Here is a 72,089-nt window from a genome sequence, read left to right on the forward strand (position 1 = left end):
CTGCGTATATGTCTTTTTGCCCCAGACCCAGTGGGTGTGCCTACATCCCCCTGAGTGTGCGTACCAGGAGGTGTGCGCTTGCCCTTACTTGGTGGTGTGCTGCCTGGGTCTGGTGGGGTGCGTGCTTGGGAATGTCTGGGTGTGCATGGGACAGGTATGGGAGAGGGAAGTGTGGATGGGGCTGGGGTGGGGGGGACGAAGCGCTGCAGGAGACTCACTGCTGCCATCAGGGAAGAGTCCATGGATCGCAGAAACCTGCGTTGTTCAGACATCGTTGCTGACATGCCCTCCATGAACGACACCATCTCTGTCAGCAGTGTGGTGTGGCCATGGAGGACAGTCAGCACCGATGCCTGCCCAACCTGCAACTGCCGCAGTACGTCCACAGACTCTGCACTGAGGGCAGCAGGGGTGACAGGGGCAGGGGGTGCGGTGCCTGTCCCGAAGGAGACGTGGTGGGGCCCTGCAAGGACAGAAGGGACCGGAGCAACTGGGAGGGCGGTGATGGGAATGGAGGAGGCGGGGACAGATGTTGGGCTGCTGCCAGGTGTTGTAGCAGCCTCCGCCCCCTCGATGAGGTCAGCCTCAGACCCGTCTGCGTCGTAGTTGGAATCGCCACCAGACAGGTCCTCCGACTGACTCCCCTCGCCCTCTGTACCACTGGCTCCCGCAGACTCGCCAGCACTGTGGCACTGGTGCTGGGTCCCTCATCCAGGTCCGTGCAGGTGTCTCCCTCGGTTTCCAATGATGATGCTGTGGGCAAGGTGAAGATACAGAAAAACATCAGTCACCTGTATACATCTGACACATGAGTACAAAACCAATTGGTCACAGTGCATATCAGGCAATGCATCATGAGTAACAGCTAGATTACTCCGCACATATGTAAGCCCTGTACTCCCCAGTTGTTAGACCCACCATGCCACTTGGACACAAGGAAAAATGGGACACACCAGCCCAAAACTTGAATGAGAAATACACTGAGGAGCTAGTGTCTGGGAACAGGTGAGCACAGCAATACAATGAAGTCATGCCTCCTCTTGTTTACCCAGAAAGAAACAGTAGTGGTGCACCCAAGGCAAAGTAACACACCTCAATACCAAAGGTGTCCCCACACTCCGAGACCTGTAAGTACTTAGGAAAACAAAACGTAAAAATGTTGGTCCCTTGGGAATCACAATACTTTACACAATCGACATGGTCAGAATGTGGGAATGTGCCATTTTGTGAACAGAACACACATGTGCCTCCATAAAAGATGGCTCCCAAGGAGGTACACACAAAACTAAATTTACCCAGTCATTGAAGAAGCTGGCAGCCTTCTTTAAAGAAGCCACTGTTAGAAAGAAATGGTGTTGCAGAAAGTACCTATACATGGGCCAACGGAGGTCTTGATGACTTGACACTCGTAAGTTGGTATCACCAATAGGCCTGGGCGAAAATTTTGTTCCGTTCGCGGAAATTGCGAGAATTTGACATTTTCGCGTTCCGCGGAAAGCGCGAAAATGTCATAATTTCTGCATTCCGCAGCTTAGCGATAATTTGGTTCTTGCTCGCGCTGGAAAAATAATACATTCTCGCGAGCGCGCGATCGCCTTACCTGAATCCCTGCGTTCGCCGACAAGTTTTCTTGATCCGGTCGCGTTCTCCATGAGATGTTGTATTGTTTTTAGCCATTTGCGCTGTCTCGCGACAGTTCGCACCCGCAGTGACGTCATGCGTCGCGCGATCACGTCTTTCTTCTCGCGATCATGCACCGCGAGACAACTGCAAACAAGATGGGCGCGCCCTCGAGCAACCACATGGGTAAGTTGGCGAGCCGCAACCATGCAGAAAATCTCGCGAACATGCGGGAAAAAAACTTCTGCATCTTCGCGATATTTCCGTGTGTTTGCGATAATTTTTAACATTTTAGCGATAATTTGCGAAAGTGGATTTCGCAAATTCCGCCCACCCCTAATCACCAACAACCAAGGACTTACCCAAATTCCACAACACTGGGGAAAAACAGTCTCCTTAGAACAGTGCCTTCTTTTAAAATGTAATTGTATGTTTTAAAATGTGCCAGCGTGTTCCCTGAAAGTGTAAAGGTGGTTTGTTGTGCACTTCCTTGGGAGACATCTGTCATGCAGGCACATTATTGTTCTTCACAACAAAACATCAAACTAAAGCATTTAAAACATGAAGACCTGTTGACAAGTGTTGTGAGTGCCAAAGTACAATACCTTTTGACTAACAACTTGAATTGTGTCAGTTGTCACATGGCCATCCGTTACCTGATGACACAGTTGGCAACACATCTGACCCACTGCCTGTCATGTGGAGTGGCACACATGTCCAAACCCAGGACAATGCATAAGCTAATGGGCCTGCAATTGTGTCGTAAGAAGGCATACCTGCACTGAGGAGACACCCTCATGGCAAGCCAGAATGTCCACACAGATGTAAGCACACAAACACCAAACTACGTAGCATCTGGAATGAATGAATGAATGAATGCGGATTTATAGAGCGCATAGTTACCCGAAAGCATCCCAGCGCTAAGCCGAAACAGAGAGACCAGAGGGGGTATCAGGGAAAAGGAAGGGGTCAAGGGAAAAGGTAGGTTTTTAGGAGTTTCCGAAATCGCAGATGGCAGGGTTCGATCCTGAGTTTGAAGAGAAGGGAATTCCATAGTTTGGCTGTGTTGACCGAGAATCGCCATCCTCCTGTACGTGTTTTCTTTACTCTGGGCACTGTGGCTAGGCGTTCATGATCTGAGCGGAGTGGTCTGTTGGCTTTGTAGGGCCCGACTATGTTCTTTAGGATGGGGGGGCCCTTATCCTGCAACAATTTGTGTGCCAAACATAGGGATTTAAACTTTACCCTTTCGCGTATTGGGAGCCAATGCAAAAGTTTAAGTGCTGGTTTGGCTGATGTTCTGGCTGGGGTGCACGTGAGAAGCCATGCTGCAGCATTCTGGATCTGCTGGAGTTTGTTAAACGTGGTTTCCGGTGCCCCAAGGAAGATGGCGTTGCTGTAATCCAATCTGGACAGGATAAGTCCTTGGATAAGCAGCTTCCGAGAGGGCTGTGAGAGGAGAGGCAGGACTTTCCGAGCCGATCGAAGGAGGCCGAAGCATGTTCCCGCCATTTTGTTTGCTTGGGTCTTAAATGAGAGGTCCTGTTCCATCCAGATCCCCAGACTTTTGATCTCATTTTTTGGGGAGGGGGCTCCCCCAAGCAGGTGGGCCAGATGTATGGAGGTAGGGTGGATCCTTTATGCCCTAGTAGCATAATCTCGGTCTTAGACCCGTTCAGTTTCAGGGAGGATTCACACATCCAGGTAAATATTTTTGATAGGCAGGTGTGGAGGGAGCCCGGTCCATGGTCGGGTTGGGATAGAGAGACGACCAGTTGGGTGTCGTCAGCGAAGCTCACGATTTTAACCCCAAACGGAGCGACTACCTCCTCCAGTGGGGCCATGTACACATTAAATAATGTGGGGCTTAAGGAGGAGCCTTGTGGTACCCCACACTGGAGGGGGATTGCCGCTGATCGTGAGTTATTTTCCCAAACCTGAAAGGTGCGGTTTCTCAAAAATGACGTGATCCAGGACAAAGCTGTCCCTGTTACCCCTATGTCTGTCAGTCGCTGAATGAGGACCTGGAGGTTAACCGTATCGAAGGCCGCGCTTAGATCCAGGAGGATCACTGCCACTGATCCTCCTGAATCCAAAATGCACCTGGCCTCCTCAACGACTGCCAGAAGGGCGGTGTCCGTGCCCTGTCCCGGGCGAAAGCCAGTTTGCCATTTCCAGAGAAGGCCGTTAGACTCCAGGAAATGGGAGAGTTTTTTATTGACCATCCTTTCTGTGACTTTGCTAAGTCTGGGGAGTAGGGAGATTGGCCTATAATTGGCCAGATCCGCCGGATCTAGGAGCGGCTTTTTAAGAAGGGCTTTGACAATGGCTCTATTCCAGCCAGGAGGGACTACTCCTTGCAGAAGCGAGGCATTAATTAGGTCAGTGACTGGTGTGGCGATGGTGGGTGCAATCATTTTTAGGATCCGTATGGGTACCGGGTCGCTAGGAGAGCCACTTTTGATGATGGCCAAAGTTTTGAGTACCTCGTCCACTGACACTGGACCAAAGGTATCCAGCTGAATGGCTGGTTTTGCTGGATGGCAGCTTAAGTCTATTCCATGATTGACTTGGGGCAGGGTAGTTAAGATATTCAGAATTTTTGCATCAAAGTAGTTTGCCAATTTGTTGCATTTGGCCTCAGAGGTGTCTTGAGCCAAAGGGGGGTCCGGCACCTTGAGCAATTCCTTAACGATGAGGAAAGTTTCTCTAGAGGAGTTGGAAGAGTTTTTAATTCTTTCATTGAAGAAATGCCTCTTAGTATTGCACACGGCTGTCTTGTATGTACTCATGGCGGTGCGAAATTCATCTTTCCTGGATCTCACCCAGTCTTTCCTCCAGGAGCGCTCCAGTTTTTTACATCCTTTCCTTAGTAATTTCAGCTCGGGAGTATACCAAGGGGCAGAGTAAGCTCTCTTATCCTTTTTCTGGGTGCTTCTCTTGGGAAGAATAGAGTCGAGTGAATTGGTGAGCCAGTTAACAAGGTTCGAGTCTGCAGTCACAGGGTCAAAAACAGGGGGGGGGGGTTGGACTGTTCTAGTATGGAGGTCCAGTCTTCAACAGAGAGTTTGGACCAGGCTCTGTCTATAACACGCGTCTTGGGGGGTTGGGGTGGCATGGCTCTAATTTGCCAGAAGAAGGGGACCAAAAAGTGGTCAGTCCATGGGAGAGGGTGGGGAGGTGTGGCCTTAAGCGCGTGGATGTTGGTGAAAATCGGGTCAAGCAGATGACCTTTGTTGTGTGTCGCCTCAGAATTGACAAGTCTCAAGTCATGGGAGGTGAGGTCAAGGTGGAGATCAGTCACCACCGAGTCCTGGGGGTCAGTGAAATGGAGATTGAGATCTCCCAGAATCGTGAAGTTGGAGGTAGAGGCTGCTAGTACAGTGACGGTTTCTATCAGGGCACTAACGAAGCGATTGGGGCATCCCGGTGGGCGGTATACGAGTAGGCCAGAGTGACTGTGGGTGATATTTGTATAGAAAAATGACAGCTCTCGCAGTCTTCTGTGCCGCTATCTTTTGCCCTGCATAAAAATGTATCCCTATATAATATAGCAAGACCACCTCCTCTACCAAGGGGCCTGTTCTGGAAGTGTGTAAGGAATCCTTGGGGGAGGGCACTTACGATATCGACTTCAGAATTGAGTGTTAGCCACGTTTCCGTAAGGAACAGGATATCTAGCTTGTGGTCCTGGATTAGTAGATTAATCTCTAGGGAGTGTTTCGGGAGGGATCTACAGTTCAGGAGGGCCATTTGAAGGGAGTAGTGCTTATCTGTAGGAGGGGGTGAACTGCATAGGTCGCAGTTGAGGAAGACCTTTTCCCCTTTATGAATATAGTGACAGTTAGAATGTTTAGAAGGTCTGAGTGACATGAGGTCTCTTTGAGTATAGCTGTATCGATCCGATGTGGAATCGGGCATAGGTTCTGGGCCTAGGGCCGGCTGGGCCCGGACGGGCCCAGACGGGCTTACCTTTGGCGCACCTTCGGCGCGCTGGCGGCGCGCCCACAGCGCGCGTCCGGTGCAGGCACATTTTATAGGTGGGAAGGGGAGGGCGTGGCCTCAGGACGATGGGTATGGCCTCACTTCCCTCGGTAATGGCGGCAGAAGGTTTGATAAGACCCGCGGCAGCGTTAATATCGGCAGCGCGGTAGAAAGTCGCTGATTTAAGAGGAGGGGGAGTGCTCTAGGCAAAGTGAAAAAAACACAGGTAAGATCACAGTTTTTAAAATTACAGCGCTTTGGTTTGTCGAGCGTGACTCCCGGCTTCCGCCTCAGGAGCTGTCTGTGTGGCTAATGCGTGCTGGATCAATAGCACGTCTTAAGTAGCAGTCAGGGGGGGCGTGGCCTCAGGACTGTGGGCGTGGCCTCACTTCCCTCGGTAATGGCGGCAGAAGGTTTGATAAGACCCGCAGCAGCGCTAATATCGGCTGCGCGGTAGAAAGTCGGCGATTTAAGAGGAGGGGGAGTGCTCTAGGCAAAGTGAAAAAAAACACAGGTAAGATCACAGTTTTTAAAATTACAGTGCTTTCGTTTGTCGAGCGTGACTCCCGGCTTCCGCCTCAGGAGCTGTCTGTGTGGCTAATGCGTGCTGGATCAATAGCGCGTCTTAAGTAGCAGTCAGGGGGGCGTGGCCTCAGGACGGTGGGCGTGGCCTCACTTCCCTCGGTAATGGCGGCAGAAGGTTTGATAAGACCTGCGGCAGCGTTAATATCGGCTGCGCGGTAGAAAGTCGGCGATTTAATAGGAGGGGGAGTGCTCTAGGCAAAGTGAAAAAAACACAGGTAAGATCACAGTTTTTAAAATTACAGTGCTTTGGTTTGTCGAGCGTGACTCCCGGCTTCCGCCTCAGGAGCTGTCTGTGTGGCTAATGCGTGCTGGATCAATAGCGCGTCTTAAGTAGCAGTCAGGGGGGGCATGGCCTCAGGACGGTGGGCGTGGCCTCACTTCCCTCGGTAATGGCGGCAGAAGGTTTGATAAGACCCGCGGCAGCGTTAATATCGGCTGTGCGGTAGAAAGTCGGCGATTTAAGAGGAGGGGGAGTGCTCTAGGCAAAGTGAAAAAAAACACTGGTAAGATCACAGTTTTTAAAATTATAGTGCTTTGGTTTGTCGAGCGTGACTCCCGGCTTCCGCCTCAGGAGCTGTCTGTGTGGCTAATGCGTGCTGGATCAATAGCGCGTCTTAAGTAGCAGTCATGGGGGGCGTGGCCTCAGGAAGGTGGGCGTGGCCTCACTTCCCTCGGTAATGGCGGCAGAAGGTTTGATAAGACCCGCGGCAGTGTTAATATCGGCTGCGCGGTAGAAAGTCGGCGATTTAAGAGGGGGGGGGAAGTGCTCTAGTCAAAGTGAAAAAAAACACAGGTAAGATCACAGTTTTTAAAATTACAGTGCTTTCGTTTGTCGAGCGTGACTCCCGGCTTCCGCCTCAGGAGCTGTCTGTGTGGACCACACACTGGTGCCAAAAATGTATGAGCAGGAATCATGTATTTAAACAATTGACACATGCTGCAAAGCACAAACATTAAACCCTGCACAACATCACTGGGTCACTGCACGTTGAGTCTCTGTCCAGCCAATTATCACACACAGGTCAGACCTGGCAAGGAGACATAAGGTTTGTCTATGTATGCCTCACCCGCACAAATCCCCCATACCTGAGACAAAGTGATTGAGACAGATCAAGAAGTAACACCTCTTAATCAGGCTTTACTAAAAATGTGCAGCAAGAATTCCCAAATGTACTCCACATCACCTCGTGAGGCTGCCAACACATATTTGTGACAAACAACCATCGACAGATAGTTGTGAATAGACACACAGGCACTGCCCAGTGTGAGTATGCACAAGCCAAATGGGGTCTCACTGTCCAGTGGACACATGTAGCACACTTTGGATAAATACAAATGAGGCCAGGGAACAATGCCACAGAGGCAAACATATGCTGAACACACTGAGAATGGACACAGTGTTGGATGACACACATGATTACGAGGCAAGGGTGTCTCAGGGGACTGTAGTGGGCACACTGCTCCTTGTTCCTGGAATGATCTGACTGTAACATGAGCAACCGTCCTGGCACTATGCATATCTCCCACTCATGCACATCATGTCTGAGGCACAACATTGACATGCATGCTGCAAGTCTGTTCATTTGAAACCTCACACTCCCATGTTGAGACTCATCATCAGTGCCAACAAATATGGACCCCCAACAGAGTGAACAGGACAGGGCACAGGCAAGATATTAACACATGTCACAGACCACCCTCTCACATGATGCAGAAAGCAATGTGCACTTGGATTAACTCGCAGCCTGGATGACCATGTGCAATTGTGATTACACACAGACCAGGGGACACATGTAAAGCAGGGGAAGGGACGAATAAGAGCACTGGTTGACTTTGGGGAACAGAATATGCACTGCACATATAAACCCTGGCAGTGTATCCAGGCTACAGAGCACTTCCAAAAGCTGGGGACACACAACACAACAAACAGATATGTACCTACCCCCTCCTTGCTGCTGTCTCTCCTGTAACTGCCTATCCAGGTCAGGGAAGACCACCACCAGGACACGCATCATGTGGGTGGTCAGGTGTCGGTGCCCGCCGTAGGGGCGTGGAGGTGAGAGCCCCAGCTGGACCCGGGCGATCCGCCGGGTCCAGCACCGGATGTCCTGCCATCGTTTTCTGACTTGGGGGGGCGCCAACTGCGACTCCCCCGCCATTCTCACGGCCCTGACGATCTCCTTCCAGATCTCCCCCTTCTCGTAGGCAGTTACCTGTGAGGATGACAAAGTGACACAACATCACTACACCTGCTCCATGTCACAGAGACACACATTTGAACATCTTTGATATGTTGAACAGGGCATAGGATGCTGCCAAGGATTAGCATCTTTCTCATATAGACATTGGCCTCTGTGGAAGCCCCAATGCACTACATGGTATTGAAAGTACACAGGTGGCAGGAGGGGTGCGACACACTCCCTGATCATGGCACACACTGTGCATCACATGCAACACCAGGCTGATGGACAGCACCTCAAAGCAGTTACATGCCCCAGGCCACTGACGCAACCAAAGCAGAGTACACAGGCACAGATCAATCACCTGCCATTGGCAACAGCGGATACAAACCTCACTCTGCACATGTGCCACTTGCCTGTGGGGTGTGACAGGTGTTGGGCTAGCTCAGCAAGTCACGCACACAGCACGGCTTACTTCTCACATCAGATGGGTAGAGCTGTTGCCTCCTCCATGCTGCTGTGGTGCAACACTTCACATAGACACTCACCCACATGACAAGGAACCTTCACACACATCAATTTCCAGGAGGGTGTACACATCACTTGGACACTCTCACCACAGCTCCACTCAACTCATACACATCTGTGGGTACAGTCACCTGTCACACCGGGGGGAACACTGAATCACCTCAGGACAATAGCCATAAAATGCCACCAAGGATTTGACAGGCTGAATGTGTCATGCACTATGCAGTGAATGTCACAGTAAGCACAATGCAAGTGAGGAGTGCACACAGGAACTACACCATGCTCTGCATGAGAGACATAAGCCTTTATCCCCCCTGGGACCCACTCGAAACCACATTGCATGTCTGTCACACCTGGACACAATGCCAGAAGTGACAGTCACAAAAAAGGTGCACAGTCAAAGGTAGTGGAGTCAGCACTCACTTGCACCCCTGGTCTCCCATACAGGCTGGTGTACTGTGGGAGGAGGACATTCAGCAATGCCTCATTCTCCTCAAGTGTGAATGGCTGGGCCCTCTCCACAGTCCACGACATGGTGCCAGAGGATGCACAGACCGCAGCAGTGTGGTCGACAGGACAGTAGTGCAGGCAAGTGCCCTCTCATGGGTTCTGGCTGACTTATATCTGTCTTGCTGGGGGCTTTCATTTACAGGAGTACAGAGTGGTTGGTCAAACTCATTTGCATCCTACGTTTCCTCCAATCCCTTTAAACATACACCAATGACACAAATTTGCATGGTTCAAATTTTGAGCATGATAGCAAGGCAAACACCACTTTGCAACATTGTAATTTTTGGGCCAACTGACTTTTCAAGGCCACATGATGGCCACATTGCAACTGAAATCTCTGTATCCATGACAACCAGCATGCATTTTGGGCCTAATACTTGTCCCCTATGTAATTTTTGAATCCAAAAAACATGTACGGTGCGTTTCACACATACCCGTACACGTGCGGCACCACTACAATAGTGATACGCACCGTACTCACACATCCATAGCGTGGGTACGGTGCGTATAACTATAGTAGTGGTACCGTAGGAGTACGCGTGTGTGTACGGTCCGTACCACGCGTACTCCTACGGCACCACTGCAATAGTGATACGGACCGTACACGCGCTCTAAGAGCGTGTGTACGGTCCGTACCACGCGTACTCCTACGGCACCACTACAATAGTGATACGGACCATACACACGCTCTCAGAGCCTGTGTATGGTGTGTTTCACACGCTTATACTGGTGATAGGAGGCGCACACGAAAGGAATGGAGGTCTCCGACTCACACAAGGCTGTACATCAAGTCATTGTCATTGCAGACTTTCATGTGCAGGGCCTAGGTGTGTCAGGCAGTGATATTGCACATGTCTCCTCATGTAGTTGCACAATTGATGTGTGATGACGTGTGTACACATGTCATGTGTGATGGGGCACTATGTGGCACACTTCCCCTTCACACTTTGCACATGTGTGCCTGTAGTATAAACGTGTCAAGCACAGCATCACTGGTATGGCACAGTCACCACCACCCGCAACTGTCCCCTGATGCCAGGGACAGGGACACTAACAACTGACATTTCACGATCAGCGTGCCCCGATGTGACTATGTCATGTGTGTGTCATGTGTTCCGATGAGCTTGCTGTTAGTGTTCCGTCAACTACATCTGCTGTTGCTGCATCCAACATGTGTCTGTGTGGAGATGGGCATGGCACTCATCTACGCACACCATGCAACATGTGGATTCCCACTTAAGCAGGGTCTGTATGCATCAAACATGATATTTTGACATGAGGACATATCTGCGTCATCTCAATGTCTGTGTTTTCTGTTTTCACGTGTACCCCGTCATCGCAATGTGTTTGATCTGTACATTTGACATTCCATATGACATGTGCGTCTAGCTTGCCATCAGCTGTCTGTATGAGATGACATCCTTTAAATGCAGATATGTGGATGTATGTCACTCCTGTGATGTCTCTGGCTGTTCACTCAGACTGGCCCCCAGCTCGTTTCAGGGCATGTCATGTAGACTTGCCAATCAACGGGTGTATCTGGCTTTTCGTAGAAGTATCACCAAACTGGCATACGTGTCCTGGATGTATTGCACAGACCAGACTCTGTATTTAGCAGATGTGTAGTAGCAGTTTAGCATGTGCTCTGTTCATTGACATTGATGTTGTTATGCTCTCAATCTTCGTTATTCATTACAATTTTCTGCAGGGCACTGCCTGTCCGCCGACCAATGCCAGACTTGGGTGCCATGAGGGAACGTGCCTGCATCCGACGTTACAGATTCACTCAACAGTTGATTGAGGACTTGACCGCCAAGCTGGCACCACACCTCCAACCGCGATACAGGTATCCTACTGCGCTGACCCCCAAGATGAAGGTGATGGCAGCCCTACATTTTTTGCCACAGGTACGTTTCAATTCACCATAGCTGATGTTGGTGGCATGTCACAGACAATGTTCAGCCATGTCCTGCGTGATGTTTTGGCAGCCATGTTGGAGCACCTTGATGAATTCATCCATTTTCCGACTCCTGAGGAGTTAACAGGTGTCAAGGGTGATTTCTATGCCCTGGGAGGGATGCCCCATGTCGTTGGGTCCATTGATGGGACACATGTGGCTTTGGTACCACCACAGGCACAGGAGGTAGCCTATAGCAACCGTAAACATTACCACTCTATAAATGCCCTTGTGGTGTGTCTTGCTAACATGCTGATTTCCCATGTCTGTGCACGTTTTCCAGGGTGAGCACACGATGCCTACATCATGAGACGTGGCAGAGTGCCACTAATGATGCTGCGGCTGCACAACGAATGAGCATGTCTTGTTGGTGGGTATACTCTGTTTGTCCTGTGTGTTGCGGTATCTTTGGCTCTTACGGCTTCTCCTGACCCACTTATTTACATGATGTTTCCATGTAGGGGACTCTGGCTATCCCAACATGCCATGGCTGATAGCGCCTCTCCGCAACCCAAGATCAGCTGCAGATCACCGGTACAACAATGCACACGGGCAGACCAGGTGAGTGATTGAGAGGACGTTTGGCCTCCTGAAGAGCCGATTCCGGTGCCTTCACAAGACAGGCAGGTCCCTCCCATATGCACCGGCGAAGGTCTACAAAATCTTCCTCGTGTGCTGCATGCTGCACAACATGGCAGTGGAGAAGGCAGTGCCACTCATCCTGGAGCAGGATGAGCAGGAACATCCACCCGTGGAGGATGAAGGGCTTGGTCACGAGGCAAGTGAGGAGGAGGAGGAGGAGGATATCTGGAGTCCGCTCATACGCAACTTCTTCTCATAATGGTGAGTCACTGGGTCTGAGTGTGCACGCTTGTAGCCTTGGGTGGCATGTGTTGCAATGTGTGTGTCCAGCTGACTGTATGCTAAGTGACTTAGATGTGTGTTCTGATGTGTCACTCGAGTGATGATGTCATTCTACACATTTTAGCTGAGACACTTTCTTTTAAATTAGCATGGGGACAACATTGTTCCTGTTTAGTAAATGACCATGTATGCGGAGAAAAATCTTTTAGCTGACTTCTTGTGTGTCTGTCATTCCCAGGTTCTTGCGCATGTTGTCTGCTCGTGTCATCGTTGTCCTCCTGATATTACTCATGAGTATTGCAACGTGTGCTGAATCGGCATTCCATGTACTGACATGGGGAAATGTCATTTTGGGTAAGGATTACAGCAGGGCATTCTGGCGGTGGTACGTGTTTGGAATGTGTGGGGACTGCTTCTGTGCATGTTGTGTTACCATGCATACATGTCGACTCACCATGGGGCACATAACATGTAGCATGACTCCCATGAATTGATAGTCAGCCTTCGTGACAGTCATCTGTAATGGTTTTTGGATTCTGTTGAAGGCATCAATCTGTGTAAAACTTCCCTCTGAAACATACGGGATGCTACGGGTGGACATAGTGTGGGACATCCCCATAACAGGCTCAATGGGGAATTGCAGCCTCTCCGTGTGCAGCAGGAGGGGTTTGGCTCATCCCCTTAACTTGTGTGCCAGTTCATTTGGATTTACAACATCCATGTTGTGAAGGGGGTGTCCAGCGCAGGTCCCACATGTTCAGTCAAATGACCTGTGAGTCTGTTCATATTGATGCATTTCCCTTAGTGTGAGCCTGAGTAATAAAGGTGTTCCTCACCCTCCAAAGTGCCTCATCTCTGTCAATGCAGGTCTCTTGCCACTTTGCATGCGTCATCTCTGGCATAGTTGTCAAAGATTGTGCATATGAGTGTATGTGTAGTTTGGCAACATGCATGCAGTTCTTCATGGCTTATAATCTCTATTGTGCATGAAGTCCATGGTTGTGTATGTATTTGGGCAGGTTGCTCCCCCCAACGGGCCGTCAACGCCTGCTGAGGGTGTCTCTCCTGTGCGCAGCTCGGCCTTCTGTTTCCTGATCCTGTGTCAGTCATCTTTGGTGATTGTTCATCCATTTTCTCTGGGTGAGCTATGAGTAACCTGACACCTTCCTTTACATACGCCTGTTGCAGTTGTCCTTTCTGACATCCTTGTCTTTGTGTGCTACTTTCGGCCTAGTTTCCAGTACATGCCGCCTGCTGCTGCGGCACCTGCAGCAAGGGCCCACCAAGTTCCTGGATTCTGCAACCCACACGCCTCCTAGATGCTCCTCCCTTCCTCCCTCCACCCATTCTTTAGGCTGTCATCAGCTTGTCTGTGCCACTGTTGCGGCCTCGTGGTGCCAAAGGCAGGACCGTCAGTGCATGCAACGTGCACATTGCACGACCCTCATGTCCTTGCATGATACACATCACACAACAGTCTCATGTTGCAGCCACCCTCCAAGGAATGTCCAACCGAAAATCAACCGCATTCTCTCAGGCATACCCTAAGCGCACACACGACACCTTCGCATGCTGAGTGTGCAACTCCAACTGCCTACACAGGGCTGCCCTGCCTTCCAGGCCCTGTCACACCAACCAGGTCAGGTCCCTCCTACTCCACACCGGCTCCGTCCACCAGCACGCCATTGACTCTGTTACCTCCTCAACACAACAGGCCCACACATCACCTTCATGACAGTGACCTGGATGAAAGCATCCTCAGCACACAACTTCTTCATTGCCATCTCAGACGGATACAAGAGCACCCGCAGGGACAGCACTAACAATCCCGGAGGATGAATTGATATCTATTCCCAAGTACGCACTCAGGGTCACAAATCCGGATTGGCACAAACCCTCAGAGTAACACTCATCTACAAAGCTCCAGGCCTACATCCACAATTCCGCAAAGCCATCAACACGTCCATCGTCACACATGCTGTCACATCCACAGGATACTTGTGGCTGTGGGCCAGGAACTTCTGGCTGGATGAGGACCACACCATCATCCATCATTGGTCCATCCACATTAGCATCCACGTCTCCGACGAGCAACACACTGCCACACACCCCGCTACCAAACCCCAAAGATGCTTGATGTAAGTCAACACAGACATGCTGTGTGGGACACTGGAACTAAGACCACTGCCACACCCTGCAACCTCACACACTGTATCAGCAACTGATACAACAATCTAGCCACGTTGACGAACTTTCCTGTGACGCACATCAACAATTAAGCCACCTGGGACAAGGCAGACCTGCTGCACTCATACAGGTCTAGCAGGACTCTTGTGCATAGCTTGCAACACAAATAACCATCAGTGGCCTTACAACCCTGGAAAACGGCACACACAACCATCCCCATATCATCAGCAAGGACAATTGGAGATCCTTCAGATGGGGCCGAGGACAAAAAAAACACATGACATCAAGGAGCTCATCAGCATCGTGAGTGCACTGACATCCAAAAGACACCCCACCCTTGCAAGGCTGAGCCAATCCATTCCAACTTTCTGCCACTACAAGCTCATGGACATACACGCAAGCCTTGGCACACAGAGGCAGAACGCACTATTATACGCGGGACCAACCCCCCTCAGGTTTTGGACTTCCATCATCAGCAGATACAACACCCGGCTCATGTGCAACATCCCCTGGGGGACCTCCATCAGGCCCCTTCCCACACAACATCTCAACCACATCATTCCTCATCCTTGTAGCCCCCGTCCAGCACGTCATGTATGTATCATTGGAGTTAGCCACATTCCATGGTAGATAGAGGCATGCAGTGACCCAGGCCCTTCTTAGACAATGGACGGCAGGAACGCTAGCTCTCAAGGAACATCACCGTGCTTCCCTAGCCAGCAAATGTCATCAGGAAGACAGTCAACGAGCAACTGACAAACTTCCTCCACGCAAAGAGCTCCAGGCAACCTGCACAAGACCATATTCCACAGTAATCACCCCACTGCAACCGTCATCATTGCCACCAACAACACAACTTTGCTCTGCTCAACAATGGTGAGGCCACCCCCCTTGACCTCTCCACAGCATTATACACGATGTGCTCACACACTGTCAGCTCACACATTTCCAACACTGGTATCCAGGGGATGGACCAGGATGAAATCACCACGTAGCTCACCAGCAAGGCCATGGGTGTGGGACTCAAGCCTTCAGCATGTAGTACAGTGGCATCATCTGGCACATGGCCCAGGGCTCATCTCTCAGCGTGTCAATCTTCAATGTGTCCAGGACCCCCCTCCACCATCACATGCGCACATGACCTCATCATCATCTCGTATGCCATTGACAGCCAGCTGCTCCTCACCCTCACCAAAGACACAGCCATTGCCAGTTCCAACCTTGAAGAAGGCATGAGGTCTGTTGATGAATGGCTGAACATCAGCCACCTGAGGCTGGACTTGTACAGGGCTGAGGTAATCATCTTAGGATTGTCCCCATACAGCTGGGTCAACTCCTTGTGTCCCACCCGCCCAGGGCACTGCACCAGCACCCAGTGGCCACGCACACAAGATGGTGTGCATCATGGACTCGTCGCTCACAATTGCCATGCAACTCACCAGCATCTGTACCTCATGCTGCAACACCCTCCACATGATGCACATGATCCACAGATAGATCCACTCCAAGGCAAGACAGACCGTCCCCCAGGTCCACGACACCAGCCGTGTCAACTACAGCCCCGCCCTCTATGGAGCAAGTACAACCAAACACCCGGAAAAGTTGTCCACATCCAGGGTGCATCTGCACACCTCTGCTTCAACATCCCGCGCCCCAGCCACATCACCGCCCACCTGAGATAGCTGCAATGGATCACTGTCTACTGCAGGATGACCTTCACACTCCTCACCCACACTCAGGAGGCAGTCCACAACCCCAGACCTCAAACCAACCTTGGACGTCTGTCATCCAAGACCCCATTGGGCCAACTCTGTGCATCCAACCTTGCCCTGGCCACCATTCTTCACATCCACCAAACTACAGCATGCAGAACATAGTTCTCCCACCTGGCCAAACATACCTGGGACTCCCTCCCCAGGAACCTCCACATGAGCCATGACCTCTACGCCTTAATGATACTCTTCCAAATTGGTCTGTCTGCACAGTATTGCAAGCCCCCCCTCAGCAGCTTGAGGCCATCACGGGTGAGTATTGTGTTCCATGTCTGTATTGGATGATACATTGTGACCCATGTGTGTCCTGTACCGGACTCAGATCCCAGGGTATGGCTGGCTGGAGTTAGTTCAACACTCAGGCATAGTTTGACATTTCCCCACACGTATGTTGTGTACTCATGCAAAATGACTGCAACATCTTATTAAAGAAATGTAGTTTTATTCTTGGTGGGGGGCGTGTTTTGTGGGGAAAAATAGGTGCTATACACTATGCCTAGAATCCAAAGTTCACAGGGGGAGATGGGATCCTTGGCATTTAAAGTCATCAGAGTCCAGAACACAGTGTTTGTCATCATTGGTCAGACTGTGACCAGCAAGTCCATGTGGCAGAGAATGTCAGTGAATGAGGTGATGCTGTTGTGCATGAAGGCCAGGTGCCAGGTCAGGTGACCTGGGAGATGTGGATGGTCCGCTGCCTCTCACGGTCTTTTCCGTGGACGACCCACCTTCCTCGCTGGACCCTCAGATGCAGGCCTTGACGATGTTTGGGACACTCCATCGGACGAATCCTCCTCCTCCTCCCTCCCTGTGGCTGGTGGTGGTCTTCGCCTGGTGGCACAGGAAGGGTTGCCCATGTTGTCGGCGATCCGACGGAGTGAACGGCTTATGTCCGTTTGCACCGCCAGGAGCTCAGCCAGTCTTGCCTCCATCCGTCCTTGGTGTTCTTGTTGACTGGCGTGTTGCTTGGCCTGCTGGTTCTTAATCTCTGTGAGGGTCTCCACTACCTGTCTGATGGCCCTGGTGTCACGCCGGTATGCGTCCATGATGTTGCGTATGTGTGACATACCGGTCCCTTCAGCTGGCTGGTCAGGTTCTTGCCTCCACCTGCCTCCACTCCCACCACCCCTGCCCACACGAGCCTGGCCTGCCGTTGTGGGCACATCAGGTCTACGGGACCCCTGAGGGATGGCAGTTGCGGGGTTGTCTGCCTCCTCCTGGGTGCCCGGCGAACCTTCTCCCTCCAGGTCAGACTGGCTCAGTTGTTCAGTGCGGGCAGGGCTCCTGGGTGTCTCCTGGGATGTGGCAGGAATGGAGGTGGTCGTTGGCACAGGTGTACCTGAAGCAGGTGCTGCAGGGACTTGTACACCAGAGGGTCCAGGTGGGTTGGGGTCATGCGCGGAGTGTTGAGAGGCATCGCTGCCGGTGGGATCAGGTTCCTCCCGAGCCTGGGACTGTGATTCTTCCCCCCCATTGTTGGGGGGAGATCCATGAGGTTGCCCAGTGTGTGAGAGAGAGACGATGTTAATGCTGTTTCATGTGACATCCATGTTTCATACATATTCAAGTTGGCACAGTTCCTCCAGGTAGTTGTATGTGCCTAGCATTCCCCTCAATGTTCACTTGTGGATGGGTATGTTGCGGGGGACAGATTGATATGTTCTCCTGAGTGTTTGACATGTAGATTTTTGGCTTGGATGCTTCTTTGGCTATGGATTGATCTTGTTGTGTCACATGTCCATTGTGAGAGTGGGTAAATCCATTGCCTGCCCCAGGGGTGTGTGCTTGTGTAAGGGGTGTGTGTGACAGGGCCTGCTGGTGGGTGTAGTGTGATTTGGCAGTGGGTCTCCCAGGTGATGTTTCTGTCCCCTCATGGAGCATGCTGCCATGACAGTGAGTGTGAGTTCCTGTCCTAGATATCTGAGCTTGTGGTGTTGGTGTTTGAGTTTACATTGATCACAGGAGGGCCTTGTGCTGCCTACAGCAGGGCTAAGTGTCAGCTACCTTGTCAGTACTTTGCCAGTCTCTGTGCATTGAGCATGGTGCATGGGTATGTACCTGGGCCATATGGGCTGAGGGCAATGGTGTCTGATTCTGAGTTGAACAATGTGTTGTGTGAGCCCCACCCTCCCAGCATCCTGGACATCCAGTCTTGGGTTTGTGCTTCGTGTAGCCTGGGACATGGCATGGCCTTGCTTTGTGAATGGGGCATACACATGTTAGTGGCATGAGCGTTGTTTTTCAGTGTGGTTGTGTCCGGTGAGGGCTTGGGGGTAGTTGCGTGCATTTGGTGTAGTTGGGATGTGGATGCCATTACCCCCATGTTACGTACGTTGTTTGTGTACTCACCAGGCTCTGCAACTCCTTCGACTCCGTGTACTCCCACCGGCGGAAGCAGGGCCATCGCCTTCTCCTCCCAGGGATGGTAATGTACCGGTCTGCGGGGCAGCCCATCTCCAGTGATGTTGCTCTGGGTGTAGTCCTCGTTCAGTTTCCGCTTGACTGCCCGCCGCAGATCGCACCACCTGGTTTGGCATTCATTCCTGGTCCTTCTGATGGGTGCAACAGCATTCACCCTATCGACGATCCTCTGCCACAGGCGTGATTTTTCGGCTATGTTGGTCTGTCTGACCAATGTTCCAAAGAGCTGTGGCTCGACTATGATGACTTTGTTGACAAGGATGTCCAGCTCCTCCCTTGTGAACTTTGGATTCTTGTCTGTGGGCATGGTGTGGGGTGAGGGTGTGGATGGTTATGGGTGAGTGGGTGTGAATGTGAAGGTGTGTGTGGGAATGTGAAGAGGGGGTATGTGTGAAGGAATTTGTGTGAAGGTGTATGTGTTAAGGTGTATGGGTGCAGTTGTTGGGGTGTGCTCTGTAGCTGCAGTGAGTCTGTTGCAAAAGCTCATGGTTTGTGTGTGTGGGCCCTTTTTATTGGTCCATTTGTGGGTGTACCTGAGTTTGAAATTTTGGTGGGTGTGTTATAAGAGGTGGTTGTGAGTTTGGGCCTCTGTTTGCCTGTTTGGATGTGCCAGGTCAGTCATTTTGATGTTTTTTCAACTGTAGACGTGTTTTGTGGTGTTGTGCGAGTCGAATTGACCCTCCTTGTGCTGTTTTACAGTGTCCTGGTTCAGTACGAGTCGTTTTCGCGTATGTAAGGTGCGTACATACGCGATGTTGTTGTACCGTGCTCGCATACGCAATGTTTTTGTAAGGTCCGTACATACGCGATGCTGGGGTATGGTGCTGGGGTACGGTGCGTCCAAGTACGGGGCTGGGGTACAGTGCTGGGGTATGGTGCGTCCAAGTACGGGGCTGGGATACGGTGCTGGGGTACAGTGCGTCCAAGTACGGGGCTGGGGTACGGTGCTGGGGTATGGTGTGTACAAGTACGGGGCTGGGGTATGGTGCTGGGGTACGGTGCGTCCAAGTACGGGGCTGGGGTACGGTGCTGGGGTATGGTGTGTACAAGTACGGGGCTGGGGTACGGTGCGTACAAGTACGGGGCTGGGGTACGGTGCGTACAAGTATGGTGCTGGGGTATGGTGCATCCACGTACGGGGCTGGGGTACCGTGCGTCCAAGTACGGGGCTGGGGTATGGTGCTGGGGAATGGTGTGTACAAGTACGGGGCTGGGGTACAGTGCAGGGGTACGGTGCGTCCAAGTACGGGTCTGTGGTACGGTGCTAGGGTACGGTGCATCCAAGTACTGTGCTGGGGTACGGTGCGTCCAAGTACGGGGCTGGGGTACGGTGCTGGGGTATGGTGCGTCCAAGTACGGTGCTGGGGTACGGTGCTGGGGTACGGTGCATCTAAGTACTGTGCTGGGGTATGGTGCGTGCAATTACAGGGCTGGGGTATGGTGCGTCCAAGTACGGGGCTGGGGTATGGTGCGTACAAGTACGGTGCTGGGGTACGGTGCGTCCAAGTATGGGGCTGGGGTACGGTGCTGGGGTACGGTGTGTCCAAGTACAGGGCTGCGGTACGGTGTGTCCAAGTACGGGGCTGGGGTATGGTGCTGGGGTACGGTGCGTACAAGTACGGTGCTGGGGTACGGTGCGTCCAAGTACGGGGCTGGGGTACAGTGCGTCCAATTACGGGGCTGGGGTACGGTGTTGGGGTACGGTGTGTACAAGTACGGGGCTGGGGTACGGTGCTGGGGTACGGTGCGTCCAAGTACGGGGCTGGGGTACGGTGCGGACATGGTGGGGGTACGGTGCTGACATACGGGGGGTACGGTGCTGACATACGGGGGTACCTGCGGACATACGCGCTGGGGAGGGAGGAGGCTGTACGACTCATATCACGGGCACAAGTTTACCAGGATACGAGTGGTACAGAGTTTGCTCCGTACAGGACGTTTTACATACGCTTGTGTATTCGGAAGGTCGGTTTGTACATAAAACTGTCCGGGTACGTCTCGTAGACCTTTTCCTGATGTGATTCGTATGTATTTTTCACGTACGAATCGTACTTCACCGGTGGGACGGGACTTGTACGATAAGTACTTAAAAATATACGGATACGAGTCGTACGGGAATGTTTTTATACCCGATCGGAATCGGCACCTTGGTGTCAGAAGATCCTTGGAAAACCGCTTAATTCATATCACTATCTTTCCTCCAGGCCAAATGATATTCCTGAAATCGTTTATACTGAAATTGTCCAAAGTAATCTCATTAATAAATAATAACATATTCCCAAATGGCCGAACTATGTTGTTAGAACTTTGGCTTTAAAAATATTGGGTATAAATTTGGTAATTCGTTAGACAAACGATATCTAAAAACCAAATGAGCATCATTACAATATGTCCATCCTTTATTGCACTTTAAATAGACAGTGTTATGTCCAGATGTTGTGGAAGGTCCATCGTGGAAAATAATTGCTACAAAAGTTCTTCCTGATATTGATAGTTGACCTGCTACAAAAAATTTAATTAAGGTTTCCAATTTTCTTCCGTCAGCTGTACAACGTTTTACCTTTAAAATTATATATTGTCCAAATCTTTCTATAAATAATGTTGATAACATTTCTAATTTGCATTGGCTACACTCCATGTTTTAATTTGCTGCTTTAACTAATTTGTTGAAAGACACTGTTTTATAGTCTGGTATTGTCAAATATATGAATCTTTCAGTATCTATGTTAGTGGTAGAAGTAAATCTACAATTTTCACATTCATGTTCCCAACGAAGTCCAAACAGATTTTCAATTTGAATTCCTTCATCTTCCAATACTGCAAGCATATACATTGGAAATTCCTAAGCATCTTGTTGCACATTCTGTGTACATTCCGTAGAACCACAACGTATATCCAGAAGATTCCGAATATCAGAAACACTTTGGATTTTTTCAAAAATAGAATGTAACAAAGAACAAAACCTTTTTTCTTTATGCTCCATAATTTGCTGTTGAAGATATTCTAGAAAAAATACATTGACCACTACATTGGCATAGCAGTTCATACCTGAACTATTTTCTAACTGATATCCAATAATCTCTTTAATAGTCTCCTTTTTCTTTTTGCTTGGAGCCTCAACATTATATTGATTTTTTTTCTTCTCTTTAACTTCACTACAGATATTCTCATATCTCCATTTTCGACCTACTACATGCTTTTCATATACAGGATATTCACCTAAATTGGGAGCATACAGTCTTCTTAACCGATTATACTCTCATACACAATTTGCACCTGCACTAATCTTTCTCTCATCAAAATCAATCAAATGGAATCCAGATAAACTTCTGACTCAAGACAAAGCAACATATGCCATACCCTCTTTAAATACGGTACTTCAAATGTTTACCAAAGCACTGTCTACACTTAAACTTCGAGATTCATGAATAGTCACCGCATATGTCAAAGAAAGAGGATCTGTTTTCTTCGAACATACAAATCTTTAACAAGCAAAAAACAAGCAGAACAACAAGCAATTTGTTTTACTTCTTCAATCTGATTAAATTTGATTTTCAAACATTTAATTCCACCTCTTTTTTGATATTCAACAAAATCAACAACTTTTCTCATTGCTCCATTTACTAAATCTTTTTCCACAACCAAATTACGCCATAAAATAACCCAGCAGTTGACACATACATATAAATTCTTTTCTAAACCAGCAGTTTTAGATATAGATTTTTCTAAAGAATCCAATTTTGTTATTATTTTCTCCATCAAAATAATAGTAATTCCTTCATGTTCTATTTTATCAATGGCTTCCATTTTTATTATTTGTTCATTTTCCAGCTTTAAAAGTTCTTCATTGAATGTAGAACACTCTTGCAGTGTTGGCATTAGGCAGAATATAGATTTATTTTTTTGTATATTTTATTCAGGAACGATATTTTCATTTGGAAATAAGTTTGTAAGTAGACGACTTTGCAAAGCTTGTTTGCCATGCTCTGTCAATACTCCAATTCTTATGTCTTGAAGAATGGTGCCATAATCAACATCATTTGCCTGTCGCATATTTTTAATGAGTTCTTTGTATGCAAAATATGACCAAATGTTAACGTTTCCAACACTTCCCAAAGACTTTCTGGTGTCTTCATGCACAAGCGTTTTAAATACTGGTTGCCTTTTTACAGGAGTATGTTGCAGTAGATCACCAAAAACTATCACATGTTTTCCTCCAAATAAGACATTGTATTCTGTTTTTAGAATTTGCTGCATTCTTAAATGCACAGAGGCAAGCATTAAGTATGAGACCATGCTCACCTCATCAATAATCAGAAGTTTCATTTTCTTTAGTACTCTTGAAACTTCATAACAAGCTTCTCCAGATAGCTTGTGATATTCCAATGTATTGTCATGCTCTACAGGTAGCATTAGTAAACGATGTAATGTAATTCTTTTAATGTTGTGTACTGCCAACCCAGTTGGAGCAGTTACAACACAAGACAAATGTGAGTCAGTTGTTTTCTGTAGGTAACTGGTCAAAAGTTTAATTAAAAAACTTTTTCCTGTACCAACTTGACCACTGACATACATTCGGATAGGTTGAAATGATGTGCATGTGCATTCTTTTTTTCATGAAGAAAACCATAGTCAAACTGTTGTTAGACTTGCTCATATATTTCTTTCTGTTCAATATTCAGTTGTTCTTCCAAGTTTCCTAAGTCCATAATGTCTTCTTGAGCTTGATGCAGTGCTGTTTCCACTTCAGTCATAGAAATTGCTGCTTCATTTTCAAGAATTGGTTGTCCTAGTGGATCTTGACTCAGTGAAGCAGAACTTTGACTGTCTTGAGAGCTGTCTCTAGCAATCTCAGCTGCAACAGTAGCTTCTTGATCAATTTCTTCATTCAACATTTTGAGATAATTTGCAACATTAGTGCATTCAATGCTATCTTTACATGCATTGAAAGAATCTTCATAGCACAGAAAATCTCCAAGTAATTCTAGTTCCGTACGCCAAGGCTTAAAAAGTTGCAAAAGTGCTAAATAGTAAAATTCTCTTTTATCAGCAGTACCACAACTCCGTTTCCTGTGATTAATCAGATTTCCTTTACTATGTTTCACCAAACATCCTTCTGAACCAATCACTGCATATTTTTCTTCATTTATGTTCTCTGTAGTATTTCACTTAAAACTGTAATATTGCAGCGCTTCATAGAGACATATGTTCTCAAGATGAGGACTTCTATTTGGATAGTATGTATCCAACATGTTTGTTTTGACAATATCTGTGCTTTCCGGTTCATTTAATGCTAAATATTCGATTTCTTGTATAGATTTAAGTACTCGATTTCGCGTTGCAGCAAGACCTAGACTAACCCAAATAATTCTTCTTGACTTTGAATATAAACTTGCAGAGGACAACCGATCTGAGCATTCGTACACTCCAATCTCTCGATGGGACAGCATCTTCAAACTAAAAACTATACAATTTCTTACTAACACTCTTCTCATGAGAAACTTCTTCCTACATTTCTTTCAACTCTGTCTTTTCTGATTTTGTTATGTATGATGTTACATACCGAGCAACAGCAATGGAATTATCTGCAACATACTGGATATCCATATTAGCATTCCACATTGAGACAATAACTGGATTATAATCATTGATATACTTTGATTCTTCACTTCTTTTCAAATTGTAAGTATTTTTGGGTGATTTTCTAGTGATGGTATGTCTCACTGCTGAACTGAAACTGTTTACTCTTCCTTTGGATATTACTGGACATGGAAATCCAAAACAACATTAAGTATAAAACTTTTCCTTCAACTTATATTTCCGTCGACAGTATTTGCCACATCGATGACTTTAAAATCTTAACACTTGTTGCCGTAAGGTGTTTTCTACTGTTAGGTATAGCACATGTAACATAATCTTCAATAAAAGATAAAACCGTGTCATCCGAATCAGTTCCAAACTTGGGTGCATCCTTGATCCATAAAAGCATATGTATATGAGGAGCACCTCTAGATTGATACTCCTTTCTCCAAAAGAAATCAATAACTTCTCCAAGAGGAGGATTCTTTTTGTTGCAGATAGAAGACACCATAGCTCCAAACCTATGATTGAAATATCTGCATTCATTTACAGGATCCAAAGAACACAATTCTCCAGGAGTCTTGAATTCAACATTTTTAATATTTGAATTTGCTTCTTGAAGAAATTGAAGTAAATCATCCCATGCGTATCCAGCACAGCTTAGGGTAACAATCCACGTAGGATTTCCTAAGTTCCTTAGCATGCATTTAAGTTCTCTATGACGATGATACCAATACTCATTAGTACCACGCTGACATGCCATCAAATTAATCAGTTGAGATTCTAAATGATCATCTCTCTGATGTACTTTTTCCCTAAATTCCTTTGCAGAAACATAACGAAGATGTACTCCTGTTTTTAATATGTGGTTGACTGCGTATGAAAGTCCAGACAAGTCACTCTCAAACAACAGATGAAATATATATGGGATACATTGTCGAAATCTTGGCTCTTCTGCGTACAATCTTGTTGTCCAATATTCTGATGCAGGAATTTGTACTGATCGTTCGTCATATCGTCCACCTTTTCCAGTTGGGAACAGCTGGGGAAAACGTGCTTCTAAACTTTTTTCCCAAACACTCAGGGGACTCCCCTTTGCTTTCTTCATTTGGAATTATTCAATAGTATTTCCCACCACATCTTTCGAATGTAAGGGATGTACACTGTAATGTTCATAGATTTCTTCACTTTTGGACATATCCACTTTTCAATTTGGCTACTTGACATTTCGCTATTATCTCCTAAAAGTATTTCTTCATCTTCCACATACACATTTTTATAGTAATCATTGTTTTTTATAAGATACAATGTTGTCTTTTGCACTTTCCTGACATCCACTAATTCCTGCCAGATTTTCTTACTCTTAGTAGGAACACCATTAACTAGAATAATTAGTGGTTCACTTTCTTCTTTCTCTACACCAATAGTTTCAATATTTTTCTTTAAATCTAGAGGTAAATATGCAACTCTTCTTTTTAATCCTCTCTATAAATCTGTGGGAGGCAATTTACCTGTTTTAGGCTCCATATGAACAATAGCCTGAAACGAGTGCACAGATTGAATCAGAATAGACTCATACGTGTTTAAATCTATCAGTTCCAGAGGAATAGCTACCAACTCTAGCTTATTATGGACAGCTCTAGCAGGCATTTTATTATCCTCTAATATGTTATAATAATAGTTACAAATACGCTGATCAGTACCCAAATCAAAGCAATCCTCTACAAACAAATAAGTTGCAAATTCCTTCCACTTATCATTATTTTCTCTTTCACTTTTTAAATACAGATCAACAGTCCTAGTCTTATTTTTATAGTGAGTTCGTCGACAACAAATACAAGTATAATTAGGCCTTTCACACGAAATTGCTTTAAAGTTTGAAATTTGTTCTTCAAACTTCTCTGTACTACTATTTTCCACATTTTCTTCAACACCTTCTTCTAGCAATGTCTCACTTTGTCTACTCTCTTCTTCAGGACCAAAGTAACGAAACTCTATTTCATCACTAACATTTTTTACATCTGATACTGACCCATGCAAAAGAGCACTGTTTCAGTCATTTAAAAATATTGCTGGACTTTTTACGTAATACAATCTTCTGATTAACTTCTGCATTTGAGAATGATGTACTGCTAACATTCTAAAATGATGAAAAACACTTTGACATACTTTTCTAGAAAGGCAAGCCAGAGAATTACCTTGCAAACCAGTATTTTTTCTCACTCTGCAAGTATCCTTGCAACATCTTAATCTTTTGTTTAACACGTTTTTTTAGTATAGACTTGTAAGAAATTGCATAAAATATCAATAGATTCCTGTCGTATACTGCATATACTACAATCCCAAGCATACACTGGGGCTCTAGTATGTCTTCCTAGAACTTCATCAGCTATCCCTTCTTCTACATTTCTGGGAACCATCTTTTCTTTTTCAATTGGACAACCGTTTTTAACCTCATAAGCACGACCAGAGGTATCAACTGCATGCAATAAAGTATTGGTTTGAAAATAGCTTTCTTCATTGAAAAAAGGCTCTGAACTTGAACTGTGTTTCCATTCACCCAAAAAAAATCACAAAAGTTAGTTCTGTTAATTACTCTCTTCTTTTTACTTTTGGTCTTCATACGATATATTGGCTTATCTAGTGATCGAATTCTGTTTAAAACTAAAATGAATAATTTCCTTTTTAAATCAAAAGCCAATCTGTTTCCTCTTTTTATAAAATGCTGATTTTTTTTTATATTTCTTCGCATCTTTCAACAAATTAAAGACAACTCTATTGTGAAACATTCTCTTTCCTATTTCTTCAAACTGATTCTGTCTCCTTTTACCATACATTGTTTCTTGGGAATGCAATTTTCCATTAACTTCTCCTTTTTTCTTATTCTTCTTCTTTGTTGTTGGGACATTCTTTCTACTTTCCACATTGTGCACACTGTTTTTAGACTTTGAAAGTTTTTTCAATAAATTCTTTTGTTTTCTTACCAGAAGAGTTTTTCTTTTTCCTCACATGTTGTTGTTCACCTAATTCTTGCTGTTGTGTTTTCTTCAAATAATAGTCCTTTTTTTGTTGTTTCCTCTTTTCTATTTTTCTAGCCATGGTAAATTTTTTGTAATGATGTTGAACAATATCTGTTTAATAATATATATATATATAATATCATTAAAATATATCTATATAATATTACTATACAAACATGTTCTACATAAAATCCGTTTAAACACTTTGTTTTCAAATCACTATCCATTTACTGCAGTACACAGGTACTAATTGGATAATTGTAGCACTGAATACATGAGTAGAGTTTATGTGCATAGTGGACTGCATCAATACTGGATAGATGATTGTAACACTAGAAGTATTAGTACCTGGGTCATTGCATGAGTACATATCTACTAACTGGATGATTACAGTACTAAATCAAAAGAGAGTAGACCAATTATTAATGCTTTTGTTTTGCACAGTATGTTTGCCTGAGGGATTCTACAGGTGTATAGACAGTGGCTGGATAGTTAGGGTACTGGTAGTTGACAGGAGGGTGAGTTTATAAGTGCTTGTGTTTTGGCACAGAGATTAGATAAGGACATGGTTCTGTCAGGATGATTGCAGGACTGAACTGAGAGTGACAGTGTGATTGGGGCACTGCATGGCTACTCTCTGGATTTTTGAAGGAGTGAATCAGTAGTCTGCATGGGGTTATGGGACTAAATATATTTTGTACATTTGACTGTAGTGATGCCTTAATGCCTGAGGCATTGTTCAGATGTATGGACACTGACTGGATAGTGAGAGTGCTTGTAGTTGACAGGAGGGTGAGTTTATAAGTGCTTGTGTTTTGGCACAGAGAGTAGATATGGACATGGTTCTGTCAGGACATTTGCAGGAGTGGACAGAGGGTGACACTGTGATTGCTGATCTGAATGGCTTCTACCTGGATGTTTCTAGGTGTGAATCAGTAGTCTGCATGGGGTTAGGGGACTACGTATATTTTGAACATTTGACTATAGCGCTGCGTGTCTTAATGCCTGAGGCATTGTACAGGTGTATGGACACTGACTGGATAGTGAGAGTGCTGGTAGTTGACAAGAGGGTGAGTTTATAAGTGCTTGTGTTTTGGCACAGAGAGTAGGTACGGACATGGTTCTGTCAGGACGATTGCAGGACTGGACAGAGAGTGACAGTGTGATTGGGGCACTGCATAGCTACTACCTGGATTTTTGAAGGAGTGAATCAGTAGTCTGCAAAGGGTTAGTGGACTACATATATTTTGCACATTTGACTAAAGCGCTGTGTGTCTTAATGCCTGAGGCATTGTACAGGTATATGGACACTGACTGGATAGTGAGAGTTCTGGTAGTTGACAGCAGGGTGAGTTTATAAGTGCTTGTGTTTCTGAACAGTGATTAGATAAGATCATTCTTCAGTCAGGATGATAGGAGGAGTGGACAGAGAGCGACACTGTGATTCCTGATCTGCATGGCTACTACCTGGATTTTTGCAGGAGTGAATCATTAGTCTGCATGGGGTTAGGAGACTATGTATATTGTGTACATTTGACTGTAACACTGTGTGTCTTAATGCCTAACTACAAGATCAGACAATATAGAACCACTAAATCACTACTCATGTAATTACAAAATCACATATTCACTACCTTTGCAATCCTCTAATCTGTCTTTCACCTCTCATTAATTTAGTAAATATACATACATACAACTATATACATACAATCTAAACTAAGACATGAGTCATAACATACTATGTACTTAAGTATGTAACTACTACATACCATAAAGAGTAAAATGTACTACTTTTCTATTGAGCTACAAATTGTCCATTAAATATGGAACATCATCAAACTGTACCTCTCAACAGACTTAATAAGGAAGAGATTTAAATACCTTTTTATGAGGATTTCTAAAACCACACAAACTGTACAAACTAATAACAGAATCATAATTATTAATATTTTTTAAGTTCATCTTTGAAACAGCATAGTTGTACTTTATTTTACCAAACTATCAATAATTATGCAATATTATTAAACTGTACCTTTTTACAGAGAACACATAATCATGCCTAATAGAGTATACCTGATATGAACATTTTGAAAAGTACATAATCTTAGTGCATATTTAACCAATTGATAATAAATAAGATGCATCATTTAACTATACCTTTCTATACACTTAAAAATATATATTACTGTACAAACTGTTTTTAAACAAACTTCAAGTACAATAAATATAATTTCATCTATACTTTTAAAAACTTATTTCAAACACGATTTTATAATAATGTCAAATCTATTTTAAATTAACCTCAAAAATATATAACTCACCTTTTTAATAAATCTGTTGAATGTAAAATCTCACACAGACAGGATTTTATTTTACACACAGAGAATGTAGATCAACACACTCTGCAAGGTAGAACCAGTATTGGCAAACTTTCCCTCTATTTTTCCATACATATAGACATAAGCAACAAATGGCATTGCTTCCCAGTGTTTTTCAAATTGAAAAAACGAATTTCCATTGGTCATAGAGAATAATACTTTTTAACTGACATCTTCACCCCTTGTCCTTAATGTCAGTTTCCATGGCAACAGGTCATGCAACATTGAACTTAGCTGCCAGCTCACAAGTTCAGCACACAATGTTGCAAATGACAGCAGCAGGTGTGGTTGGCATTGCAATGCTTGCCCTTATCCTTTCTGCAGTACCTTTCCAACATTTGTTAATAACCAATAAGAAACATGCTTTCTAAACAATGTAAAATGCACCCTATATTTGAATGTAGAGTGTTCTTAAACAGCCAATCAAATCTCTACTTTCTTAAAAACAGCATCTTGTCCACCATTTTAGATATATTTTATTCTACCACCTGCCTACCTCAGCTACAGACATCTTCTGATTACCTACAGAGATCCCTTCACGATGCTTTCTGTGTGGATTATTGGACACAGCTATGTTTTCTGGTGCAAAAGGTATGCTGAAAGCAGGGGTATTGACAAAGACCTAGCATTGCAAAATGTAGACATTAAATGGATTGGACAGAGAGGATTAAAGTGGCGCCAATTGATGCCATTGTTTAAATCCTTTTTGCATCTCCAGCCACCTGACCTCATGATTGTGCACTGTGGTAGCAATGACCTAGGCACATTGACTGGGGTAGTTCTGGAAATGCTAATGAAGGACACCTTTGCAGAATTGATGTTGCTTTTCCCCCAAACTGCCTTTGTCTACTCTAACATATGCCAAAGACAGAAATGGAAGTGGTCCTATCAATTTTGTCCACAGATTGAGAAACCTAGAACAAATGTCAATAAAGCGGTTTCTGCTTGTCTCCGAGACCATAGTATGGGGTCCATTTACAACAACAATCTGCGTTTTGATATGGATGGTATCTACAGGAGTGATGGTGTACACTTCACAGATAAGGGAAACAGAGTCGTTCTCAACAACTTAAGACTCTGCATCGGCACTTACATGTAGCTACAAAAATCTCCCAATAAACACAAGGGCTCTTTTTAGAGCCACCCAAGATGCTAACATATAATATAGATTTTTAATGAAAAAAATCTTATTTTTTTGTGTTAGAAGTCGTGCATCCAGCGTGATTGGGAGTCGCGCACCCCTCGTGTTCACACCAGGGGGCTGCACTGAGAGTCGCGTACCCCTCGTGTTCACACCAGGGGGCCGCGCTGGGAGTCGGGCACCCCTCGCGTTCACTCCAAGGGGCCACGATGCGCGCCGCGGTGGGGATGCTACTCAAATAAAAAATAAAATAATAAATCTGCTCCTACCACTCATTTTTATTCGCCCCGGGGCCTAGTCACTTCGTTGTGGACCGTGGGGGGAGCCCCAATGCCCCCACGGTCCCACCAGCTCCCCGCATCCTGCGAGAGCCAGCATTCCTTTTCCACATGGGGAGCTGCTGACATGCAGCTACCCGTGTAGAAAAGCAATTCTGCTCTGGATTTTGAAAGAGAGAGCAGGTCTCCCTGCTCTCTCTTACAAAATCCAAACCAGAGTTTGCTACGGTAGGGCGAGAGACATACTCCTGCCCTACCATAGCAAACAGCAGTGTCCCGGGGGTGGGCACCCCGGGACCCTACAGGAGCCGGTCCTGGGGGGTGGTGGTTCCCAGGGCCATCAAAGGCTCCAGGAGGGGGGCCCCACGGTCCCCCTCACATCTTTTGCAAAGCCCCGGGGAGGTGGTGGACCCTGGGGCTGTGGGGGGCAGTGTGCCCCCCACAAATAATTGATGAAAGCCCCATGTGGTGGCGGTCCCCGGGGCTTCGGCGGGCCTTGGAGGCCCCCAAACATAAAAAAACAAGCCCTGGGGAGTGGCGGTCCCCGGGGCGGCGGGGGGCTATGTGCCCCCCCACAAATATTTCATAAAAAGCCCCGGGGGGTGGCGGTCCCTGGGACTGCGGGGGTCCCCCAGGGCCCCCACAATTTTAATTCATCATGCCCCCCTGGACTTGGCCCACCCAGGGGCTTAATAACAACAAAGCGCGGGAGTCCGCGTTTCGTTTTTTTTTTTATTTTCTCGGTCCGGATTCACGCACCCAGCGTGACTTCAGCCGATTTTCTTTGTTTTTAAATGCTTTTTTGGGCCCTGGGGGTTCTTGTGGGACGCCCTGAGCAGGCCTAGGGAGTCAGGGTGTTTCTACCCTGCCCCTTTTCTTTTTTTGCATGTTTGTCTTACTGTTTTCTTGTGCCTCGGTTACCGAGGCACAGGATGGCTGCCAACACTTCCTGGTTTGAAGTGTTGACAGCCAATTAGAATAAAGCTCGTGGTCGGGAGGATCAATGGATCCACCGCGGCCATAGATATTGAAACTTTTATTTTTTGATTTTCTCAGCAACTACTGAACGGATTTACACCATTTAAGAAAAAGAGTGCTTTCTGAAACAAGGGCTACCTTTTTTGCCAAATTTGGTGTATTTCCGTTCAGCAGTTCGGGCTGTAGCCGTGTCTAAAGTTTCCTATGGGAAATAACATGGAGAAAACACGTTTTCGGACCCCATTTTTTCTCGGCCACCGCTTGGCGAATCACCCCGAACCTTCCAGGATAGGAGCTGGCCGTAACGGGCCATACGTGTTGAAAAGTTTCCGAAGATTCATCACCCGTCGGCAAAGTTATTGCGAAAACAAAAAATGAGTTTCCTATGGAAACTAGGTCTTAACTAGTACTACCTACAGGCGACCACCAGTAGGTAATATATATTTTATATATTACATTCTTTTACACTGAAATTGCTTTCATGGCATAGAAAATGGAAGGAATATCTGGAAAATCCAGAAGTATGCATCTGTTGCAAACATCCAGTCACAGACAATCTCAGCTCCATGGTAGCTCGGCTAGTCGGGATGCAGGGCAGCAGATGCTGAGCGAGTCCTAAAGCCGGTGTCTGGTGTCTCTTCGCCCTAGTATTTAGTCATGGATATTTGACTGTGACCTTTAATACATCTATTTGCATTAATTTAAGATGTTCTGACCTGCCTACCCGTAGAGCTTCTTAAAATATTATTAGCGTTGTTATTCATGCTCTGCACTCATTCAGCACCACAAGTCCCTACTTTATGCAGCAGAATCAGCTCATTTCCCTGGATGGTAAAGCCGTTTCATTCCCGCTGTGCACTGGAAGTGGTGAGGGGGAGGCGGCGTGCACACAGCAGAGGAGAGAAAGTTAATGTTATGGCTTTTCCTGATCAATGATGCTCAGTGTGGGGCCTTTCCACCTTCAGACACAGCACCCATGAGCTGCCGCTAACGCTGGAAATAACCCTACTTAGGCTGGACATAAGTTCGCTTTTCAAGGCCAGTAAAGTGATGTTGGAGAAAGAACCTGGAGAGCGATGGCGTAATGTAAAATGATTGGGTCTCCCTGCAGAATGTGGTCAGTGCTCCAGGGTCTCCCATATCTCACAATATAGTCCTTGAACTTGGTTGTATGGGGTCCCCACTGAATAGTTTGGTGGGCCCTGAAGGGTTGGAGACCACCCTGAGCCGCAGGGACTGAAGGGGCCTGTGGTGCACCCCTGCTGGAGAGGTAACATTATGTATAATTGGATATTTCTTCTCACAAAACTCAAATGTGAATCATTCCCACCTATTAAAAACCTATAAAACTCGGCTGGGTTATCTCTGTAATTTGCCTCTACAAACAAAAGTCCCCTCATGCAACACCCCTATAGCATAGCTAATCGCCGGTGGACCAGTCCACTCATCCTCACTGTCGAGCAGTTCACCTTTGTAATTCTGCATTCCACCATAATTAAGGAAGAAAGGGGTTTGGTTGGTATTAAGAGGTTCCTAATGTCAAGAACAGACACCCTCCACACTCCCCACCTCCACACAAAGAGTGCTGCCTACCACCAATGCAGAAAGCATGCTGCACTGACTCTTTTCTACGCAAACCAATATTTCCCACTGACAGCAAGTGGGGAGCAAAGACAGTTTTTCCACATAAATATTTCTCCTATTGTCCCTTTTTTGTCTGTCGCATCCCGCCCATTCTTGTCCCTCTTGCCTTTTAGCTCTCTTATCTCATATCACTCATAGCACCAGCAGTAGGCAACACTCCCCACCACCCCACAATAGCATGCATGTTCTGCGCATAAATAAAACACATCACACAATTTTGTTTGGGTAAAACCTGCCGCAGGTTTATTACATACACTGTTATGTAATATGGTGGGTTATCTTATGGGCGATCCAAGGGCAGGCAACCATCTGGGCCCAAGGCTCTGGCACGCCCTATAGTGCTGCGCAGAGATACCCTTCGGTACCCATTTGCTTCCAGATCGCCCTGTAACTCTGCCTGCAATGAAAAATAACAACATTCTATGCCTCCCCCGCTGGTTCCACGCTGGGTAAGCAGTTGGGTGGGAGACGGCGTGTCCAGGGCACCAAAGAGGAAGGTCAGTGGGTGGGGGAGGCCTATATACCCCCCCCGGGGGTATATAGGCCTCCCCCTCGCGCCCCGGAAATGACGCGCCCTGCGCGCCGCTGTCCCTGGCTGCCAGAGTAGGGGGACTCCTCCCCTAGGGGTCCCCACACTTAGGAGGGGGTGGGCTGGTGCCTTGCTGGCACTAGAGGCCCGCCCTCCGAGGGCACCCTGCTGGCGCCAGGGCAGCCGCATAGCACCAGCAGTAGGCAACACTCCCCACCCCCCCACAATAGCATGCATGTTCTATGCATAAATAAAACACACCACACAATTTTGGTTGGGTAAAAACTGCCGCAGGTTTATTACATACACTGGTATGTATTATGGTGGGTTATCTTATGGGCGATCCAAGGGCAGGCAACCATCTGGGCCGCCTGCCCACCTGATGAGCCAAGCAGCATTGGGGCGAACCCCATCAGTGCTGCCCCTTCGGTGATCCTCTTCCTGGATCACGGTCCCTTATTACTCACGCCCCTTTCAGTGCAGAGTGTAGCAAGGCAAGCCCCTGGTTGGTCAGGCTCACAACCGCCCGAAGGACTAACGGGGCACGGACACGGTTTTCCAGGAACCTCCCATGAGGCTCCTGGGCTCTGGCAACCCCTATAGTGCTCCGCAGAGTTACCCTTCAGTACCCATTTGCTTCCAGATCGCCCTGTAACTCTGCCACAGCTCTGGAGGTGGCCAACGTCGCCGCCGGAGCCCCTCACCAAAAAAGCTATAGTCTTGCCCGCTAACTCTCCTGTCTAGATCCTCCTGCAAATCTAGATGAGAGAACATCTGTACTGGTTATCGATGCCCCATCTATATCCCAATAGCCCTAACCATTAGCTTGGATCAGCTAGTGTCTGCTGAAACAAAAATGCCCTTTATGCCTGTGAAGTTTGTGCCAAGCACTATTCACCTCACGCCGCAAAGTTCCACTGCGTTTCGGACACCCTGGCACACGATGCCCCACCTATTTGCTGATCACACTGGCAGCCGCCCATCTAGCACAGTGTGTAGCTGGACACATGTGTCTCCCATCTCTGGGACAGCAGCTCACATGTTAGAAGGCCGTTCCTACCCCCGCTTGCCAGCTTGGTCTATATGGGCGAGGGGGATTATGCTTAACCCTGGCACGGTCCCTTTACTTCTTAAATCCATGCGCACAGGAATGTCCATAACAGGCGTATGAGACAATGAGCACGGCTGCCCTCCAGCACTTGTCATGCATCCCTTATTCCTTATGGAAATTTCAAACACTCAGCTCCCTCTGGTGAAGCCCCGTAGGCATATCCGCTCAGAGAATCTGTCTGATTCGATACAGGGCGCACTGTCTGAAATCCAGTGCCTAACACTTGATGTGGGGGATGCCACACACTGCCTAGGTCATGGGAACCTTAAGGAGCACACCATTAACACCCAGGCATACCACTAAATGGGACTGGCTCCACCCAGCTGTAACGCTCCTGCTGGGCTGAGTAACTGCGGCCCAGGATGACCCTTAAACAATCCGCGTGGTGTGCTGCCACAAACCGTATTGGTAATAAGAACCTCAAGAAGCACACAATTACCACCTGGGCTTACTCCTCAATGAGACCGGCTCCACACAGCTGTAGGCCAGAGAGACACAAAACTCAACCTATTTACTGGATTCTGCCACTTGGTACCCTACTGGTTGCAGCTCTGTGTTTATGTGAAGCGCGCGTGCCCACGGGGCATGCAGTCGCTGATAACCGGGTATTTTACCCACTCGCTGATGTATCGCTAACTCCCCTTATTTAGATAGTAGGAAAGCTGGATGATTCCTAAGGACTGCGGACTTAATACTCCAACACAGTTTGACCCCAAAACTTGGGACAGGCCAAGAAGAAATCATACCCTTCAAGGTACATCTACCCCAGCAATGACTATCAACATATTTGGGACACCCGTCGCAGAAGGTGCCCCTTCTAGTCTCAAGTTCTAGCCCCTAGAAGGATAACCAGAGAGCTGACAAATCTGTGGGAGTCAGGGGGGACATACTGTGCAAAACCTGCCCCTTCCTGAATATTGGGACGCCAAAAGGTCTATGATACCCTGTCACCCTTTGGCACTAACGCAGTGTTAACCAAACTTTACTGCGCCACAGCACACTTGTTAGCTGACAACTACCACCACCGCCTGCTGCCCTGGTTAACGCGCGTTTGAATATATCTTAACTGAAGCGACCTGATACCAGCCCTTGGCTGCAGCCGAATGCTCACCCCGTGAACATGGTACCCGATTCTATAAGGTGCCCGCAGGTGTTCCCCGTGAAGGCCCTCGTAGCCAATTGCACAATACATTCATTATTTTGTAAGTGCCTCTCTCTGCGTTGAAATTTCCTGAGTAAGTGTAAAATTATACTTTCCCACCATTGGGCAGGAAACCGGTGGCAAAGGCAGGCTGTTAATTAGTGGCTTCTAACATTGCCGCTGTGTAACTACTACAAAACCACAGTACACCTACAACACGCCAGTACCATTGGCTTTAACAATGCTTGTTAGTTGCATAAGGTAACTGAAGTAACACTTCCGACTTCGCTGCGTAGCATATTGAACATGCCTACATTCAGAACTGGTGGCACTGTCACCTTAACGTGTTGTACAAGCATGAATTGTCTCCCTACGATGAGTAATGAGCTTACCCGCAATTGGGACCATTCCACTAATCAACTTCCACAACAGCCAGACAGGTCACCTGCACGTGAGCCAGGTGAGCACGAAAGCGGGAGCCCTTTGGAAACGGAATAGCGGCGCACAATCCCCGCGTTGGAGACAAAATTTACCTTGTTGTACTGCAAAAGAGGCACATGCAGAGACAAAATAACTATTCTTAGCAAAACAGAGACTGTCCGTATCTTTTGCCTAAATAGGGACAGAAGATGAACCAGGCTATTTTCACTGCCCAAGTCTGTGATGTCCTCTTCGCTACCTCTGGCATGTTTCTCATAATTCGCCATATATGACTGACACCGCACTCTCAGCCTGTGCTTAGTGTGATCTTGGCCCACTTTGGTGTGACCAGAGCCCCGTGAAGTATACTTGGGTTCTAGACCGGTAATGCACAAGTGTTAGGTGTGGAAGATGAAACCATACTGGCCGAGCCCCGGCCAGAACCGAAAACCATTTTACCATTTGTCATCCGTAGCACATTCATCAATAGGATATTGGGAAGGGCCACATGCATAACTCCTGGTGGCCAAAGGACCTTGCTGGCCCAGCGGCGAAATCTTCGTTCAATGCAACAATGCGAAACAGACTTCTCACGGCGCACGCCACCCAGGCGCCAAGCAGGACACAGAGGTTTACCCTAACATCACAACTCCAAAGAAAAGGCACCCCAAAACCCTGCGCGAGTCACTCACCGAGGCACCACTGAAGGATCCACCCCTGAACAACGCCTCCGATGAATAGCAATCTCAACCGCAAAAGGGGACCATTACACTAAGCAACACCACCAATCAATGGAAATCAACCATACCCCCCTGTAAAACATGTAAAATGTGTGTGAACCCAGCCATGGCCAGACGAAACCATAGACGTAGTTTGTCTGGGGCATTGTAGAGAAGTAACCGATACCAGGCAACCTGTCCCTTCCATCTGGGAATCGATAATTATTAACAGAATGCCTGGTGACCTAAAAGAGGCATATCACTCTGCATCTCCCCGCTGTGCAAAGGCTCATGCTATAAGTGAGAACCTCAAATAAGGTGCTTTCTATACATGCCTTTGCATCATCTGTGGTCAATGCAACCTTGGCTGGTGGCGTGCTATACCTGAACCTGAAAATGAAAAAAAAAAACAAAACTCTGGACTGCAGCCAAGAAAGCTAAATAAATGAATTAGACCCACCCCGGGCACTCTGTCCAATTACCGCCAAGAAAGGCGCACCGCAACAGCAATTGAAGGCAGACTTCGACGTTGTTCAGAGAAATGCGTTTGTTTCATGCAACATCCATCAAATTTTTTTTTTTCTGGTCAAAACAGGACCTCACCTTTGAAACATAGGAGGGTGTAAAAGAAATTTTTTGCAGTAATATTAGGGTGCTGCTGGTGTTTCCACATTGAAAACATACCTCGCTATGCCTGGATATTCGCTGTAGACACATTAGGAATTTGGACAAGTGTGTCTGTGCACTGTCAGTGTCCTGGCCGCAGGGGGCATGGATCATCTGTTCAGAGCTGTTCCGAACACGGGTCCCCCCACAATATGTTTGGCCCCGGGCCCCCAACACCCTTAAGATGTCCCTGGTCAAACCGCAACGCCAACTGAAGGCAGCATAGCAAGTTCTGGCCTAGAGCTGCACGCGGTGACGCCTACATAGACGCCCAATATTGCGCGAAACTAAAATCAGCATATGCTTGCGCTACCTTACCGCAAGGCAGTGCAACAGACAACCTGACACTAGTGTCACTATATGCCTTGACTCATGTCAGGTGGCCACTTCCTTAGCACCATACCTTGCTCCTGCCGTGCTGCCCCTCCTATTATCACCACAACTACCAACCCTGACACCCCTGCAAGCGTGACAAGTCCGCCTATTCCAAGGCCCTCGAAGCTATAAGAATGGCTTGGGCAGCAGGCCATAATGATTTTAATGTAAATTGAATTGAACAATGCCTGTTGCGGTCATCTCTAAAATAGACAGACAGTGCCAACTCGTGGCAAGCCGTCACAAGCGCCGGTGTGACAGTTAGCCCCTTCGCTGCTAGGCCTTTTCCTCCCCTGCGCTAAGCCTTTTTTGGGCTATTTGGGGTAGTGCGCGCTTAGGCCCCTGTAACTTTTTGACCACATAAGGTATCCACGCCAAATTTGCGTCCTTTTCTTCCAACATCATGGGGATTCTAAAGGTACCCAGGTTTTTCTTTTTTGGAAAAATGGGAAAAACGGCCTGCAAATGAAAGCGTCTGGGCTTTTCTCAGCAAATGGTATCAAAAAAGGGTTTGTGGGGCTGAAATCACCCTTTTCACAGCTTTTAGGGAATGACAGACTTTTGTCAGAAAACCAACATTTTTTTACACAGTTTTGGCATTTTTCTGGGACATAGCCTATTTTTGCTATTTTTTGTGCTTTCAACCTCCTTCCAGTTAATGGTAGAAATGGGTCTGAAAGCAATAATGGATCCTGGAAAGCTATACATTTTTGAAAAGTAGACAAAATTTTGAATTCAGCAAGGGGTCATTTGTGTAGATCCATCAAGGTTTCTTTATAGAAACTAACAGTTAGATATAGGAAAAAATGAAAATTAGTTGAAAAAAACAGCCTTTTGTGTCAACGTTTTTACCTGTAACTTCTTCTAATTATGACAGCTCTTTGAAAGCAATATACCGTTACATCCACTTGACCTTCCTGGTTGTGGGAATATATAGGACTTGTAGGTTCACCAAGAACCCGACGAACCCAGAGTCAAAAACTGAGCAGCAATTTGCAATGGTTTTTTATTATGTTCCGGGTATATAGCAATTATTGTGGGAAAATGTATACATGGAAAAATCGGTATCAAAGACACCTATGTATTTCTGAAATGGGAACAAATTATGGAGTTTAGAAACAGTACATATTTGCACATTTTCGAAATTGGGAATACTCATACTAGCATGAGAATTATCGGCCATTTTTCAAAATGACTTCTTTTTTACACTAATTCTTTCATTTGGAAGTCAGAAATCCATCAAAAATCAATAGGTAATAACAGTTGCTTTACAAATCTGAATTACCCCAAGTCTCCTAATAAAAATGGTACTGCACTTGTGTGGGTAGGCATAGTGCCCACGACAGGAAATGGCTCAAAACCCAATGTGAACACACCACATTTTCACAATAAAAATTTACCCTTTTTTTGCGAAGTGTCTAGCTGTAGTTTTTTAACACTAGCTCTGCTGGCACCGAGTGAAATGTTGCAAACCTATACATTTTTGAAAACTAGACACACAGGAGAATCCAGGATGGGGTGACTTGACTGCCTTCCACCAGGGTCTGTTACCCAGAATCCCTTGCAAACCTAATAAATTATTAAAAAAAACACATATTCCCCACATTTCTGTGGTGGAAAGTTCTGGAATCTCCGTGGATCCACAAATTTCCACCCACCCCGCGTTCCCCAAAGTCTTACGAGAAAAATTGTACCCCAATTGTGCTGGTCGGCCTAGTGCCCGCGACAGGAAATGGCGCAAAACGCAACGTGGTGACACCTCAATATCTCAGTGAAAAATGACCCTTTTTTGGCAAAGTGCCTAGCTCTAGTTTTTGAACCCTAGCTCTGCGGGCAACTTGGGAAACCTAGCAAACCTATACATTTTTTAAAACTAGACACGCAGGGGAATCCAGGATGGGGTGACTTGACTGCCTTTCACCAGAGTCTGTTACCCATAATCCCTTGCAAACCTAAACATTTGTCAAAACAAACATATTTTCTCCACTTTTCTGTGGTGGAGAGTTCCAGAATCTGCGTGGATTCACAAATTTCCACCCACCCCGCATTCCCCAAAGTCTTACGAGAAAAATGGTACCTCATCTGTGTGGGTCGGCCTAGTGCTCGCGACAGGAAACGGCGCAAAACGCAACGTGGTCACACCTCAATTTCGCAGTGAAAAATGACCCTTTTTTGGCAAAGTGACTAGCTGTAGTTTTTTAACCCTAGCTCTGCGGACACCTTGGGAAACCAAGCAAACCTATACATTTTTAAAAACTAGACACCCAGGGGAATCCAGGATGGGGTGACTTGACTGCCTCCCACCAGGGTCTGTTACCCAGAATCCCTTGCAAACCTAAACAGTTGTAAAAAAAAAAACACATTTTCCCCACATTTCTGTGATGGAAAGTTCCAGAATTTGCATGGATCCACAAATTTCTACCCACTCCGCATTCCCCAAAGTCTTAAAAGAAAAATGGTACCTCTCTTGTGCGGGTCGGCCTAGTGCCCGCAACAGGAAATGGCGCAAAACGCAACGTGGTCACACCTCAATATTGCAGTGAAAAACTGACCCTTTTTTGGCAAAGTGACTAGCTGTAGTTTTTTAACCCTAGCTCTGCGGACACCTTGGGAAACCTAGCAAACCTATACATTTTAAAAAACTAGACACCCAGGGGAATCCAGGATGGGGTGACTTGACTGCCTCCCACAAGTGTCTGTTACCCAGAATCCCTTGCAAACCTAAAAAATTGTCCAATAAAACATATTTTCTCCACATTTCTGTGGTGGAAAGTTCCGGAATCTGCTTGGATCCACAAATTTCCACCCACCCCACGTTCCCCAAAGTCTTATGAGAACAATGGTACCTCACTTGTGCGGGTCGGCCTAGTGCCCGCGACAGGAAACGGCGCAATACGCAACGTGGTCACACCTCAATATCGCAGTGAAAAATGACCCTTTTTTGGCAAGGTGTCTGGCTGTAGCTTTTGAACCCTAGCTCTGTGGGCACCTTGGGAAACCTAGCAAACCTATACATTTTTGAAAACTAGACACCAAGGGGAATCGAGGATGGGGTGACTTGACTGCCTCCCACCAAGGTCTGTTACCCAGAATCCCTTGCAAACCTAAACATTTTTACAAAAAAACAAATTTTCCCCACATTTCTGTGGTGGAAAGTTCCGGAATCTGCGTGGATCCACAAATTTCCACCCGCCCCACGTTCCCCAAAGTCTTATGAGAAAAACGGTACCTCACTTGTGCGGGTCGGCCGAGTGCCCGCAACAGGAAACAGTGCAAAACACAACGTGGTCACACCTCAATTTCGCAGTGAAAAATGACACAATATTGGAAAAGTGCCTAGCTCTAGTTTTTGAACCCTAGCTCTGCGGGCACCTTGGGAAACCTAGCAAACCTATACATTTTTGAAAACTAGACACACAGGGGAATCCAGGATGGGGTGACTTGACTGCCTCCCCCCAGGGTCTGTTACCCAGAATCCCTTGCAAACCTAATAAATTATCAAAAAAAACACATATTCCCCATATTTCTGTGGTGGAAAGTTCCGGAATCTGCGTGGATCCACAAATTTTCACCCACCCCCCATTCCCCAAAGTCTTACGAGAAAAACGGTACCTTACTTGTGCGGGTCGGCCTAGTGCCCGCGACAGGAAACGGCGCAAAACGCAACGTGGTCAAACCTCAATATTGCAGTGAAAAATGACCCTTTTTTGGCAAAGTGCCTAGCTCTAGTTTTTGAACCCTAGCTCTGCGGGCACCTTGGGAAACCTAGCAAACCTGTACATTTTTGAAAACGAGATACCCAGGGGAATCCAGGATGGGGTGACTTGACTGCCTCCCACCAGGGTCTGTTACCCATAATCCCTTGCAAACCTAAAAAATTGTCAAAAAAAACATATTTTCTACACATTTCTGTGGTGGAAAGTTCTGGAATCTGCGAGGTTCCACAAATTTTCACCCACCCCGCATTCCCCAAAGACTTACAAAAAAAACAGTACCTCACTTGTGCGGGTCGGCCTAGTGCTCGCAACAGGAAACGGCCCAAAACGCACCGTGGTCTAACCTTAATTTCGCAGTGAAAAATGACCCTTTTTTGGTAAAGTGACTAGCTGTAGTTTTTTAACCCTAGCTCTGCGGACACCTTGGGAAACCTAGCAAACCTATAAATTTTTAAAAACTAGACACCCAGGGGAATCCAGGATGGGGTGACTTGACTGCCTCCCACCAGGGTCTGTTACCCAGAATCCCTTGCAAACCTAAACAATTGTCAAAAAAAACACATTTTCCCCACATTTTGTGATGAAAAGTTCCAGAATCTGCGTGGATCCACAAATTTCCACCCACCCCGCATTCCCCAAAGTCTTACGAGAAAAATGGTACCTCTCTTGTGCGGTTCGGCCTAGTGCCCGCGGCAGGAAACGCCGCAAAACGCAATGTGGTCACACCTCAATATTGCAGTGAAAAATGACCCTTTTTTGGCAAAGTGCCTAGCTCTGGTTTTTGAACCCTAGCTCTGCAGGCACCTTGGGAAACCTAGCCAACCCATACATTTTTGAAAACTACATACCCAGGGGAATCCAGAATGGGGTGACTTGACTGCCTCCCACCAGGTTCTGTTACCCATAATCCCTTGCAAACCTAAACAATTGTCAAAAACAACATATTTTCTCAACATTTCTGTCGTGGAAAGTTCCAGAATCTGCGAGGATCCACAAATTTTCACCCCCCCCCGCGTTCCCCAAAGGCTTACGAAAAAAATGGTACCTCACTTGTGCGGGTCGGCCTAGTGCTCGCGACAGGAAACGGCGCAAAGCACAACGTGGTCACACCTCAATATTGCAGTGAAAAATGACCTTTTTTTGGCAAAGTGACTAGCTGTAGTTTTTTAACCCTAGCTCTGCAGACACCTCGGGAAACCTAGCAAACCTATACATTTTTAAAAACTAGACACCCAGGGGAATCCAGGATGGGGTGACTTGACTGCCTCCCACCAGGGTCTGTTACCCATAATTCCTTGCAAACCTAAAAAATTGTCCAAAAAAACATATTTTCTACACATTTCTGTGGTGGAAAGTTCTGGAATCTGCGTGGATCCACAAATTTCAACCCAACCCACGTTCCCCAAAGTTTTACGAGAAAAATGGTACCTCACTTGTGCAGGTCGGCCTAGTGCCCGCGACAGGAAACGGCGCAATACGCAACGTGGTCACACCTCAATATCGCAGTGAAAAATGACCCTTTTTTGGCAGTGTCTAGCTGTAGTTTTTGAACCCTAGCTCTGTGGGCACCTTGGGAAACCTAGCAAACATATACATTTTTGAAAACTAGACACCCAGGGGAATCCAGGATGGGGTGACTTGACTGCCTCCCACCAGGGTCTGTTACCCATAATTCCTTGCAAACCTAAAAAATTGTCCAAAAAAACATATTTTCTACACATTTCTGTGGTGGAAAGTTCTGGAATCTGCGTGGATCCACAAATTTCCACCCACCCCGCGTTCCCCAACGTCTTTCGAGAAAAACGGTACCTTACTTGTGCGGGTTGGCCTAGTGCCCGTGACAGGAAATGGCGCAAAACGCAACGTGGTCACACCTCAATATCGCAGTGAAAATTACCCTTTTTTGGCAAAGTGCCTAGCTCTAGTTTTTGAACCCTAGCTCTGCGGGCACCTTGGGAAACCTAGAAAACCAATACATTTTTGAAAACTAGACACCCAGGGGAATCCAGGATGGGGTGACTTGACTGCCTCCCACCAGGGTCTGTAACCCAGAATCCCTTGCAAACCAAAAACATTGTCCAAAAAAACACTTTTTCCCCACATTTCTGTGGCGGAAAGTTCAGGAATCTGCATGGATCCACAAATTTCTACCCACCCCACGTTCCCCAAAGTCCTACGAGAAAAATGGCACCTCACTTGTGTGGGTCGGCCTTGTGCCCCGACAGGAAACGGCACAAAACGCAACATGGTCACACCTCAATTTCGCAGTGAAAAATGACCCTTTTTGGCAAAGTGCCTAGCTCTAGTTTTTGAACCCTAGCTCTGCGGGCACCTTGGGAAACCTAGCAAACTTGTACATTTCTGAAAACTAGACACCCGTGGGCTTCCAGGGTGGATGCCCCAACGTTTCCTTACCCAGAAACCCCTGCAAACCTCAATTTTAGCTGAAAAAATCACTTTTTTCACATATTTTTGTGTGGGAATGTTGTGGCATCACCAGGCTCACACAAATTTCCCACCACCCAGCGTTCCCCCGGGTCTCCCAGTAAAAATGGTGCCTCACTTGTGTGGGAGGCCCAAGTACCCGCGACAGGCAAGGGCCCAAAATGCAGTTGTTACCCGTTAAGCCTCCTGTCTTTGTTCGGTTGTCCCACACCCACACTACATCTCCCATAATGCCCTGTGTCTGGGGGTGGAGTTGTGTGCCTTCCCATGCTGCCTTGCGCTGCCTGTTTAAACTGGGCGTTCTCCCTCTGTACGGCGCTTGGCTTCCTTCAGCTGTGCTGGACCACGCCCTGTGTTTGTTACCCTGCAAAAGTTACTCGCATTTCTGACCCTGGCGAATGCTCCTATTCCTTTCGCCTCCTCCTCTGAGATCCTGCCTGAACGGAACTGTTTGTGAGACACCAACGTTTGTCCTCGCTGGACCCTCGGACTCCCTCCTGCCTTCTAGATGTCTCGCTGCTGTTAAAGAAACCTTAGGGGAGCACCGCGTTTAACTTCCGAGGGACGTCATCTTGGATTTCTCAAGCTGCTGCCGAATCAGAGAGTTAACGCGCTTTTCCCCTTCACTAACTCTCACGAACTCCCCAACATCAACCTTGCCCATTTTTCATTCGACGGACTCTTCGCTCCTGCCGGTAGGAAGAATCCGATATCATTATTTTGAGTGCTGTTTTGTTTTTTCTGTTTCTTCGTGAGCACTGAATGTGGCTGGGGCAATCATAATCCTGGGAGACGTGCCCTTTTGTGTTCTATTGGTGCCTCGAGTCTTTCCGTGTTCCCCACGATGAAAAGAGACTGTTTATTGTAAGGCTCACACCGGAGACCTCTGTGATTGCTAACTCTGGGTCAGAGGAAAACTGTTTTCTTTTTGGACTTCGCGAGGAGAACAGGTGTACTTGAGAAAAAGTACTTTGGAGCAAGAACGAATTATAACCTGGCTCCAAAACTCTGAACTCCATTACTAAGGGAGAGATTCTGTCAAAGCCCATAATCACCTTATCTCATTTTAAGACGGAGTCCCCTCAGTGATTAGATGCTGATTTCTAAGACTTTGTTTAACCATTGGCCCGCTATGTGAGTATGAGAACGTGCACAACTGTCCTAGCCTATCTGGGGTATATACACCAATCCAATTCTCTCTCCTGCACTAACCAGCCCCTCTTCTTTGTCTCTCCTGTTTATTATTTTGTGTGCTACAGCATTGCCCCTCCAGCCCACTGCTGTCGATCTGGTCACGTGGTCCTGTGGTTGTCTCCTCCCTCCCTAGAGGTATCCATCTCTGGTCGTGGGCTTTACTAGTACCGACCAGTAGACCTACCTTATGGGAGAGTTGGGACCTTATCCTCGCTCCTGTGGACCTGGTTCTTCTCCGGATCTAAGTTCCTGACCCGACAGCAGTGAGGCGACATCAAAATTGCCCATCTCAAAACCTCCTGGTTTTGCAAGGGGTGTCACGGGTTTTTGGCCCGGTGCTCGGCGAAACCTACCAAACCCATACATTTCTGAAAACAAGACACCCTGGGGTCTTCCAGCGAGTTATGGCTTTCGTGGATGCCCCAACGTTTACTTACCCAGAATCCCCTGCAAACCTCAATTTTAGCTGAAAAAATCACATTTTTCACACATTTTTGTGTGAGAAAGTTGTGGTATCACCGGGCTCACTCAAATTTTCCACCACCCAGCGTTCCCCCGGGTCTCCCGGTAAAAATGGTGCCTCACTTGTGTAGGAGGCCCAAGTACCTGTGACAGGCAATGGCCAAAAACGTAGTGAGGTGACATCACAATTGCCTATCTCAAAACCACCTTGTTTTGCAATGGGGGTCACTTGGGTTTTTGGCCGGGTGATCGGCGGCCATCTAGGGAAACCTACCAAACCCATACATTTTTTAAAACTAGACACCCAGAGGCTTCCAGCGAGGTATGGCTTGTGTGGATCCCCCAAATTTCCCTTACCCAGAATGGGTTTGGTAGGTTTCCCTAGATGGCCGCCGAGCACCGGGCCAAAAACCAAGGTTACCCCCCCTTGCAAAACCAGGTGGTTTTGAGCTAGGCAATTTTGATGTCGCCTCAGTACGTTTTGGGCCCTTGCCTGTCGCGGGTACTTGGGCCTCTCACACAAGTGAGGCAACATTTTTACCGGGAGACCCGGGGGAACGCTGGGTGGTGGGAAATTTGAGTGAGCCCAGTGATGCCACAACTTTCCCACACAAAAATGTGTGAAAAATGTGATTTTTTTCAGCTAAAATTGAGGTTTGCAGGGGATTTTGGGTAAGGAAACATTTTGGCATCCACGCAAGCCATACCTCCCTGGAAGCCCCCGGATGTCTTGTGTTCAGAAATGTATGGGTTTGGTAGGTTTCCCTAGATGGCCGCTGAGCACCGGGCCAAAAATCCAAGTGACCCCCCTTGCAAAACCAGGTGGTTTTGAGCTAGGCAATTTGGATGTCGCCTCACTACGTTTTGGGCCCTTGCCTGTCGTGGGTACTTGGGCCTCCCAAACAAGTGAGGCACCATTTTTACCGGGAGACCCGGGGAAACACTGGGTGGTGGGAAATTTGAGTGAGCTTTGTGATGCCACAACTTTCCCACACAAAAATGTGTGAAAAATGTGATTTTTTTCTGCTAAAATTTAGGTTTGCAGGGGATTCTGGGTAAGGAAACGTTGGGAGATCCGCACAAGCCATACCTCCCTGGAAGCCCCCGGTTGTCTATATTTCAGAAATGTATATGTTTGGTAGGTTTCCCTAGATGGACGCCGAGCACCGGGCCAAAAACCCAAGTGCCCCCCCCTTGCAAAATCAGGTGGTTTTGCGATAGGCAATTTAGATGTCGCCTCACTATGTTTTGGGTCCTTGCCTGTCGCGGGTACTTCCGCCTTCCACACAAGTGAGGCACCATTTTTACCAGGAGACCCGGGGGAACGCTGGGTGGTAGGAAATTTGAGTGAGCCCGGTGATGCCACAACTTTCCCACACAAAAATGTGTGAAAAATTTGATTTTTTCAGCTAAAATTGAGGTTTGCAGGGGATTCGGGGTAAGGAAACGTTGGGGGATCCACGCAAGCCATACCTCCCTGGAAGCCCCCGGGTGTCTAGTTTTCAGAAATGTATGGGTTTGGTAGGTTTCCCTTGATGGCTGCCGAGCACTGGGCCAAAAACCCAAGTGACCCCCTTGCAAAACCAGGTGGTTTTGAGCTAGGCAATTTTGATGTCGCCTCACTACGTTTTGGGCCCTTGCCTGTTGCGGGTACTTGGGCCTCCCACACAAGTGAGGCACCATTTTTACCGGGAGACCCGGGGGAACACTGGGTGGTGGGAAATTTGAGTGAGCCTGGTGATGCCACAACTTTCCCACACAAAAATGTGTGAAAAATGTGATTTTTTCAGCTAAAATTTAGGTTTGCAGGGAATTCTGGGTAAGGAAACGTTGGGGGATCCAAGCAAGACATACCTCCCTCGAAGCCCCCCCGCATGTCTAGTTTTCAGAAATGTATGGGTTTGGTAGGTTTCCCTTGATGGCTGCTGAGCATTGGGCCAAAAACCCAAGTGACCCCCTTGCAAAACCAGGTGGTTTTGAGATAGGCAATTTTGATGTCGCCTCACTACCTTTTGGGCCCTTGCCTGTCACGGGTACTTGGGCCTCCCACACAAGTGAGGCACCATTTTTACCGGGAGACCCGGGGGAACGCTGGGTGGTGGGAAATTTCAGTGAGCCCTGTGATGCCACAACTTTCCCACACAATAATATGTAAAAAAGTGATTTTTTTTCAGCTAAATATGAGGTTTGCAGGGGATTTTGGGTATGGAAACGTTGGGGGATCCACGCGAGCCATACCTCCCTGGAAGCCCCCGGATGTTTCGTTTTTAGAAATGTATGGGTTTGGTAGGTTTCCCTTGATGACCGCCAAGCACGGGGCCACAAACACAGTTGACCCCCTTGCAAAACCAGATAGTTTTGACATAATTAGTTGTTTGATTCTAAGCGTGAGAATTTCTGCACACTATTGCAAGGAAAATGTGACAGACATTTTGAGGTTTGCAGGACATTGGAATAAATTAACTTTTTGGAATTCACTAGAGAGACATCACCATGAACTCCCATGGGTTTACGACAATATCTACAGTTGGTGGGTTATTCTTACATGGAACGTATACCTTGGCAGAGAAACTAAAAAGACAAAGATTCCTGCACGGCCATCTATTCCTCAAACACACACACATACTGGTTGGATTTGGCACGAGGGCGAGTGATGGTTCAGTATATTAAATTTTATTAACAAGAGATTTCACAAAAATGAAATGCACTCTCAATAAGTAAATGGACAAAAAACTGAACCAATGACTCGCAGCTCGTGAGCTGTAAAGCCACGGCAAGGCACCAACCGCTTTACAGGCCATTCACACACCTTTCATACGTGATGCACACAAGACCATTCACACCACCAGGCACAAAAACAACACATTACAACATTCACAAAAAGGGATAAGGTACACCCTGCTTCAGAAAGACAAATATTACTGCACAGCCATCTGATCCTCAAGCACAGACACATACTGGTTGGATTTGGCATGAGGGTGAGTGATGGTTCAGTATATACAATTGTATAAGCAAGTGATTTCACAAAAATGAAATGCACTGTTAATAATTGAAAGGGCGAGAAACTGAACCATCGACTCACAGCTCATGAGCTGTAAAGCCACGACAAGGCACCAACCTCTTTACAGGCCATTCATACACCTTTCATACGTGTGACACATACAAAACCATTCACTTCGCCAGCTGCGGGCCCATCACAATACAACACTCACACCAGCAGACAGCGCCATTCAAGGGCCCATCATGTTCACACGCGCACATTCCTGACACAGCAACCACACAAGCTGATGGATTGCGTGGGGTGGCACTCAGCTAGCAGTGTGTGTAGTGACCAGCAGCAAGTCACTACTCACACACCGCCAACCCGAGCACCAGTCCATGCACACAGCTAGCCGAGCGCCAGTCCACGCACACTGCTAGCCCAACACCAGTCCACGCACACTGCTAGCCCAACACCAGTCACGCACACCGTCAGCCAATTGCCAGTCCACGCACACCACCAGCCAAGCGCCAGCCTACACACACCACCATCACATTTAGGATTTTTTTTAGACAAAAATGAAAACACAAACAAATTGAAAATAGATACACATCTACTAACACAAAATCTGAAATTAAATACATTGCACTAATGCCAACCTTGAAACAGAATCAAATTTTTTAAAGAATACAGACCAGGCAGTTCACTTTACCACTCATATATGCTCCCAAAAACTATATTGCGTGTGGTATGCTCTAAAACAAGCAGGGACACACAGCCCAGGGTTAGAAGGACACTCAGGGCAGTACATACGAGTCTCCTTCCGCGTACCTCTTTGCCAACAGACTCTACATCTCCTAGTGGGAAAGTCATTTGAGGATGTGGGAGGAATGTAATCTGAAAAGTGGCGATCTTTCAATCGAGCCACATCCTCCACCACTTCAACTCTAGGAACACTTGCCTGTTCCACAACATCAAGGCTGCCTATCACAGATTGCTGAAACTGAACAAAAGTCAACTTTGATGCAGGAGAACACTCCTTGAACACAACAAAAGCATTGAAAGTTGCTAAATGAAAGAGATGGATGGCCAACTTCTTATACTAAACGTAACCCTTACGAATAGCAGTGTAAGGTTCCAACCTCTGATCTACTCTATCAACACCACCCATGTGCTTATTGTAGTCTAAAATGCACACAGGTTTGCGCACTTCAGAAATCTGATCCCAAACAGCCACAGGTGAAGTACTCTCAATGTGGATGGTAGTCAGCATGTACACATCCCTCCTGTCCACAAATCTCACAGCTAGTAGTTCATCACTACGCAAGGAACTGCACTGTCCCCTCTGAAGTTTTCTGCAAACAAGCTCTTTTGAATAACCTTTACGGTTAGAGCGGATTGTGCCACAAGCAAAAGTGTCCACTTTGCAATTCCTTAAACAATTGCACAGCAGTATAGAAGTTATCAAGGTACAAATGGTGGCCTCTGTTAAACAGTCCTCTAGCAAGATCCTACACAATTTTCTCAGAAACTCCAAAAGTGGATGGACAACCAGGGGGGTCAATAGTGGAATCCCTACCAGTGTAAACACGGAAATTAAAAACATATCCTGTCCTACTCTCAGACTACATATACAGCTTATATATATATACCAAACGGCCCTTGAACAAGACCAAAGACTCATCAATAGATATTTCTTTCCCCGGAGTATAGATCTCTGAAAATCGATCTACAAAGTGACCAAGAACAGGCCGAATCTTAAAAAGACGGTCACAGTCAGGGTGATCTCGTGGCAACGCCAAAGAATTATCAACAAAATGCAGCATCCGTAGCAAAAGCAAATACCGATCACGAGTCATAACTGCAGGAAATATGGCCGTTGCCATCAAGGGACTGCTAGACCAATATGAAGCCATGGACGGCTTCCTTATCAAACCCATCAATAAAGTCAAACCCACAAACGTCTTCATCTCTTCCAAATTTGTGGGAGTCCACCGGGTAGCTCTAGAGTGGGGCCTAAGTTTGTCACTGTTGTCCCTCAAAAACTGTTCAGCATACAAATTAGTCTGCTCAACAATCTCACGCAAAAATACATCATCCATAAACAAGTGAAAAAACTGTAAAGGCAAAAAATGTTCACAATCCACTCTACACCCTGCATCACCACTAAAGGCAGGCAACACCGGCTGCACCATGTTTGGATCAACCAAGACTACAGCACTTCCAGTAGGAAGCCTAGCAGGCTCAGGCTGCAATCCAGATGCCTCTTGCACCATCGGCACAGCAGTATCCTCCTCTAAAACAGGCACTTCATCCGCACTGAGAGTAGCTTCATCTGCACTGAGAGTACCTTCATCATCCGATGATTCCATGTGGAGAGAAAACTCACTGCCTGAATCTTCCCCTCCCTCCTCTCCCTCAGACGCACTGTCAGTCTCATAATCCTGCTCAGAGGAAGATTCAAGAAGCATACCAACCACCTGCTGAGCAGTCATTCTACGGCTAGCCATACTGCTTACTAATACAAGTAACTTGTCAAACAAGTGAACAACAACAAACACTTTGTAAAATAAGTAATAAACAAAATGCACCTATATCAGAAATACCTATACTCCAAAACGATACCACTCACTTGCCAGATGCAGATAAATTCACCACCACCTACTCTGCACAGACACAGTATGGATCAACAATATCCCACTAAAAAGAAAGAGAAAAGAAAATTACAAATAAGACAATGCAAAACACATCGCAAAGAATTCCATGCACAAAACACTAACTAAATAAGCTGCCATCAAGACACCACTTACAAATTACAAAAAAATTCATTCATATATGACACAAATACTAATTTGGAGTATATACAACAAAAATGTTTTTCTTAGCAAAAAAATGCAACTACGCAAAACTGCAAAACACCACTGTCGAAATCGCGAACAGGAATCAAAAGCTTTATACTAGAATAAAAAGGAGAAAAAAACATTACAATCACATATGCAAATAATGCACCAGTCCACACACAATCCACCAGCCAAGCTAAGGGGTAGGTGACCCTAAGAGTATAAATAAAATATTCACCCCCATAAAAGTTGAGCAACCCTTGCCCTTGAGGCCACTCCCAAACACTAAAATAAAAAAAATAAAAACTAAGGTGGATAGTGGCTTCTGCCCCCCTTGAGGACAGATGGGCCTAAAAACATACTGCTATTCTGCCACCCAAAAAGGGCAGAAATTACCACAATCATCCTCCCATAAAAGGGAGCGACCCTTGTCCAAGGGGCCGCTCAACAACATAAAAAATAAAACGGGTGTCCTAGTGGCCCTACAAATAAACAAATCAGCCAATCTGCCCCTCAGGGTGGCAGAAACGTCCAAATTAATACTCACAAAATGGGAGCAATCTTGCCCAAGGGGCCACGCCACAAAAAAAATCCCTGGTGGTCTAGTGGGCCCAATTTAAAAAAAAAACATGGCCATATGGCCCCCTGCGGGCAGACACAGCCTCAAAGATTGACCCCAAAGGAGAGTGACCTTTGCCCAAGGAGTCACTCTCCACAAATAACTCCCTGGTGGCCTAGTGGGCCCTACATTAAACAAGCATTTGCAAAGCAATCGGTCTCGCCTTTGGCACCTTATATGCACTTAGCTATGCAGCACATTAGCCTGCGCCCTGAAACATCTGCTGTTCTTTGACATGGAGGGAAAGCAAGCACCAAACTGCGTGACACGCCAAGTTTTGGAACACACGGGGAGAAATATTGCCTTTCAGCGGGAAATGGTATAGTCCAAAGCTCTGTTTTTAATATAAAATCTGGGCCTTTAGTGGTCATATCACTGAAAATACAAGATTTAAAAAAAATATTATTGTCTATGGGTGCTCGTGGAAGACAATTTCTATGGACTGAAAACTAGAGAATGCGTGAGTGATTCTGGTATTTTACTGACCTCTGCTGGCCGTTTTCTATCAAGAAAGTTAAATAGAGTCAGTTGATCAGAAAAAAAAGTCCCTAAGCGGAAGCAGACAAGTCCTAGGGCTGATCTCCAAAGCCCACAAACCATGTAAATATAGAAGTATATACTAAAGTATATACAAGAGGTCGTGAATGCTCGACCTAAAAATGGCATAATCTGCATCCCCATGGGGGCAGACTGCCAAAATCATAAGCCCCCAAAGGGCAATGACCCTTGCCCAAGGGGCCACTCCCCACTAAACACTCCCTGGTGGTCCAGTGGGCATTTTTTTTTAATAAAGAAAATTTGCACCCCCAGGGGGGGCAGACAAAGCCTGAAAACATTGCCCCCAAAAAGGGGAGCGACCCTTACCTAAGGGGCCGCTCCCCCAAACAAACTACCTAAATAAAATGGCCCCCAAAGGGGAGTGACCCTTACCCAAGGGGCCACTCCCCACTACATTGATGTAAAATGGCCAGTGGGCCAATTTTATAAAAAAGAAAATGTCTGCACCCCCCCCAGGGGGGGGCAGACAAAGCAAGAATATATTGCCCCCAAAAGGGGGAGCGACCCTTGCCTAAGGGGCTGCTCCCCCCAAACAGACAATTCATGGCCGTTTACAAAAAAAAAATCCCTGGCGCTAGTGGGCATTCCTGCTGCACGATCGTGCAGCAGGAATGCACAAAAGAGACATTGAGGGAAAGGAAAGCCCTTTCCTTTCCCCCGATGCCTCTTTTGTTTAAATCCCCCCCTCCCCAGCCCCAAAACTTACCTCTTTGTTCACCGACGCGCAGGAAGCAAATGGCCTTCTGCGCGTCGGTAAACAAAGGGAACCCTCAATGACGTCAGCGCGCCTCGCGTGTTGACGTCATTGATGACGCTGAGGGGGGGCACGGAGGGAGGCAGGGGAAGGTCTTCCCCTGCCTTCCCCGTAACAAACCCGCAGATCGACCACCCATGGGGGGAGCGCCAGCGCTTCTCCTGTGGGTGGGTGTCATGACGAGCTGGGCTCGTCATGAGCATACGGCGACTGTGTGCCATGACGAGCCCAGCTCATCATGAGCACAGAAGGGGTTAAGTGAAGTGCACAGGTGCAAATTCCTTTTATTCTTCCCAGTGTGAGAGCCAAACTATCCAACGGTCGCACTACCGACCCACAGCGCTCCGCTTACCGACCCCAGTGTGCCTACCTGCAAAGCTTCACCCTGCGCCGCTAGGGCCATAAGTTCCACACTTACCACATCACTAAAATATTTCTTTTAGATCGAGACAGAACCTCCTATCTGCTAAGTGGTGGAGTCACCTATTATTTCCAGTGATATTAGTGAGCTGTTGCTGTGTTACTGTGAAAAAATACGTCGCCATCCCCCAAAATTGTATGCAAACACATTTAGAAATTGAAAGGGTACGTCCGTGCACCAACCGTAACTTACCCCAAGGGGGCAAGAAAGGGCTGGACTGTTCACATTCAAGGCTGTTCCAAAAAGCCTTTCATTTATGCCACACGTTTTATTATAATTATTTATGAAGGAGACAAAATTAAATCACTGCCAAACCAAGCACTTTTACTTGCAGACAGCTACAGTGTTACAATGTCCCTTAAACATTTCATTCCATCAACTTTAAAAAGAAGTAAAATTATTCACCATCTACTAGACAATTAAAGTTCATGCAAAAAAATAGCCACTATTTAAGGTTAATATAAAATTCTAAATTAAATATAGCACATGTTGAACTATCATTGTCACTGAAGAGAAAGGAACTATTCTAAGGCATATGTGAACAATGTGCACGTACTTTGTCCGGTCACCCAAGGTGAGGAAGCCAGTTGGAAAAATTGGTTTACCCATTGCCCCATGCATTATGCTGCAAGTAGGTGGAGCCAGAATATGAGTGACACATTAGCAGACCAATGGATGAAGCCCACTGACCAAAAGGCCCTCTTTTTGTGTGTTTATATTTATAATATTTGGGTTTTTTTAAATTTTATTTTTGGTTTTTTTGGGGGGCGAAGCACTAGCCAGACAAGATAGCTAAAGCTGAGCCAAAGGCCATACCTAAAAGGTTTGTCCATCTGAGCACACCATAAATCATTGAATCCTGAGTAATTTTGAGAACATTTTCGCTCAGACATCTCAAATCTGAAAGTCGGTCCCACTCATGGCCAGTCTCAGCAAACTCATAGGCCCTAATTATGAGTGTGTTGGAGAGTTGGTGCTGGTTATCACACTCAATAAAATTAGACTCCCCAGTGTTCAAAATGCATTTGGTGCAATAAATGGCACATATTCTGAATTTTGGTGAATAATGTGGATTTTTGTGCTGACGGCACCAAAATGTGCATGTTACAGTAAATACTGCACTATTTTCCTTATTAAATCCTGGTAGGTTTGATGTGCCGAAATGTAATAAAAGGTGGGATTATGAACACTCTCAGTAATTAACAAGATGTGATAAATACTGCATAACTCTGAATGTCAACCACTGCGCAAAATATCGTTTTTACAGGAGTCGAAAAATACCAACCCACTTATAATGTCCCGGTTTTCCACCCTTCTCAGATGCACTGGCAGATTGTACATCACTGTTGGTAGCAGGTGCGCAATGTCGGCAGACATAATATTAAACGGGAACAAATGCTAAATCAGAAGACCACATGTGCTGTGAAAAGTTGCGTTTGAGGTCTTCCTGTCACGTGAACGTACCATCCCCTTTAATTATTTTACCGTTACGATGACTGAGGGAGTTAAGTTGCCAATTATTTCATCCTGTTTACCTACAGCGAGGAGACTCTTTTGTTCACTCTAGAGGTCAGGCCGTGCCGTACTACACTTCCGCCTTTAATCTCAGCACGAAAATTATTTAATACATTTTCTAATGCCTATTTCAAGCTGCATGAAAACACCCAGAGACTCAATGGGTGTTTACTCAAAGGTTGGAAACAGTCCTAACAGAGCTAAAAATAGAGTCGTTGGCTTTCCTGCCTCCCAGAAAGGAGCTTCAAGGAAATTTGATCCGAAGCTGCAAAACACAGAAATGGGGATTGTAATATCTGCTGTGTCTGCTGGACCCTCAAGGGAGGGCTTCGGACCGTTTGTTATTCTACGAGAAATACCTGGGTTTCTCTTGGGAATTTTTGTTTTTAAATTTATATTTCTGTCAATGCCGAGAAAAGCGCTTCAAACCCCATCAGAGGTAAAAGGCGCTATATAAATGCAAACCTTTTTTCCCTCTTCTACTCATCCACCGCTCAAATTACTTTCATACTTTCATATTTCACTATACTAATTCAACCTAATCCTTTATGGGTTCCAGAGTAGTGTGCTACTCTCCAAAAAAGCGCTTTGACGCCTCACCAGGGGTAGTAAGCGCTATAAAAATGCAATTACAATACAATGCAACGACTGTTGTTACCATGGTGACAACCGGAAACACCAAAGTACCTGCACAATTTCCTTCCCCTACCCTTTCTCTATCCACCATTGTCCTCGAGAATCATCTGAAGAGGCTTCCAGGGAGTGGAAAACTTTGTATCAGGTATTTGTGGGGTGTAGGACCCTGTAGTGATTCTCCGCACTAGCCCATAAAGTAAAAGATTGTCTAGCATAGTTGCCGATGTGGCGGGAGCTGGCCCCGGCCCGCCCCCAACTCCCTCATCAACAACCGAAACGTGCGCAGGAGCAGTAAGAGGGAGGTGGAAGGGGCATATAGGCCGTGCTGAGAAGAAGGGGGAGAGGAGCGAACGCTCTTCTGCCGGGGGCACTGAAGCCCCTCCCACCTCCTCGGCGCTTGCGAGGTATCGCGTGGGACAAGGCTCCTCGCGTGTACGGTTGGCCCTAACACACAGGCACCGCATCTGGCGGCTCAGCCCGGTACCAGCAAGGTACGTTTGAAAGAAGGGCAAAAACCCCCGGGGGACTACGAGCTGACTGGTTCACCCCTACATAATGCGAACGTGGCCTCCTCTTACAACCTTAGCCCCCTCCCCGGTCGGCCATACGCTGACCACGACCAGGGGATGGGGCTGCTGCCCTGTGCACCACGGGAGCTGCCCTACGCACCTCGGGAGCTGCCCTGCCCCCCCTCTCGGACCGCAGCCACGGCAATGGCCGGGCTTTGCGATCGTGCCTGCGAAACAAAAAGGGGGGCAGTAGCACACTCATCGTGGCACAGCTCCTGGGGATCCCACGAAGGAATCTGAATGGCGTGGACGGCAGCGACCAGACCACACAGACGGCGTGTCCAGGGCGCCAAAGAGGAAGGTCAGTGGGTGGGGGAGGCCTATACACCCCCCCCCCCCCTTCCTCACGCCGCAGAAATGATGCGCCCTGTGCGCCGCAGCCCCTGGCTGCCAGAGTAGGGGGGACTCCTCCCCGAGGGGTCCCCACACTTAGAAGGAGGGGGGTGGGCTGTTGCCTTGCTGGCACTAGAGGCCCGCCCCCCGAGGGCACCCTGAGGGTGCCAGGGCAGTCGCATTTTAACTGCTGTAACTCTACTGCCTATCTCTTATTTCTGATTGCCTCTCATATCCAAGTTCCTCCCTGAGCCACGGTGAAAGTAACCACAACTCACTGCTGACAGCTTAATTTATTTCACTTGACTTCATGTATCTGCAACTTGTGAATTGCACTTAAGAATATTCCTGCCATCTGATTTCAGCTCCTGGCAACCAAATCCAATCCTTTCCAGTATACATCCCTAGCCTGCTCCGTGAGATCACTGCACCCAACACAGTATATATTCCTAAACCACCTCCAACAATCTACGTCTTCCAAAAGTCTGCCAGCTTCCACGTTTCACCCTACAACCATCAAACGCCAGTTTCCTGTCCCGCCATTTCCGTTCTGGAGTCTACAGTTTCCTACTGATTTCTGTACGTAACTTTGACCGTGGTAGAATAAGAAGGGCGCAGCTGTCTTTCCCTCCCTTGGGACAGTCCCTTCCTTGAGCATAAGCGCTTTTGCCCCAATAAAACAGACGCGCTTGCGCAGCAGACATTAATATATCTGCTTGTTTTGTTGACTGTGGAGAGCTTTAGAATGATGAAAGCGCGCTGCAGCGGCATCCTCCAGGGATCGACAGGAGAAACTCTGGACTCGGAGAGCAGCGAAAGAGACAATAATCACACCGGGAGAGGGCGGCCCGTGTCTGATCCCAGCAGAAGGGGAGCTGGTGCGCGCGATCTTGTGACACGCAGCATGGTGCAAACGTGTGGGCGAACAGGAGGCCATGCAAACATCATGCGTGAGATGCTGCTAGGAGAAATTAGACCATAACGAAGAAAATGCTTCGCATGAGAAGGAAACAATGTAACATGCAAAGAAAACTATAAGAAGAACACAATGTACGCCACGCGGCCAACAAAACGACAGTACATATATATATACCCGCAACCAGAAGGGAAACAACGCATGGCAGTTGGGGGAATGAACGCGATAAACAATTGTGTTGTATTATTTTAAAGTAAATATATTTAGAAGGACGGAAAAATATTAAAACAAGGTACGAGAATGGGGGAACTTGTAGTGCACAGTAACGGGACATTGAAATCTAGATGTTTACTTAATGTATTTATAATTTATTTGTTGCCTCTTACTGCACGAACTCCACCCAAACAGGGTCTAGAGCGCTGTTCGATGTGTAATTTGCACCCTGATTGTTCACTACTTTCAATCGTCTTTGGGTGAAACAGGGAGCATGAGGCAGAGTAGAAGAATGTGTAAAAGAGAGAACACCCCTGCACTTGGTCCACTCCAGCCACACGTGCACAACCATGTATCCATCAACACAACAGATTACCCTTAGACTTGTGTACTTTAGTTAAGGGAAAACATTGCCACAATTTAATTATGTTGCATGCATGATCACATAAGCCCGGTCATAAATCAAGATGACATGCCATCAAACAGTTAAATTCCCATAAATTATGGAGGTTTTATACATAATTTGTAACAAGGTCATAAATCCTGCACAAGTGACAGGCCATAAATCCTGCATTGTTCCTAGATCATAAATAAAAGTTATCACATCAACATCCAGCCCTGTCATCCACTTATCTTCCTTTCTGGCATCTTATACTGTTGAGGCAATCATGCATGCCGCTTTGGTGGTCATTAGGTTTCTTGTTGGTTTAACTCTGCTTGTGAAGAGGGTAGCCTTTTACTGCTGCTTAGGCCCGACTCACTACCTGGTCTGGGTGTTTTTTTTCCCTGCTTCAGGCCTGGGCTGTGAGGGCCGTGCTCCGCTTACTCCCACTGTCGGCCCCACTCACCCTGCAATACGGCATCCCTAAGTGACTGGCCTTTATTTTGGTAGACCGCCATGCCAGGTGAGCCACCTTACCAAAAAATGTCCCCCATTTAACCGCCAGCACTGCAACAATTGCTGTTTGGTTTGGGTGGTTGGGAAGGCAGGGTTCAATAGGGGTGGACGGAATTTGCGAAATTCACTTTCGCAAATTATCGCGAAAATGTTAAAATTCTCCGCAAACACGCGGAAATATCGCGAAGATGCAGAAGTTTTTTTCCCGCCCGTTCGCGGTATTTTGTGGGTGGTCGCGGCTCGCCAACTTACCCATGCGGTTGCTCGCGGGCGCGGCCATCTTGTTTTCACTTGTCTCGCGGTGCATGATCGCGAGAAGAAAGACGTGATCGCGTGACGAATGACGTTACTGAGGGCGCAAACTGTCGCGAGACAGCGCAAATGGCTACCAACAATCCAACATCTCATGGAGAACGCGACCGGACCGGGAAAACTTGTCGGCGAACGCGGGTATTCAGGTAAGGCGATCGCGCACACGTGAGAATGTATTATTTTACAGCGCGAGCAAGCAAAAAATTTCCGGTAAAATGCGGATTGCGGAAATGTTTACATTTTCGCGCTCTCCGCGGAACGTGAAAATGTCAAATTATCGCAATTTCTGCGAGCGGAACGGAAATTTAGCCCAGGCCTAGTTATAAATCAGTCCTTATGGGTCAACGGGTCTGGTTTGGTGCCGGCCCTTGATGACATCTTGTTAAGGGCGGTCTGTGCAAGAACACATGACACACAATGAGGTAAGCTTGACGCAACCAGGTTAAGCAGGCTCCAGTGAGTAGAATGTGGGGCACAGACAAGAAAGTATGTCACAGTAAGGGGAATTTGGCCCACACACACAAAAGAATGTGTTGGATACAGATGCGCAGAGGGAGGAAGAGATTCAACTGTGGTAAGAAGGAGTCTTACAGACATGCACACAAATCGCACCCTCATTCTCTTGTGAAGTGAAAGAGCTATATAAAACTGTTAAATACACCCTGTGGCAGTCAAATTAACGTGGAGCACAAAGCAAAGACAGGGTGTATTAATGAAAAACGCGTGGGAGCCGAAGGTGAGAGAATACATAGCAGTGAGGAGAGTATTTTGGCACACAGGAGAGCACGTGACAGTGGGAACACGAAGCACACTTGTTAAACGAGTGTTTGTGTAGAGCTGAGGGGTGTGGGGAGGGAAGGGTGGCAGATTGTGGCTCCGCTTCCAACCTCTTGTCTATTTACTCAGGTTTCCTGAGTCACGTGTGCGGTGGAGGCGGCTAGGGATGCCAACATTGTACCTCTTCCTAGTACTGGCCTGCCTCATTAATGAATAGATTCCCCTATTCATGACAGCGGCTTCCTATGAAGACACACATTACATATGTATCCCATGCATACCGCACACCTATTGAAAGTAGGATCTGTGAGCATCACAAACTGTATGGAATGTGTCACCAGGCATGCAATGCCCATTGAGCTGAAAGCATGTCCTCCCCCACGTCCTGTTCCATAGCCCGGGCTGAAGCTGTGTGGGTGTTTTACTCAGGGAAAGCCTGGGCAAAGTATGTCTGGAGAAGAGTGCGTCCGAGTAAACATTTTCTTTTCTGGGACAGACAACTTATCTTGCTGCCTTCGGTGTGCTCAAAGGAGGCGAGGGAGGGGGTCACAGTTGATTCACAGCACCCAGGACAAAGACCCAACACTGGGGGTTCGAATTGTGCAAGGCAGTGTGCTTTACTGATCACCCTTTGTTTTAAAGAGAGACCATGCATGTCCATTAACACTGGTATAAGAAATTGCATCTGCACTTGAAAGGCAATCTCTGCCATCTTCCTGTGCTTTCAAGCTAACAAGTCGGAAATAGCTAATTGTCCTTGTTGGACCTGGTCCTTTTTGAAGATTTATCCCCTGACTTTTTGTCTTTTGCGTAATATTTTTGTGACCCTTTTTTTGTTGGCTTTAGGACTCTAGTCATATTACCACTGCTAGTCAGTGCTAAAGTGCATATACTCTATGTGTAAATTGTAATTCTGATTGGTTCTGCATGATTGGCATATTAGATTTACTGATAAGTCCCTAGTAAAGGGCACCGCGTGTGCCCAGGGCGTGTAAATCAGATTCTAGTAGTGGGCCTGCAGCACTGGTTGTGCCATCCACATGAGTAGCCCTGTAAACTTGTCTCAGACCTGCCATTGCAGTGTCTGTGAGTGCAGTTTTAAACTGCCATGTCAACCTGGAAAGTGCACCCCATTTTCAGGCCTAACCTTCTTTTTTACTATATGGAAAGCACCCCTAAGGTAGGCCCAGTGTACCCTTATGGGCAGGGTGCAGTGGATGTAAAAGGTAGGACATGTACTGGTGTGTTTTTCATGTCCTGATAGTGAAATACTGCCAATTTCATTTGTCACTATTGCAAGGACTAGCTCTCCCCTAGACTATCTTTGGAGCGGCCTTGTAACATTTTACAAGTGTAACTTTCAATTGGAAACAGCTAGAGATTTCGAGTTTGGGTTCTCTGAGCTCAGAATTCAAAAATGCATCTTTCAGTGAAGATGGTTTATAAATTGTGTGTTTGAAAATGCCACTTTTAGAAAGGGGATTTTGAAAGGTACCCCATAAACCATCAATCTTAAATCATTTCACAGAGAAAAACGTTTCACAATTATTTCTCCGAGTCTCAATAAATGAAGACTGGTGAATTGTTTTAGAGAGTCTTCTCCATTGTACACTGAATATATCCTAAGTCACATATGCAAATGTAACTGTGTACCCAAAGAGATGAAGTGGAAGCAAGTCATTTAATATTATTTTTCATTGATATAAAATATAAACAAAGGCATACATTCACATGAAACAAGTATATACACAAAACAGCTGTAAAACTGATCCCCACCCTTCCAGCCTCCCGAGTAAATGCCTGATGCCTGCTACCACTAGTTCAGCCCTGTTCAGAAGGGTAATATCTGCTCAGTATCATGAATCTCATTTTGGTGCCTATTTTATTAAGGAGAGGAAGTTGGTTGTTCTTCTGCAGATAGTCTCAACACTTAGAAAACAGAAATTCCACGCAGAAAAGAAGGTACTGTGGGGACGCGCTGATCAAGAAGGGTGTCTGTTGCCACCAAAAATACTTGCTTCTGCTCATTTTCAATCCTGGCGGGAGCCTAAGACCAGATTGTGGTGCTTCCATGCATTGTACTTCCCTTACTGCACCAATCCAGTCTGCCACTCGCCCTGGTGGGACCACAAGTCCCAGGGCACACCACGAGGAAGCTCAGCCCCAGTTCCACAGTTGCAGTAGGTGAGAGGGGGAGGAGTCACGACCGCTCTATAAAGAGCAGCCTCTCCCTCCACGGCGCGGGACATGCCCGGGCCAAGGGCGGGCCCGTCCTGCGCCCGTCATCACCAGTAAGAGCCAGGGCAGGGCCACCCCCCTTTCGTTTCCAGTCTACCAGCGGGTTTTGAGGAGAAGCGCGGGCTCACCTTGGCCCCTGAAGGTACTGTCTATCGATGTGCAAGCTATGATTACCAACTCAAAGGAACTTTGGATGCTTCCTGCGTACTAGTGTAGTTGGCTGCTAAGATCTTACTTATAGTGGGGGGGGGGGGGGGCATACCGGTATGGGTAAAAGAAAGACTATGGAAAGGGGAGGAGGGGGGGGAAGAGGCTGGTAATGCCAATAGACCTCATAAAGGGAACAAAGCCAGAAGGATGGCCAAGCATGCTGCTAACAATTGTGTACTTGACCGAACTGATAGTCTAGTGGAGGAGTGCGAGGCCATCTTAGTATCTGAGCCAAGTCTGCAACTAGATGGGGATTTGGTTCATGAAAATGTAGCTGAGTTGGGGTTGGAGGGTTCGCACAAGGATCCTGCCACTCCCGCTTTTCCCGCCATGTTTCTTATAAAACCGAAAGGTACAAAGGGCAGTGGTGGTGAGAGAGGAGTGGTCCCAACAAAGGAGAGTTTCATAGCTGGTAGTACTGATAACCTCTCACCAGCTGACAGTAGTGACCCCTATACCTATGCACCCCTAGTTCCCTGCACAAATAGGTTCTCCATCTTGGAAAACATACATAGGAGAGTGCCATGCAATCATCCAGCCAATTATCAGGAATAACCGTGAATGCTGTCTTAAATCATCCATTAGCCCCCCAAGCCACTGCTATGGATACAAACAACACACTAGCTCTTCAAGACCTAGTGAAGATGGTACATTTATTACGGGATGAGATAGGGTCCATGAGGGTTCTGATTGAAAACCTAACTTCTCTGGTCGGGTCCATGCCTAACGGTGGGGTGCGTTTTCCGGCAAATTCAACCCCGAGGAACACCATCTCTCCCTCACCAAATTCTGACAGTGCTCTGGCAAAACCATCGGGAGCCCCAATAGCTGGTGGCCAGCGTAAATTCATCACTTCTTACAGTGAGGCGGCTAAACACCGAAAACTCATAGCTCCATCACCCACTAGAAACAGAGCCCCACTCGCCACAAAAAATGGTTTAAGCTACCCTGCTAAGGAAATGGTGAGAGAGTACCTGCCACCTAGTGGGAGATGGAATACTTGTCCACCGGTAAATCACCAATATGTCTGGAGAAGGAAGAGGGGGCATGAATGTAGGTAAAATACATAATACTAATAAAATTTATATGACAAATGTCCCTAAGCTAGCATCAGAGAAAAGTAACGAAAGTGCAGACTCTTTGACTAATAAAGCTATCCACTGGCTATGCCACATTAGAGGGTGTCAATCCGTGATTAGGGAAGACATCTCTAAGGTGCATAGGCTCACTTCCGCCACTGAACAATCTGACTGCATCGAATTGACATTACAGACAGAGGAGCTGGTTGAAAATCTATTCGCCCTTGAGTTTAGAACTAGCCCCCCTGTTTATTCTTGTATCCAGCTAAGGAAGGCCCTACATGACAGTCAGGTGAACCATTCTCTTGGGCAGCAGTTGGAATGCCGGGTGGGAAGTTCTGGGCCAGCACATAATGACTGACTGTCTGGCGAATACGCACAAGGACTATGCACTGACAGCGAAGAGGACTTAGCTGCCACTATTGTTAGATACCAGCCCGATAGCTGTGACATTGCTAGTCATACCCCCGAAACGAGATCTGCCAATGTCATGCGATCTATGCATGCTCCTAGCTCGGATCTCCAACACCAGTCTATGGCCAATTTCTTAAGGCAAGATAATGATCCATTGCATGCTGGTTATGCCCCTACTAGGGGCTCACTTATGTCATGGAACATTGCAGGTCTGGGTTCAAAAATATCATTACCCGATTAGCTCATTTTTGTCAATGGGTTTGATATTTGTCTTTTCCAAGAGACTTGGCTCTTGGCACCGCAATTTTGTGCAGGCTACTTACATTTTTATGTCCCAGCTATTAAAGGTGCAAAAGGTCGTCCAGCAGGTGGCCTTACTATATGGATTCGTCAGGCACTGGGTCTTAGCATTAAAGAATTACCATAAAAAATATACTGTCTAAACCAATAAGGGAGCCGAATTATGAGCTTGGTTGGTTTAATGCTGAATGCTCTGCGGCTAATAGAGCATTAAGAAAGGCCCTTGTAAGCAAACCCAGAGTGGCGTCCGCTATATCATCACTCAGGGCAAACTATAAAAAAGTTATAAAACGCAGAAAGGAAGAGCTTACTAATAACAACTGGGCAAATCTTGTGCAGGCTAATGTGTTAAAAAACAGCAAGAATTTTTGGAAGGCAGTTAAGGATATGAAATCTATGGGTAATATCCCCACACCAATTGCATGTAACATTATGAGTGAATCTTGGGAAGATCATTTTAGTAAGATTTATGCTGCCCCAATTTCCAATAATCCCAAAAAAGAATACATATACACTGGTGGGATATTGATTGAACTATATGAGGTCGAAGAAGCAATAACTCAAAGCCTGGGGGGCAAAGCCCCCGGACCAGACGGTCTCCCTATCGACCTTATTAAAAGTAAACCTGATTTTTGGGCGCCACTTCTTACGAATGTTTTTAACAATCTCACCAACTCATCTATCCCAGACACTTGGTCAGTTAGCACTATTGTCCCAATTTTTAAGAAAGGAGACCGATCCAACCCGAGCTGTTATAGGCCAATCTCATTGATTGATAACACCCTAAAAATCCTGGGACGGGTGTTATTTAACAGAATTAATTCATGGGCTGAGGATAACAAGATCCTGCATCGGTCTCAATTGGGTTTTAGGAGTAGGGTCGGCACTGTTGAACAATGCCTGAATCTTCACCTGATTGTCAGTAAATACACCGTAGCTAAGAAAACACCAATGTATCTGGCATTCATGGACCTTACCTCAGCCTTTGATTTTGTAAACAGATCCCAGCTGTGGAAAACCCTTTTAATTCTCGGCCTTGACGACTCATTAGTCTCCTTTTTAGCATATATACACAGAGACCTGAAAGCCAGGGTTCGCATTGGAAGGAACGGTGAGGTCTCTAAGCCAATTGAAATTGGTAGGGGGGTCAGACAGGGCTGTGTCTTGGCCCCCCTCCTATTCATTTTATACATCAATGACCTATCTAAATCTCTACTGCCCCTAACTGAGGACGTCCCTAGCATCGACGGGAATAAAATCCCCGCGCTGCTTTATGCAGATGATGCTGTGCTAATGGGGCGTACCCCTAATGCCCTGAGAGCTTTGGTCAACGGTTTTGTGGAATTTATGGCAACATTAGATCTGTGTACTAATTTTAAGAAATCATTTTTAATGTCATGTGGGACTAAGAAGTATTTTAACCTTTCTATTGTATCTAACTCTACCAGATTGTCTAGCACCAGCACTTTTCCGTATCTGGGCCAGGTCTTTGCATCTAACGGTTTGTGGAATGATCACATTGCCCATTGCAATAGGAAATTTATTAATTCTATTAATACAATTCTCAGGCTACCCAAACCCAAAAACATAGAGGTAGTGCCTGCTATTGTCAAAATTTACAGACAACAATGCATTCCAACCGTTACGTACGGCGCAGAGGTATGGGGGAACACTGCCAGCTCACCTATCCAACGAGAAGAGAACAGGTTTTGTCGCAAAATATTGGGTGCCCCATTTTCCTCATCTACATATGCTTGTCACGGCGAGCTTCACTTATCCTATATAGAGGATTTTATTAAGGCACGCCCAACATTACTCTGGCTTAGGATTTGAAAAAACCCGGCCGCACAACTGACTAGGGAAATTATCCTGGATTGTTTAAAATGTGACAGAGGGCTGGTCATATCATGGTTGGCCGGAGTCCACAAAAGCTTAATTAGCCTGAATTTGGAACATCTTTTTATAAACCCTTTAGCCCACAACCCCCCAAGCATTAAAACTGTGGAAAAACTACTCTATGCATCGTATAAAGAAACTAGGCTAGCAGCTGAACGTAATAAAACCTCAGTTGCTAGATATATGCGAATAGAGCATGTATCCACAGTAATGCCTACATATCTCTTAAAACCTGTTGGCTGTTGGGAACGGGGTCTATTCTTCAGGCTAAGGACCGACACCATGAAATACTTACTGTCTTTTCCAACTGGCTATTCTCTGAACCTTGATCACACCCCCTGTCCATGTACCCACAATCTGAAACAATCAATGTTACATTTCTCATTCTTTTGTTCCTTCTATTTACCGCTCACGAAAAAATTTCTGATTCCGTACTTTAAATCCCGATGCGTAACTGATTATAAAATAGCCTATGAGTTGATGCTTGCAATTGATAATGATGAATTATGTTTCCGATTTGGATCCTTTTTAAAAATGGCTGTACGTTTTCGTAATTCTATGATTTCGGACTAATTTCTTCTATGTCCAACTGTAAATAATGTTTTTTAACTGCACTTTTATGGATATGTTGTTTTTATCCGAATAAAGTTCATATTGATTGATTGATTGAGAATTACCATCTAAGAGCAGTGATATTCAGGTGATAAGGATAAACCTAGGTCCCCTAGGGAATGTTGACATCTACAATGTCTATGTGAGCGGAGTCCAAGGGGGTAAGTCCCAAGTTCTAGTGGCTTTGGACAGCCTCCTCGATCTCCATTTAACGGACAATAATATAATTATTGCGGGTAACCTGAATTCAACCTTTGAAGCACTTGCTACCCCTGACTGGCACCTTACAGATGAAGAAGACGCCCAATGGGGAGTCCCAAAATTAGAACTTGACCCAGTAAAGAAATGGACAGAAGTGGTCATCCAGATTAACACCATCTGTTAGGAAAGGGGGCTTAGGGCCCTCAACGGAAGGAAGCCGCAGGATAGGTTTGGGGCCAATACGTTTAATAATGGGTACAGTAAAAGTAGGATTGACTACATTCTCTCTAGTGTGAAATTCTGGCAAACAATTGACGATATGGTGATAAAGGACCTCCTTGAAAGTGACCATAATCCTTTGTGTGTTACTCAAGGTTGGTGGAAGTCTGTGCTGCCACATGTGGGGGAGCTTGAATCTCATGCCCCGGATGTTGTTCCCACCAACGACATGCGACGGCTCAAATGGTCATATATAATTGAAAATCCTGAGACTTTGAGAAACATCATCAATGATGTAGACTGCACCTCACTAGAGATTGAGCAAATTCTGTCTACTAGAGGAGACTTGGGGTGTGTAACACAGGCACATGATAGCTTTTTCATGCGCACGAGATCCCATTTTATTAAGCCCATTAGAACCAAGAAATTAGCTGACCCGAAACCTTCACGGTGGTATAATAAAGAATGCAGTCTAGCAAGAATTTGCCTTGGTTACGCAATTAGGGGCGGGGAAACGGATGTTGTTCGTACTGCTAGGTATGAATACAAAAAAGTTATTCACAAAGCCAAACGCTTATGGGATGAGCACAGATGGCAGGACCTTAATGAAGCCAGCTCGCAGAACAATAGTAAATTATTCTGGAGCATCATAAAATGGGGCAGAGGAGCCAGCCAGATCAGCCTCAAAATCATGTCTCGCAGGAAGATTGGGTTAAATATTTTAACTCGTTCCGTGCTCATGACGGAACCACGCCGTCATGAGCCACGGTTGGCGCGTGCTCATGACGGAGTGGTTCCGTCATGCTGCGGCCGTTGGCGGCCGCGCCGCCCCGCCCACGCGGCGCTAATTCCCCGCCTGTGCGGGCGATTAGCGCTGTGGGCGGAGTCATGACGGAACCACTCCGTCATGAGCACAGCCCAACCGTGGCTCATGACGGAGTGGCTCCGTCATGAGCACCGCGCCACCGCGCTGCCCCCCCGCACCCCCCAGCGCTGCGGCGGAATTTCCGCCGCAGCGAAGGGGTTAAACCCCAATATGCCTGCAGCCCCCAAGAGAATTGTAGGGAAGATCCTAGTTATGTATTTTATTTGGATGAGGCTTTTAATAATAATGATATTTCACTAGCTCTTCGTGCAGTGGCAGGAGGTAAAGCGCCGGGACCTGATGGTGTCCCCGCTGATGTGTTCCTCCACAATAAAGTAAGATGGGGTAGATACATTTTGCTGGTGGCGAACGCAATGGTTCAGGGTGCCCCCGTACCGGATTCCTGGAAAGGGGCTGAAATAATTCCAGTATACAAAAAAGGACATAAATCACTCCCAGGGAACTACAGACCTATCAGTCTTATAGATATGATACAAAAGGTATGGAGGTTGATCCTGAATAAAATCGTAGCCTGGATTGATGAGAGTAGTATACTGTCCCCCTTTCAAGCAGGCTTTCGTAAATATACTAGTACCATCAACCAAGTCTTCCGTTTGATCCTTTTGTATTGGAAGACAGTGACCCTGGGCACAGGTAGCCTCTATGCTGCCCTTGTCAATTTAAGAGCAGCATTCGACCTTGTTCCCTGTTCCTGTCTGTGGGCGATGTTGAGTGAACTAGGTCTTTCTAAAGAGCTGTTAACTCTTATAATGAGGTTGCATGAGGGAAATTATGCTAGAATCCGGTGGGGGGCACAGGGTAGGGTCACCACCCAGTTTCCCGTAGAACGAGGGGTGCGACAAGGTTGTGCTATGGCACCCGCGTTATTATTTTTGTATATTAACGGAATAGTGGATTGCTTGCTGCCAGTGAATACGGATGCCCCTATTTTATCTGGTGTAAAAATCCCGATTTTAATGTTCGCGGATAACACATTAATTATCTCAAAGACTCCTAGTGGCCTCCAGCGAGCCTTAGTAATTTTTGAAGATTTCTCTTCTGCTCACGGCCTTGAAGTTAATGTGGCAAAAATGAAATTTATGGTTTTTAACCCGCACAGAAATTTTAAAGGAAACATTTTGATGAATAACCAACCACTCGAACAGGTTAGGGCTTTTACTTACTTGGAGATCCACGTAGAGAGGGATCTAAAGTGGAATTATCACACTGATATAGCTGCATTAAAGCACCGGCAACTTTCGGGAGCCCTAAGCACAGAACATAAAAGGTCACTAACAAAACCAATAGACCAGTGCAAGGTTATGACTCAAAAGTTGTCAGCTCTGCCCTTTATGGTGCTGAACTCTGGGGGTTAGAGAACATAGCTAGCTTAAGTGTTTCTGAAAATAATTTCCTGCGTAGTATTACTAACCTGCCCCAAAGCACTCCATTAAGGCCGTTAAGGTATGATCTTGGTAGAAACCCTATTTTAGATGTTGCCAAACTTCGCCCTATACTGGCGCAGGTTGTGGACAACACCTGAACTGTCATCATACGCTGCAGGTTTCCTCGATGTAATAAAATCTGATGGCTTCCATAAAATCGGCTGGCTAAGGGGAGTTAGAAATAGTCTAGTGGGCTTAGGTATGAAAACGCTATGGGAGAATCCAAAAGGGGCCTCTTTCTCCTCTAAAAAGATCTTAAAAGAGAAGTATTGGGAAATGGTCACCCATAATGTTCCGATTAATACGGACTCATCTTCATTGGCGGGAATCTTTCTGGAATCAAAATTCATCCCCTGACTCGAAAAATAATGGGACACCATTACTAAACCAAGGGACAGGAAATTGTATTTTCAGCTGAGGGTTGGTTCACTGCCCCTAAGATCTCTTACTTCCAGGTGGTCTCCACCAAGCGATAACATATACCCGGCTTGTGGGATCCACATAGAAACAGTCGCCCAGATGCTCTTTGCCTGTTCCACTTATGCTACCCCAAGGCGGGTTTGGCTGAGCCCAATGTGCAAACTACTTGGCACAAACACAAGTGCTGAAGCTGAAAGGCTTATATGCATCAGTACTTTGCCATTCATTACAATGGCGGTTGCTAAATACCTAGTGTGGGTGTGGATAATAAGGCTGAAATCAATATCTGGGTAAATTAATGTTGAGCAAAATGTCCAGTTTGTTTAGTTCAAACTAAGAATGTGACTGATTCTATACCTAACTGTTTTAGTTTTATTTGAAACAGATTTTTAGTGAAAGGAAGCGAGTAATATGAAATTTGTATTTTTTCTACTTGCCTAGATCCTAGTTTTAATCAGTTTTTTCACCAGCAGGATTATGTATAACCTAATCAAGACATTTTTAAGTGTGTAATTTTAAATGTTGTTTGTAATGTGCTTTTATGATTACATGTCGAATAAAGCGTGTTTGGATTGGATAGGTACTGTGCATACAGAGAGAGTGGAGCTCTGCCACAAACATACATTATCATCTTATAGATCTGAACTTACTCCTCTGCAGATAGAAATGAGCTCCAGAATAAAGGCAGACAAGTCCCTATACAAAGTGCTGAAACCATTCACAGATAGAGCAAAGACTGTATACCCATAGGTAATTTCTTTCATTGAACTGGAGCTGAGTTCCTGCATACATAGTACTGTGAACCTGGGCTGACAGATCTGAGCTCTTTCAAGTATGTAGCTGAGCTCCATTGCAGACAGTGGTGACCCCACCCTCCCCAGGTATAGATCATGGTGAGCCAGTTCACAGCCAGAGTTGAGCTCTTTCAGCATTCAGTCCTATAAATGTAAAACCTGAAGTTCTGTGGGAACTGAGAAACCAGGACCAGCTAGTATTCTGTGGAAGTATCACACATCTGTCCTCCAGGTTAATCTTCTTCCTAGGGATGAGGAGGAGAAGGTGGGGGGGGGGATGACAGTGAGTGAGAAGGGAATGAGAGAAGTGATTGATAAGAGAGAGAAAGACAAGGTAGATAGTAGTGAAAGAAAATTAAGCATGTGTGCAAATATGGACCGAAAGATGAGAAGAAATGAGGTGCGCATGACTGAGATGGAAAAGAACAAAGATTGTGTGTGAAACAGGAGACACCAGAGTGAGAGATGTATGAACAACATCACAACAATAATGCTAAGGCAAACGTTATGTTAAGGGTATTTGTGAAGTGCGCAGCTCGCCCTTGAGAGTATCCTGGTGCTGAGAAAGCAGGGGTTATGTCGGCTATGACTGGGACTTGTCCAGGGGAAGAACCATGTTTTCAGTTCCTTGTGAAGCTCAAGTCCTGAGG

This window comes from Triturus cristatus, chromosome 3_2, assembly GCF_964204655.1.
Source record: "Triturus cristatus chromosome 3_2, aTriCri1.1, whole genome shotgun sequence".
NCBI lineage: Eukaryota > Metazoa > Chordata > Amphibia > Caudata > Salamandridae > Triturus > Triturus cristatus.